This window comes from Microchirus variegatus (genome assembly GCF_963457635.1).
Source record: "Microchirus variegatus genome assembly, chromosome: 18".
Lineage (NCBI taxonomy): Eukaryota > Metazoa > Chordata > Actinopteri > Pleuronectiformes > Soleidae > Microchirus > Microchirus variegatus.
The window spans coordinates 2,217,165-2,289,253 of NC_139819.1; the positions used below are offsets into that span (position 1 = coordinate 2,217,165).

Here is a 72,089-nt window from a genome sequence, read left to right on the forward strand (position 1 = left end):
GCTGCTTTCTCACCTTTCAGCTCATTTACCTGAGAGCGAAGGTGTTCGTTACCTGGTAAGTTTAGATTTCCCAGAAGTCCCAGAAGTCGACACTGATACGTCAGTGCAGCGTTACGATGGAGCAGCTCGAGCCAATCCGAGTTTTATTGTAATTGCAGAGCAGAGACGAAATAACGTAGAAGAAAATACAAGTGGATGCGTTCGGTCATTAAAATTCATTGAACTATAAATGTACAATAAACCATCTCACAAGACTGTTAAAATGAAAATAGAAAATGTTATATTTTGATACTATAAAGTGTTGAAAACAGTAACTTTACTGCACTGCATTTAGCAATAAGTTTATTTTACTGAGTTAAAGAAATCCGATAACAATTGAATGTGGAGTCCCACAAGGCTCAGTCCTGGGACCGATTTTGACCAGTAAAATGGTAACAATTAGCTCAAAAAGTTCAGAAATATCATGTAGACCCTAATTTTATGATCAGGATTTTTTATATGAAGTTTTTATATGAGAACTGTGACAACAGTCAATTTTAGCGTAATGTAGCAGCTAATTTAAAGGCGCCATATGTAAGAATGTGGCCAAAAACGGTTACTACATTCAAATTCAAAATACAGAGGTCTTTTAGGTTTCGTTTTTTGACGTAACTGGCAACCCGTGGTTGCTCGGCAGCTGAGACTCTACTGACTGCAATGATTGCTAGACAGCGGTAGGTGGCGCCACATGACGCCAAAACATGATTTCAAAACATAAACATGATTTGCAGTCTGCAAAATATTTTTTTTTAATACAAATATTTTGTCTGTACTGTTGTTGTTGGTGAGTTCAGTTTGTTATATGAACATTATTCCTGAGTCTTTGTGACATATTAGGAGGATTTTATGATTTATTACATAATGCACCTTTAACTATAAATGCACAATAAACCATCTCACAAGACTGTTATGTCAAAGTCAAAATGAAAATAGTAAATGTTATATTTTGATATTATAAAGCATTGAAAACTGTAACTTTACTGCACTGGATTTAGCAATTTTATTTATTTTACTGAGTTAAAGAAATCAGATAACAATTGAATGTGGAGTCCCACAAGGCTCAGTCCTGGGACCGAAACGTTTTATTTTGACACTGCACCGCATTAAAACGGGTAACAACTCTTTTTATTAGCAGCTTCAGCCAAGTTCAAAAATGTATCAACATCAACTGTAACAAATGCAACAATTTGAGTATAATGTAACGGCTAATTTAAAGCAAACTTTATTGTACGTCAGTTATTAAAACATATACACAGAATTACAACTTTGGGAAAATTAGTTTAAAAAAATAAAAAAATAAACTCCAGTGACCCAGTCTTTGGGAATCCCATGGGGGGGGGGGGGCGGCTGATACACAGTAAAGCACCAGTATGTGACATGTTAAAAAGCTCGTGAACAATGAGGAGCATCTAACCTCTCCATCTGGACTCGGTGAGAACGGCAGCGAGAGCGAGAGGCACCGACAGGGAAAGAAGTCGTAAAGAATATTGATGGGTCTCGCTGAAAAAAACTGAATTTAGATTTGAGTGTCTGCAGAGAGAGAGAGAGCGAGAGAGAGAGAGAGAGAGAGAGAGAGAGAGAGAGAGAGAGGGAGAAACCTGACCCGACGAGCGCCGCCGTTTCCCGCCACATTCATTTCCTTCCATATCTGAGCGTGACAACGAGGGAAATTGGTTTCGGTTGAAGAGGCAGAGTGTTTTTTTTTTTTTTGTTTTTTTTTCTCTCGCCGCCGTATCAGTCAAACGCGTCGACTCCAAATCACTGCGGTGTCGGTTCTTTGCGAGCGCGATACGGCTCAGCCCTTGGCAGACGAGCTCCAGATAAAGTGTTTGTGCCGGTATCTCACGTTCAGCCTCCCTCATGCGAGGCCTTATCAGCCCAGAACACACTCACCCCCACCACACCCGCCGTAATCTGTGTCATCAGAGCCGCCGGGGTCACGGCAGCCCGAGCCAAACCAGCCCCGGCTCCGGTTTTAGATGAATCCAGCCTCGATAACCAGCGTATTTTCCCCCCCCCCCCCGTTTCATTTCTGTTTACCATGTGGGAAATAATGATAACGGAGCGAAGAAGCTGTGGAAAATATTAATATCCTCTATCGATTTCACGTCAGCGCCTTCGGTCCGATTTGTTTTGCGGCGAGCAGAGATAGAAAGGCTTTAATTGTCACACGTGTCACTATCGCTCTGTTTAATCTGTTCATCTTGTTATTGACTTACTTACAACTCACCAGAACAACCATATTAGCCCCGATATCTCTACGTCAGATCAGCACAGCAGCAAAAATCATTCTCCAGTTCCACCGGAGCGTTCATGAACGGTCGTAAAAGCAGATTATAAAGACTGTGACAGTTTGTTAAAATACCTTATTTTTCAACTTTCATTTCATACATAAACCTGCAGATCACATAGACCAGGGAGTCTCAAAGTGTGGGTCTGGACCCACAGTTGGGTCTCCGGAGATTTTGTTTTGGGTCCCCTAACAACTTTGTAGAGTTTTCACAAAATTTTAATCACGATACATGTCTAATAAAGACTAAGACAATAATTTGGTTTTCTTAGCGTCATGTAAACGCAACTAAATTCAAGCTAGTCTTAGTCGGACCAACATACCTGGATAGTGTGATTGTTTACACTTAGTCAGACTGGAGTCAGACTTGATCCCTCTTAACGTCCAATTAACTGTCTCGCTCACCGCCCATCTAACTGTCCCTCTAACTGTCCTTCTAACTGTCCTTCTCACCGTCCTCAACATCCATCTAACTGTCCCTCTAACTGTCCTCATCGTCCTTCTCAACGTCCATCTCAACGTCCATCTCAAAGTCCATCTAAATGTCCATCTCAACATCCATCTAACTGTCCCTCTAACTGTCCTCATCGTCCTTCTCAACGTCCATCTCAACGTCCATCTCAATGTCCATCTAACTGTCCTTCTCACCGTCCATCTCAACGTCCATCTCAATGTCCATCTAACTGTCCTTCTCACCATCCATCTCACCATCCATCTCAACGTCCTTCTAACTGTCCATCTAACTGTCCCTCTAACTGTCCATCTAATGGTCCATCTCAATGTCCGTCTAACTGTCCTTCTCACCATCCATCTCAACGTCCTTCTAACTGTCCATCTAACTGTCCTCATCGTCCTTCTCAACGTCCATCTCAACGTCCATCTCAACGTCCATCTCAAAGTCCATCTAAATGTCCATCTCAACGTCCATCTCAATGTCCATCTAACTGTCCTTCTCACCATCCATCTCACCATCCATCTCAACGTCTTTCTAACTGTCCATCTAACTGTCCATCTAACTGTCCCTCTAACTGTCCATCTAATGGTCCATCTCAATGTCCGTCTAACTGTCCTTCTCACCATCCATCTCAACGTCCTTCTAACTGTCCATCTAACTGTCCTCATCGTCCTTCTCAACGTCCATCTCAACGTCCATCTCAACGTCCATCTCAAAGTCCATCTAAATGTCCATCTCAACGTCCATCTCAATGTCCATCTAACTGTCCTTCTCACCATCCATCTCACCATCCATCTCAACGTCTTTCTAACTGTCCATCTAACTGTCCATCTAACTGTCCCTCTAACTGTCCATCTAATGGTCCATCTCAATGTCAGTCTAACTGTCCTTCTCACCATCCATCTCAACGTCCTTCTAACTGTCCATCTAACTGTCCATCTAACTGTCCTTCTCACCGTCCATCTCAACGTCCATCTCAATGTCCATCTAACTGTCCATCTAACTGTCCTTCTCAACGTCCATCTCATCGTCCTTCTCAACGTCCATCTCAACGTCCATCTCAAAGTCCATCTAAATGTCCCTCTAACTATCCATCTTAACGTCCATCCAACTGTCCCGCTAACTGTCCATCTAACTGTCCTTCTCACCGTCCATCTCAACGTCCATCTAATGGTCCATCTAAATGTCCATGTCCACTGTTTTTTCTTCTGTCTCATAAACTGATGGAACACACACTAGCTCATAGAGAGACACTGCGCCACCTACGGAGGCGCAGTGTCAGACACGCACATGGACAATAAATCCATTCTTGAACAGGGACACGTAAAGTCAGACTCTGTGCATTGTCCCGATGTCTGTCTTAGTCAGACTAACGACCTGAGCTCCACTAAACTGTGCATGTAAACGCACAGAGAGGAGAGTGAGGTCAAGGTCATGGTGGATTTTTTGGTCAGGAAAGGGAAATTAGGAGTGGGACGTTTCCCAGACTCACAGACCCCAGTTTTAAAGTGGACACTTAATCAATTAACCTGTGAAGTAGTTTCCCTTCACTGGAAATGACTCAAATGAAGCTTGGATTTTTAGCATTATATTTTTTTTAAGCTTTGGCCTTTCATGTGTGTGTGTGTGTGTGTGTGTGTGTGTGTGTGTGTTGACCTGCTGACCCTAACCTGCATCCGTCAAGCCGAGACAGAAGCAGCTTCGAGACTTTTTCCGGAGCACCAGACTCTCGGGAGACTTTTTCCTGCCAATTAGCTGTGTCCTAATGTCAGGGCCCGACCACATCACTGCCAACGCTGTAACTGAACCGTGAGTCGTGCACTCAGCCCTGTCCTACCTGCCTCCTCCTCCTCCTCCTTCTCCTCCTCCTCCTCGGTGAAATGAGTTGAAACTGATGGTTATTCAGTCTGCTCTCCTTTTATTTCCCCTATCCCACCATCTGGGTTTTGTTTTTTCGGCTCGACTCGCGATAACCACGTCGGCCATAAAAGGCACCGAGAGAAGAAGAAGAAGAAGAAGAAATGGCGAGTGTCCTTCTGCAGAATGAGGTGATAAAATATGAAAAAAGCTTCTTCTTCTTCTTCTTCAGACGCAGAAAACAACCGTAGCGCTGATGACGCGTCGAGCGGTAAACTCAAAGCTCCGCTTTCCCTCAGCCCCCGGGAAAAATTCACTCCCGCCGCCGCTTTTTTGATGATTACGCCTCGCAGACGTCGGTGGCGTAGTGCCGTCCTCAGCAAACTCCGCTTATCTCTCTGACCTTGGTGGAAATGCAGCGTCTCAATCAATATTCACCTACTCCGGCTTCGGGAGATATTGGATGACTGAGAGCTTTCTGCCGCCGACGCGGACGAGGACGACGATGATTGCGAACGCGTTTGTAAACGCATTTATGAGGTCACTGTTTGTCTCTTTCATGGTCCTTGATGTGGAAGTGAGTGTCCATGACTGAAGCCCATTTCCTGGTCATCACCCCCCCCCCACTGTCCCCCCACTGTCCCCCCACTGTCCCCACACTGTCCCCCCACCGTTACAGTTTGACACTGTCTCAAGGTGAAAAGAGCTCCGAACAATGAGCCGTCATTCACTCCCTGTGTCACTGACCCAGATTTGGATCCTGCACCAAAGGCGGCAAGCTGGGTTTTTGTCACGGTCGACCTACAAAACTAGGCAAGACTCGACGTCGTGACTCACATCAGGCCTGTTTAACATTCAGTCCTGGGACTGCGGTTGTGAATTCGTGGTCATTGAATATTTACAGCTTTGACACACAGAAGTGGGACGCGCCGCTTCATTTATTCATCGTCATTTGTTTGTTTTCAGACGCCTGAACGCACCGACGACGACTCTTCTAACACCTTTATTATCCATTTGACCTTCATACGCCAGTGTTTCTTCAACCCCTGCCTTATTTTACTGCTCTTATTTTAACACAAAACTATTTATTCCATTGGAAAAGTGTGGTGTACCGTCACCAAATATGTGACAAAGTAAAGTAAAACACTCACAGTTCATAACAAAATGGATAATCATTCATTTTCTATGGCGGTCATTTTTGACCTTGAACACCAAACCACTCGGAAAATCTATGTTCCAACTTTTTGGATGGTCATTTTTTGACCAACATTAACATAACATGGTCTTACCCATTCATTTCCTGCAGTGGTCATCACCAATAATGTGAAGCAAAACTCTCATTTACCAGTGATTCATGTCTTCTTAGCCATTCATTCCCTTAGATGGTCATTTTTGACCTTGAGCACCAAACCACTCTGAAAATCTATGTTCCAACTTTTTTGGATGGTCATTTTTTTGGACCAGAATCTGTTAAATTAACATAACATAGTCTCACCCATTCATTTCCTGCAGTGGTCATCACCAATAACGTGAAACAAAGATCTCAATTATTGAATGATTCACGTCTTGGATGACCATAATATCGCTTCTTACCCATTCATTCCCTTTGGTGGTCATTTTTGACCTTGAGCACCAAAAGTGTGACTAAAAATGTATTAAACCAATCAGCTTAATGAAAATGAGCATAAAATCACCCATTCATTTCCTATGGGGGTCATTTTTTGATGTTGAACACCAAAGGGTCCATCTTTTGGACCATAATCTCTTGGATTACCACAGTAAAGTCTTTTCCCGTTGATTTTCTACGGCAGAAAAACGCTGAACGAATTCAGTAAAAAAGATACGACATTTGTCATTTTCCCATTCGTATGACAGAGAATCCAGAGCTTTAGCTCCAACGTTTACCTCATTTTTATCCTGAAACTCAAAATTCAACGAACACAAGTCGTATTTTACGAAGAAAACCGCTACATTTATGATTTAGCGAAGTTGTAAAGTCGGTCAGGAAAGTAAAACACTCACAGTTCATAACAAAATGGATAATCATTCATTTTCTATGGCGGTCAATTTTTACCTTGAACACCAAACCACTCGGAAAATCCATGTTCCAACTTTTTGGATGGTCATTTTTTGACCAACATTAACATAACATGGTCTTACCCATTCATTTCCTGCAGTGGTCATCACCAATAATGTGAAACAAAACTCTCATTTACCAATGATTCATGTCTTCTTAGCCATTCATTCCCTTAGATGGTAATTTTTGACCTTGAGCACCAAACCACTCTAAAAATCTATGTTCCAACTTTTTGGATGGTCATTTTTTTGGACCAGAATCTGTTAAATTAACATAACATAGTCTCACCCATTCATTTCCTGCAGTGGTCGTCACCAATAACGTGAAACAAAGCTCTCAATTATTGAATGATTCACGTCTTGGATGACCATAATATCGCTTCTTACCCATTCATTCCCTTTGGTGGTCATTTTTGACCTTGAGCACCAAAAGTGTGACTAAAAATGTATTAAACCAATCAAAGCTTAATGAAAATGAGCATAATATCACCCATTCATTTCCTATGGGGGTCATTTTTTGATGTTGAACACCAAATGGTCCATCTTTTGGACCATAATCTCTTGGATTACCACAGTAAAGTCTTTTCTCGTTGATTTTCTACGGCAGAAAAACGCTGAACGAATTCAGTAAAAAAGATACGACATTTGTCATTTTCCCATTCGTAAGACAGAGAATCCAGAGCTTTACCTCCAACGTTTACCTCATTTTTATCCTGAAACTCAAAATTCAGCGAATACAAATCGTATTTTACGAAGAAAACGTCTACATTTATGATTTAGCGAAGTTGTAAAGTCGGTCAGATCCGACTCAGAAAAAAGCCACGAGTGCATTTCCATGTTTGTTTACTTTCAAACCGCTGCTGTATAACAACCGCCGTAACTTTATTTTGTACCCGAACAAACGACATTTCCTGCTGCTGAGCGTCGACGTCGGCGGTTCACGGTCTTGCCATTTGCTCCCAGCGTCTCCGCAGAGGTGAACCTCGGCTCGCTGACGCTCCTCGGCTCTTGGCTGCGTTTGAAAGAAGCCTCGACTTCTGCGTAAGACATATATGAAAACCCTCCTCCATCCCCACAGACTCTCAGTCGGTCCTGCTCATCAATCACTCGCTGAATTGAAAGCAAAAACTTAAAAAGGACGAGAGACAGTCGGAGGGGAAAAAATAACAGGACTGGGAAACTAATCATCCGCGCTGCGTTTATTTATTTATTTAAATTTTTTTTAAAAAGGCAGAAACACAGGGAAACGAGACGGTTGCTCGGCGATCAGCGATTGGAGCTCTTTGATGACACTGATCCTCTCGTGCCGCGTCAGATCTTGATCCTACTTTGTGTGAAATAAGTGCGTTCACTTGATTTAGCCCAGGATTACGGTTTTAGACTTTAGACGCTACGTTCAGGGACACGCCGGATTTAGAGCACGTCACCGTCTGTCGAGGATGTTTCGTGAGCTCGTCTGTGTTTTCCACGTTACACTAATGTGAAAATCAGGAATAAATAAGAGGCAGGACTAATATAAAGACTATTTTTTGACTGTTTTGGATGTAAGTTTGTTTGTTTTTGGGCTTTTGTGCTCAATGCTAGCATTTGCACTCACCTACGAAGTTTCTACGTTAAAGGTACGGCGTACGATCTATTGGTTGGACGTTGCATGGATTATTATCCTATTTTAACATCTTCAGTGTTAGTGTGATGGTTCAATGTCCTGTTGTGTGGGGAGATTTTGGTTGGCTGCCTCCACTGCCCCCTACTGTCTGTCAGAAGGAAAACTCTTCTCAGATCAGGGTTGTCCCAGAACCCGGAGTCTCCAGACCTGTAGGGGGAGCTCCGTAGAGAAAAAGGTGAAAACGTTCCACTTTACCTTTCCCCTCGAAGCACGTGGAAGAATCTATGGTCGCGTCAAAGTCATCATTAGAACTCAAAAAGTGTTTAGTTTGTCGAATAAAAAAAACATGGTGGTCCAAAATATTAAATCTTACACACTGGACCTTAATGACAATTATGGCCGCGTCTGTGAGCTGATTATTAATCGATTACTATTTTGATAATAGATCGTTTTTTGTTTTTTTTCAAATATTAAAACCAGTTTCTGTGATTTTTCAGTTTCTTAAAGGTGCATTATGTAATAAATCTAAATCAACTGGCCATAAAATCCTCCTAATATGTCACAGAGACTCAGGAATAATGTTCATATAACAAACTGAACTCACCAACAACAACAGTACAGACAAAATATTTGTATTTGAAAAAAAATATTTTGCAGACAACAAATCATGTTTATGTTTTGAAATCATGTTTTGGCGTCATGTGGCGCCACCTACCGCCGTCTACCAATCATTGCAGTCAGTAGAGTCTCAGGTGCCGAGCAACCACGGGTTGCCAGTTACGTCAGAAAACGAAACCTAAAAGATCTCGGTATTTATGAATTTGAATGTAGGAAACGTTTTTGGCCACATTCTTACATATGGCGCCTTTAAATGTGAATATTTTCCTGGTTTCTTTGCTCCATATAACAAAGAAATCATTAAAACTGAATAATTCTACCTTGTGGACAAAAACAAGGCATTTTACAAACAGTTGATTCATCGAGAAAAATGTATTGGACTAAACCATATCAAACATCGTATTTTAAACAGCACTGTGTTGCTAATATGAGCTAAAAAAAAAAAAAAAAACCCATGAATGGTTGAGTTGATTTTGAACAAAGATTAATGGCGTTCAGAATAAAGACCACGGCACATTGGTTTTCCTCGGATTAGTAAGGCTTAGGGTCAAGGTTAATGTTCCGGGTTAGAGTCGGGGGTCAAGGTCGCTGCTTAGGGTTTTCGTCTTTTTGATTGGAGTCCATCAACAACCCCCCAAACCCCTTAAACCTAAATCCCCAAGTAATAAAACGTGGAGAATGAGCTCAACGTGTCTGACATTGAGAGTCCTAACGGGCTCCAAATGTGCATTTAAAGCTCTCACTGTGACGTCTGTGATGCGGAAAAACCTGGAAAACGCTGTTTCGAATTGAGCTATTTGACATGATGTGTCTGAAATGTCCGTACTTGTTTTATTTGTAATGTTTTAATACATGTTTATTACAAATGTGTTTGTAGAAACCACTGTCTCGCCTTAGGCACAAGAATGGGAGCGACCAGTCGCTGACCACGACCTAATTTGGCTAATTTGGATCAGTTGCACCAGCAGGTTTTTTTTTTTTTTTTTTCTTCTCCTGGTGAAATTCTCCTCACATTCGACCACAAGGCGAGCGACAGCGAGCTTTGTTTGTGTTTGAGAAGCCGAAACTGTTAGAGAGAAGCCGAGTGAGGGAAGAATCACAAAGAAGCAACAGTCAAGATTGTATCAGACCCGTGTGTCACTGGTGCCAACAACCAGCAGCATTAGCATAAAGCCACGGCCACAGGGCGTCCGCGAAAGGACGTCCAAATACCGGGATCGGCTCTGCGTTTCTCAGGGTCACCACTCGCTCGCGTTCTCCGATTGTGATTGTTGTTGCTTTTAAAAATACAGATTAAGTCGAAAAAGGGGCCAAATTTAAATGATTTCTCAGGCTCCGTGGAACGATTCTTTTCTTGATCTACGTCTGAGTTTTGCCAGAGCCGCAAGATTCTGCAGACAAAGGCGGCTTTGGTCTCTTTTAGCGTCGCCTCGCTCTGAGGTTCCATGTGGAGAGCAGCCACCCGGCCTTCAAAGTGGCAAAGCCAACCGTTCGCCCAAAACTAAAACCTTCAACAGCGACTCAAAGCAATTTTCTGCCTATTTTGTGCTTTAATCCCTGGTTTGTGATGCTTGGGCACAGCGGTGCGACTTTATCCATGTGTGTGTGTGGCCGTGTTTACAGCTGAAGGGTGTGTGTGTGTGGGGGTGTGTGTGGGGGGGGGGGGAGACATGTCTGTCTGCCTAATCACCCGTCACCCTCTCACCCTCTCACCCTCTCACCCCTCTCACCCCTCTCTCCCTCAGAGGACAAGTCAATATTTTCATCATGATATAGAACAATATAAATCAATACAGTTCAGTACATGAGAATAAGCAACATCTATGACCTCTTAGTAGGTCATTCTATGAATGTATATCAGTACTATCTGTAAAAACAATTGTTTGATAGTTCCTACAACTGTTCGGCGCTAAGAAGCTAGCTGCTAGGACTAGGTTGAACGCAACAGTAACATGTATTTTAACATGAAGACATGCTACCAAGCTAGCTGTTAGTCGTGAAGAAGCAAGATGTCTAGAAGCTCGTAAAGTAAAGTAACACAACATTAACTCATGGCAAGAAGCTAGCTAGTTGGTAAGAATACATTTTACATTAAGACATGCTAACAGGCTAGCGGGTAGCTGTTAAGAAGCTAGCTGTAAGTTGCTGTTTTTGGACTTGAGAAGCAAAGTAACACAACATTAACTCATGACAAGAAGCTAGCTAGTTGGTAAGAATACACTTTACATTAAGACATGCTAACAGGCTAGCGGGTAGCTGTTAAGAAGCTAGCTGTTAGTTGCTGTTTTGGACTTGAGAAGTGGCAAGACGCTAGATAGTTGGTAATAATACATTTTACATTAAGATATGCTAACAGGGTAGCTGTTAAGAAGCTAGCTGTTGGTTGCTGTATTGGACTTGAGATGTAAAGTAAAACAACATTAACTCATGGCAAGACGCTAGCTAGTTGGTAATAATACATTTTACATTAAGACATGCTAACAGGCTAGCTGGTAGCTGTTAAGAAGCTAGCTTTTAGTTGCTGTTTTGGACTTGAGGTGTAAAGTAACACAACATTAACTCATGGCAAGAAGCAAGCTAGTTGGTAATAATACATTTTACATTTAGACATGCTAACAGGCTAGCGGGTAGCTGTTAAGAAGCTAACTGTTAGTTGCTGTTTTGGACTTGAGGTGTAACGTAACACAATATTAACATACATATTTAACATTTAAGTCATGGCAAGAAGCTAGCTGTAGTTGTTAACAAGCTAGTTACGAAGCTAGTTACGAAGCTAGCTACCGCTTCCTCAGGAGCGTAAAGATTCTTGCAATAGCGACTGTTTCCTTCATAGCGATTCAGTGATCCATGTAATGATATCTTTTACTTTATAAGTGACTAGTAAAACATTTTGATTTGTGTTATTATGAACGTCAGTTTGACGACATCAGGTGCACTGGCTGAAAATCAACCGGTTTCTTCATATTCCAGCCACAGAGTTTGGGAAATGCTCCAGAATGTTTTCCTGCAGTCGCTCACTTTCATATCTGCTTATCCAGACATTTTCACGTCCGCCGCTAAAAGCTGTTATTAACCTTTAGAGCTGCCAAGCTTCACAGAGATTTCAGAGGGAGGGAATGATCGGTGTCAGCATCTCTGACAAAGGTTTGTGGTAAAAAGGTGCAATTATAAATGAATTCAGGCTGCGACGGACACTTTTAAAATATCTATATTTTCATCGCGTAGCTGTCCCTTTTTGCTCCAGCGCTGACAGGTCGGCATTTCTGTTCAACGTCTTACATCACGTTTCCGCATAAATGAATGGAAATGCGATTATTAGCAGAATAAGAGGCTCGGACGACACCGCTAACTGACCCGCGGGTTCAATTTAACGACGAGATCAAACCGACAGTTTAAAACATCTGGTTTGAAGGTCGGCGTCTCTTTGCCGCAGCACATTTTGTTTTCTTTCCACCAGAACCTTTTAAAAAAGAATCATGTCTCAGAAGGTGAGAGCAATAAGAATCATGTTACCAATGCTGACCCGCCGCTGCTGCTGACCCAGATGGCGTGCGGCGGGTATTAGCCTGTCAGCTGGAGACGCGGTCAGCACCCGCCGAGTAAAAGAGGAGGTTCCTCCTCCGCCACAGGCCAGGTGTTGTTTTGCGGGGCGACCTGTCTCAACATGATCTGGAAATGAAACGCTTCAAATCTCCAAGGTCAGATGCCGTCCTCACAGTAATTGCGGCTCTCGGTGCTCGGAGGAATTTGCGAAAAGAATGCACCAATGTCAAAAACTCCGAAGCGTTCGTCGACTCCGGCGGGAACAAACGGGGCTAAAATGTGTCGGGAGGCGGCAACAGGATTGGAGTTGGTCTTTTGAAGGAGGTTAATTGCTTTTTAGTGGGATACTGTAATATTTCACTCGTGCTATGATCCCTGGTGTGAGTGAGTGAGTGAATAATGTAGTGTTTAAGGGTATTTCAAGTGGCAAGGGCAAACAGGAAAAGTCAATATCCAACAGGATTCATCAGGTTTTTATTAAAGCCTGGTCCTCCACCACCATGTACTGTGTAATAGGGGGACACCAGAGACAGCTGTTTAAACACCTGGACATTGTTCTCAACAGTAAAATGAAGTAAATCGGCACCCAAAGTTTTCCCCTGTCTACATTTCTGCCAAAACCCGACCAAATCCCAGACAATATTCACCGAAACTGAGACACGTCCTGTAATTGTTGTCAAAGCCCGACAGACACCCGACACAGTCACAAGCTCAAGCTCACAGCAGGCGTTTATTAGCCTTTATTTATGGCTACAACAAACGATTGCTAAGCTATTGTTACATCCAGAAGGGAAGCAACTACTAGCACTTATTCAGACTCATCGTTAACAACTGTTTTGGACTTGAGAAGTAACGTAACACAACATTAACTTATGGCAAGAAGCTAGCTAGTTGGTAATAATACATTTTACATTAGGACATGCTAACGGGCTAGCGGGTAGCTGTTAAGAAGCTAGCTGTTAGCTGCTGTTTTGGACTTGAGAAGTAAAGTCACACATTAACTCATGGCAAGAAGCTAGCTAGTTGGTAAGAATACATTTTACATTAAGACATGCTAACGGGCTAGCGGTTAGCTGTTAAGAAGTTAGCTGTTAGCTGCTGTTTTGGACTTGAGAAGTAAAGTAACTATTATGTAAGTATAAGTAACTGTAATTATTGTCCAAGCCCGACAGATACCCGACACAGTCACAAGCTCAAGCTCCGCTAACTGTCACAGCAGGCGTTTATTAGCCTTTATTTATGGCCACAACAAACGACAAATGCTATCGTTACATCCAGGAGGAAGCAACTGCTAGGACTTATTCAGACTCATCATTAACAACCATCCGTTCTTCTTAATTATTGATAACTATTGACATAATCCAACCACGGTGGTTTATTTTGAGAACATCCACCATGGATGGCCAACACTCGACAATCAGCTAGCTGTTAGTTGCTGTTTTTGGACTTGAGAATCAAAGTAACACAACATTAACTCATGGCAACAAGCTAGCTAGTTGGTAAGAATACATTTTACATTAAGACATGCTAACAGGCCAGCGGGTAGCTGTTAAGAAGCTAGCTGTTAGCTTCTGTTTTGGACTTGAGAAGTAAAGTAACACAACATTAACTCATGGCAAGAAGCTAGCTAGTTGGTAAGAATACATTTTACATTAAGACATGCTAACAGGCTAGCGGGTAGCTGTTAAGTAGCTAGCTGTTAGTTATTTTCACTTTTGTCTGAATTCATGCTCTAATGTGCGACAGACAATAATAATCTTCCTTATTCTAGGACTGGACAGATCTGAATAGACGTTTCCGCTCCAGAAGCTGCGGAGCCAGCGTCTCATCATGTGGACCAAAGGCTTCCTTCTGGGCTTCGCCGCCGCGGCCCTGCTGCTCCAGCTCTCCGCGGCCGGCCTGGTGAAGGTCATCCGCCACCGCAGAGAGGCTCTGACGCCCAAGAAAACCCAGGAGAACATCACGCTGCCCCACCCCGACCAGCCGGTGGTGTTCAACCACGTCTACAACATCAACGTCCCGTCCACGTCCCTCTGCTCCGTGGACCTGGACTCGCCGGGGGCCGCCGAGGTCAAGCAAAAGAACCACGGCCCGATGAACGTTCAGAACGAGGAGCACATCGAGCACACGGTGGACGGAGACAATCAGATCGTCTTCACCCACCGCATCAACATCCCCAAGCAGCCGTGCAACTGCAACAACCAGGCGCCGGACATGAAGGACATCCTGAACAGGCTGGAGATGCTGGAGGCCGAGCTGTCCAGCCTGAGGGAGCAGTGCGGCAGCGGCGCAGGATGCTGTGGAGCTCAGGTTACAGGTATAGTTCCTCTTACTGTTAACGCTTAATGCACTGCTGTCCTGTGATTAATGTGCGAGCTGACTGTTGACGATGCATGTGGTTCCACTCAAGAGAAATGTGTTTCCAAAGAGCTTCCACTGAATCAGGGTCTGAGAGTTAAATAAGTTCACATTTTTAACAAAAGGAACACATTTTTTTTTAAAAAGTCACTCCAGGCAATGTTTTTTTTTTTTTTTTTATGTGATCATAGCAATGACTGAGCATCATTTGGCCCATTAACCACAAATTGGCTATATTTGAAAACGGCTGTCATTCCCTTTTTTAAACACACATATGTTCATAGATTTAACTGCCAGCCTATTATTCAGCCAGTTTGCCTTCCCGTCACCGAACAATAAAGAGCTATGTTGAAAATTAGCCTTCAAAATAAAGCATTCCTTGACATAATTGCGACATAACTGTTATTTTGTGGTTCACTGACAGCTGTGGGGTTTAATGATCAACTTTTATTATACAGCAAATGGATGTAATTACTTCTCTAGAGGAGTTACTGATAAGAAAGTTCAGATGATTTATCTGAAATCTGATTTGACGAAATACGACAACACTGTCTAAGTTTCTGTAGGTCTCACTCGTCGACAAAATGGATGGGGAATCATTTTCTTCAAGAAATTTCATTCAGTTCTTCTAGTTGCCGAGTTCGCTGGTGCTATGGCTAGCTCAAGTCAATGGTACCAGCTAGCATGGCATTAGAAACACTCATACCGACTCCACAGTACACCCGAGGCAAATCAATTGTAACGGCAGACTATCGATGTACATATCTGTGTTGATAGAATGTTTGAAATAAAACCAACCTTGCAATTTGAAGGATTTATGTCTCAGAAGCAGCAGCGCGTCTTACTTCCTGTTAGGCTATGTCAGCGGTGGACTGATTCCGCTGCTGCAGAGAAAGTAGTCCCTCAAAAATTCATGCGATGAGAGGTTAGTTTTGTTTCAAATATTATTCTATCAACACAGATATGTACATCAATAGTCTGCCGTTACAATTGATTTGCCTCGGGTGCACTGTGGAGTCGGTATGAGTGTTTCTAATGCCATGCTAGCTCGTACCATTGACTTGCGCTAGCCATAGCACCAGCGAACTCGACAACTGGAAGAACTAAATGAAATATCTTGAAAATGTCTCCAGACGTCTCCATCACACCGGCTGAGTTGGAAAATAGGTCTTATGTCCAAAAATTCCGAACTATCCCTTCAAGGGTTCGTAAGCACACACCGTTTTTCTGTATTAATGTAAATATACCTTATTTCTCTGTTTTACCTTCTTGAAGGCGAAGTCGTCACAAAGCCATACTGCAACGGCCGCGGGAACTGGAGCAGCGAAACCTGCACCTGCACTTGTGAACCTGGATGGAAAGGCCCCAACTGCACCGAGCCGGAGTGTCCCAACGACTGCCAGGACCAGGGTCGCTGCGTGGACGGAAAATGCGAATGCTTCGAGGGATTCGGCGGGGACGACTGCGCCGTGGAACTCTGTCTGCTCGACTGCGGCGACTACGGCCACTGTGTCGAGGGCTCCTGCCTCTGTGAGGAAGGCTTCCTCGGCATCGACTGCTCCCAGACCAACTGCCTCAACAACTGCCTCGGCCGCGGACGCTGCGTAGAGGACGACTGCGTTTGCGACGAGCCGTGGACGGGCTTCGACTGCTCGGAACTCATCTGCCCCAACGACTGCTACGACCGCGGACGCTGCATCAATGGCACCTGCTACTGTGACGAAGGCTTCACCGGGGAGGACTGCGGCAATCTCACGTGCCCCGGTGACTGCAACAATCGCGGCATGTGCGTGAACGGCCTGTGCGCGTGCCAGACCGGCTACAGCGGCGAGGACTGCTCCAAGCTCACGTGCCCGTCGGACTGCAACGAGAAAGGCCACTGCTTCAACGGGAAGTGCATCTGCGACCCAGGCTTCGAGGGCGAGGACTGCTCCATCCTCTCTTGCCCGGACAACTGCAGCAACAGGGGGCAGTGCGTTAACGGAGAATGCGTCTGCGACGTTGGCTACCAAGGCGAGGACTGCGGCGAGATCTCCTGCCTCAACAACTGCCACGGGCGCGGCCGTTGTGTCGATGGCGTGTGCGTATGCGACAAGGGATTCTCTGGCGAGGACTGCAGCTACAAGACCTGCCCTAAAGATTGCCTGGGAAACGGCGAATGCATTGATGGCAAGTGCTTGTGCTTTCCTAACTTTGTGGGCAAAGACTGCAGCGAGCTGGCCTGTCTTAACGACTGTCTCGACCACGGCCACTGCGTCAACGGAAAATGCGTTTGTCACAAAGGCTTCACCGGCATGGACTGCAGCGAGAAGACCTGTCCTAACAACTGCCAGGACCAAGGCCACTGTGTCAACGGACAATGCGTTTGTCACAAAGGCTTCACTGGAGAGGACTGCAGCGAGAAGACGTGTCCCAACAACTGTCAGGACCAAGGCCACTGTGTCAACGGACAATGCGTTTGTCACAAAGGCTTCACCGGGGAGGACTGCAGCGAGAAGACGTGTCTGAACGACTGTCTGGACCGTGGCCACTGCGTGGACGGACAGTGCGTTTGTCGCATAGGCTTCACCGGTGAGGACTGCGGCGAGAAGACGTGTCCCAACAACTGTCTGGACCGCGGCCACTGCGTGGACGGAAAATGCGTTTGTCACAAAGGCTTCACCGGTGAGGACTGCAGCGAGAAGACGTGTCCCAACAACTGTCTGGACCGCGGCCACTGCGTGGACGGAAAATGCGTTTGTCACAAAGGCTTCACCGGTGAGGACTGCAGCGAGAAGACGTGTCCCAACAACTGTCTGGACCGCGGCCACTGCGTGGACGGAAAATGCGTTTGTCGCATAGGCTTCACCGGGGAGGACTGCAGCGAGAAGACGTGTCTGAACGACTGTCTGGACCGCGGCCACTGCGTGGACGGACAGTGCGTTTGTCGCATTGGCTTCACCGGGGAGGACTGCGGCGAGAAGACGTGTCCTAACAACTGTCTCGACAGAGGGTTCTGCGTTGACGGCAACTGTGTGTGCTACGAGGGTTTCACCGGAACGGACTGCTCTGTACTGACCTGCCCGGGCGACTGCCAGAACCAGGGACGATGTGAGAACGGACTGTGCATCTGTGACGAGGGCTTCATCGGAGAGGACTGCTCAGAAGGTAAGACTTTACAGGCTCATTAATGTGTTTCAACAGACTTTTAAAAAGTAAAATCTGTTCTGCTTGTTCTTTGAAGACTTTGGGGAAGTAAAGGACACAGGTTTGACCGTTTGCTAGCCTACCACAAAGCTTGCATAGAGTGGAAACTTACATGTCTTTGTGCTCAAGTGTGCTAAAAGGTTCCTTGAACCCAGAACCTTCTTTGTTTACGTTTTGTTGTCGTTCCCAAACAGAACTTTAGAGAACGAGATTGAGGATACAAGCGGCCAAAATGGGTTTCCTCCGCAGTGGTGTCTGAGCTCAGAGTAGAGCCAGATCAGGTGGCTTAGGCATCTGGTGAGGATGCCTCCTTGGTGAGGTGTTCCAGGCATTGTCGGGGCTTCTCTGCTCAAGCTGCTGCCCAAGGGTTAGGGTTAGGGTTGGGGTTAGGGGTTAGGTTACCCTAAATCCAGACCCAACCTCAGATAAGCGGTAGAAAATGGATCTAAAGATGGATCTGTTGAAGAACTGAAGTCCCAGTGGACCCTCCCTCTGGCTATTCAGTATATATTTGACTTCCACATTGGCATCCTTGGAGGAAACCAGAAGACTTTTTATAGTCCATCTCACTGTGCTCATCAGGCTTCTGAAAGTAAACAGTGAACAGAAAACCAAAGTCTAAGAACCAAATATCCACCGTCTACAGTAGAAGCCACAGAATATTGGCTCTCGTTGCTGTTGTTGTCCCCAGACGCTAATTCATCACCAGAAGATACAGCCAACGAGGTCCACACTGGCCTGGAAACAGGATAAAGTCACAAACAATGGCACAGCTTCAGAGCGGCTAAATAACATTCATTTTGAGCTTGTTACAGTTTACATTTATGAACGATTCGCGGCCTCGCGTCTCCTTTTCTTGTGGCTTCCACTTCCTCGATGATGAAAATGGAACCGGGGACGAGAAGTTTTAAGTTTCACGACCGTGAAAATCAAGCAGGAAAACATCTAATTTGTAAACGAGAGCGAGATACGTTGTTCGGAATTCTCTCATTAGTTTTTTTTCTTTTGTGACGAATTTGCGTCACAAATGCTCAAATTTGATCAGCAACCGTTTGGCAAAAATACAAGATTTTTTGGAAACTTGTGATAGAAATCTAATAACGAGCACTCGTATCTTATTTTCACATCTTTTGGTTTTGGCAGGAAAACACAGAGCCTTTGGCTCCTGACGAAGCTGCGATAGTTTCATTCACATACTGTTTATTTTCCCTGTCAAATCAAATCTTCGCAGTCACTTTTTTCATTTGATAGCAGACGTGGTGCCTCTCGTTTTACACCAGCAGGGAAAAATGATTGTATGTATTACGGTTTTCATACAGAGACAGATGAGTACAAGCGACTCTCTGATGAAACGGTTTGGTTTTGAAAACCTCACTGAAGAATGTTGAAAACTGCCCACGATGGGAAAAATCTCCACAAAGAAAACATAAAATCTAAGAAAGCACTTATTACACATGTTCAATATGATTTGCATTAAATGTGCTTCAATTTGTGTCGGTAAAAAAAAAATGGTTTCAGGGTTAAAATCCATGTATAAACTTTGTCCCAGTACAAGATGCATATTATCATAATAACTTAAATCTTAGAATAGCCTTTATTAAATAACAGAGACCGTCGCAGCAAAATGAAGACCACGTTTCTCTCATTCCTGCACTTGCTTCACTTGACGTGTGCATTTTCTGCCAAATCTGAGTTGTTTCCATTGGAAAATCAGTCTTTTAATACCACAGGGATCGACCTGAGGTAACATTTATCTTCGTCGAACTCGTTGACCCTTTTTTTCTGTGGAAGAAAAACCCCCGACTTTGGCTGTTTCTCTACAGTCTCGCCGCCCACGGACCTGAAGGTGGTGGAGGTCAGCCCCGAGACCGTGGACCTGTCTTGGGAGAACGAGATGCGCGTGACCGAGTACCTGATCACCTACGCCCCCACGGCACCGGGGGGCCTGGAGCTGGACATGCGGGTCGCCGGAGACCAGAAGGTGGCCACCATCCGGGAGCTGGAACCTGGCATCGAGTACCTGGTCAACGTCTTCGCCATTCTCAGCAACAAGAGGAGCGTTCCTGTCAGCGCCAGAGTGGCGACGCGTACGTGGGATCCACTCAGAGGCAGTTTGTGAACTTCGGCGTATGAATATTGACTTGATGTTGAAGTTTTTCCTTCCTTTTCCACGCAGATCTGCCTGAGCCTGAAGGACTCAAGTTCAAGTCGGTGAGGGAGTCGTCCGTGGAGGTGCAGTGGGATCCGCTGAACATTCCCTTTGACGGCTGGAATCTCATCTTCAGGAACACGGTGAGTCCTGACGCCCATGGTTACAGGTACATTTAGTCACAACTGTCATAAAATGACCATCGGAGATGAAGGAAAATTAAAATACTGACATTTCAGCTACTTCCATTTGCTCAGATTCAAATTTCCAGTGTCTACAGCTCCTCCTAGTGCTGCATATGCTCTTTTAAATAGGTCTTAGTCATTGATTTGCACAATTTTTTAGGCGTAAATAAAGTCACCTGACCCGCCCCCCCATCCAATATCAGCTCATAGCACTTCATCAAGCAGATTTACCAGACGATTTATCACAACGAGCTGCATCTACGGGCCAGGAATGACAGTCAGCAAGGCTAGAAAGCCCCTGTACCGCTCTCAAAAATGTCTCAACAACGTCTCAAAAGAAGGAAAATTAAAAACACAAGATGTAGACACAGAGAAATGTGCAAAACTAATCTCAAAATTTCCCCAAAATGTGCACAAAATGTCTCCAAAAAAGACTCCGAACCGAAATCATGTTATAAATCATGACAAGAGCAAATTTGTGCATCATTTACAGCCATATCTGAAACACTTAATATCATTTTGAATCCTCCTTTATACCCATGTTATTTAATGCATATACACATTAATATTGGCTTAAATGTTGGGAAAAGTTTGGAAATCACTGTTTTACATATTTAGTCATATTCGGTCGCTCCATATCCCGACTTATTTGACACAAAGCCCCTTTAAGTCGACTCTGCCGCACACATCTCCTATCATTATTCTTATTTTCCTTGCGTAGAAACCGTATATTAAAAACCGCTGCAGAGCCCTGACTCCACCAGCGCCGTAATCCCCCTCACACTCATACGTGAAGATCAGAGCGTAGATCCTGTGGGAAACGCTTTCAGCCGAGACAGAATGTGAAAACAAAACAGTCAAAAAAAAAGCGTTAGCGCGTCCCGACGGCTCCAGCTCATAGAAACCTTCGCTGTCTTCGCTGGAGAGCTCACACAAACCTCTCCAAACACCGCTACGAAGGATTTAGTCAAAGTCCGGAGTCCGCTGTCAACTCGTAAATCCAAACGCCACCCAGAGCGCCATTATGTATGATTTGGACGTCCACCACCTTCTCCTCCCCGTCCTCCTCACATGATGCCAGGGTCTGGTGTTTGAAGTGGTTGCTGACTGGTGTGTTTTGGTGCTGACAGAAAGAGGAGGACGGTGAGATTCTGAACTCGCTCAGTCGTCCAGAGACCACCTTTGAGCAGTCGGGCCTGGGCCCCGGCCAGGAGTACGAGGTCAAGCTGGAGGTGGTGAAGAACAAGAAGCGTGGGCCGCCGGCGTCCAAGAACATCGTCACGAGTAAGTGGGGACATTCACTGCTGCTAATGGGCTTATCGGGGCTTTTGTTTCCACTTTTATTCCACGGGGGTGAACATTTACTCTGAAGTTAACTCCTTACTTTTCGTCTGATAAGAGAAGATTGAAGATAGTTGATCATCATCAGCACATCACAGGTTGTTTGAGAGCGACAATACACAGTAAATACACTGTAATATAACATATAATCTACTGCTTATGATCTTAAAACACTTTTTTATTATTATTACCCTTCATCTCAGATAATATCTGCTTTATTTGATGGATTTCGAACAATGACATTGACTATAAATATGGTCAAATTCGGGCTATCACACAAATCATCAAAAAAAAAAAAAGTAATATTAAAGGCGCCACATGTAAGAATGTGGCGCCTTTAATATTACTTTTTTAACACGGTTACTACATTCAAATTCAAAACACCGAGGTCTTTTAGGTTTCGTTTTCTGACGTAACTGGCAACCCGTGGTCGCTCGGCAGCTGAGACTCTACTGACTGCAATGATTGGTAGACGGCGGTAGGTGGCGCCACATGACGCCAAAACATGATTTGCAGCCTGCAAAATATTTTTTTTAATGCAAATATTTTGGCTGTGCTGTTGTTGTTGGTGAGTTTTATGGCCATTTGCTTTCGATTCATTACATAATGCGCCGTTAATTTTACCTTTTAAATATAATGTTGTCAATTCCATGTATTTTTTTTCCATTCCGTGTAAATGGAAATATTAATATTATTAAGAATTTTACCACTCAGATATCACTGATAACACTGATAACACAGTTTTACCCATTCATTTCCAATGGTGCGACTACGATGGATAAACCACTATCATGTCTTCTTTTGACTGGAGCTAAAGTTAAAAACGGAGTGAAAAGTGAAACCCTGACTCCACGTTCCCCCCTGAGAGACTCCTGTTTCTACATCAGACGAACGCAGTCATGTTTCCCCCCGATCGCTCCACGTTGTAGGTTTTTTAATAAACGGCAGCTGCTTCCAGGCTCCGCGCGCGACCGCCGCTTATTTTTAGTGCGAGATCCAGTGTTCGCGGAGGCCAGAGTAAACACAGATATGTGGGAATGTCATCACGGAGGCCTGTCATAACAATATTTGTCTCATAAGCCAAACGCGCCGTGAGCTGTCACGGACAACCGCGTTTCGACTTCTGTAGAAAAGCAAACGATTACGACGGTTTCCTCGCTTTTATTGTCTGAATCTGTTTTTTCTTCCGAGCGGCACAAACAGCGCTCTGTATCTTTACGTCCCAGTTACATGCATCTAATCACATGGATGATGGATTTACACCCCGAGAGGAACGTCAACAGAAAAGCACTTTAAATTGGTACAAGAGTGATTTGCTGCCACTGTGACACAACACATAAAGTTGTTTGTTCAGGGTTTTGGTTTCTCATTTTAACAAAATCCGTCAATACAAGAGCTAAAGTGTAGCTTTTATAGTTTTAGTTTAGTTTTATAGTCTTTTTTTTGTGGTGTGTTGAATACTGACCTCACTTTGTTGACGCCGCCATGTTGGCAGGAAAAACCCACAGAATCTGACAGACTGAATATATCCGATCTTTATACTGCCCCCTGGTGGTCTTAGTGGACATTATTCCAACATCTTTCATTCTATTCCAGAGAACGCTTACAAAATCGACTTTGTCAAATAAACAAGATGTTTACGTCCGTTAGCGTTAGCGTCTGTAACGACTTTGTCACATAAAATAAAATAAAGGTTACGTTTCCCTTAAGTTTCCCCTCAACTGCCGAATCTGGAGGCTAGCTTCAGTGTCGTGAGAGCCGATCTGACGACGCGACGACTCTGTTTGACGACATCTGTCCACGTCTTCTCTTTCTATCGAAAGTTTTTGTTTTCTTCACTTAGATATCGCGGTCGATCGCTATACGAATGTCTCGCAATATATCGACAATCACAGAATTGTCGTATCATCAGTGTTGTGAACCATGTAGCGCGTATCGTATCGCGAGGTTCCCTTTGATTCCCACCTCCTAATCTCTATGGATGTGAACCGTGTCGTTTTCCCGCCAAGACGGCGTCGTTTTTTTGTTGCGCGACATCCGCTAACTGAGCTCTAGAGGTTGTTATTGGGTTTTTTGACCACATTTTTTTTTTTAACATGACCATTTTGCCAGACCTCAGTAGGAAAAGCACAGGTGTAAATAATCAGCCCAATGAACGATGGTCGAGTTCTATTTAGCGACGGAGCCGTCGTTAGCATAAATCAGTAAACATCGGCAAACGATAATGACAGTTATTGACACAGTGTCAGGTGGAGATTCACTCTTATTGTCCCAACGCTACACCAGCCAGCGGTGAGTACTGTGGGATTTACATGCTGAGCAGCTAATGTGATGTGAAGTAGGTCGGTCCCTTCACTCTCAACCCTCCTCCCTCCTCCTCCTCCTCCTCCTCCTCCTCCTCTTCCTCCTCTTTCTGCCAGGCCGACTGTGTCAGTGGAGCAGTTGTGGGCTCAGAGGAGACAGAGAGAGAGAGAGCGTCAGACGTTTAAACGGGAAACGTTAAGCTCGCTCTCTTCGTTTTATCAGCGCGGCGCAGAGGGTCGACTTTCCCCAAAGTTGCTTTCGTGTGACGGATCAATTTCGGCGCCCGGCGGAAAAAAAGTCGTCCTTCAACGAAACGCACGGGGGTTTGATCTATAAATAAACGGCTAAACGCTGTCTGCGTCTCTGTAAAAACGGCTGCGCTCGTGAATAACGGTGTAACAACAGCGATGTAGCAGCCGATTGTTTCCACGAATCAACTGTTAAATTATGGCAGAATCTGCCGTAATTTAACTGTTTTTGTCAGACAGTGTTCCAGAGGGATGTTGAGGGAATAATTCAAACACATTCGATCGAGATCTTGTGATGACACTGCTCGAATCCAAACCCGAGACTAAATTAAATTTATTTTCTATTTTCTGATGTTCTTAAACACTGGGAAAAAAGACACTCTTTTAGGGAAGAAAACCTTCGGCAAATTTCCTCGAGGAGCTAAAGTCACATTTTCTGTCCAAACGCGATAGATTTTGAGAAAATACTCAACAGATTGTTATTACTAACAGTGGCTAACAATGGCTAACAGTGGCTATCCCGAGTTTCTTCTCATCTGGACCCGCGATGAACTTTGGGGGGTGATGTCACTCCAAGTTCTGACTACCAAGTTCCAGTGTAAATGGAACACATCATTCCATGTTGTTGAATTAACATAATTAGCCCAACCGTTCATTTGTCCAGGAGCATCCAAAGCGCTAACTAAAGTCTTGATGAGACACGTTGGTGCGTTCCGTTCGTTGTTGGAACTCTGGAATTTACGAGGTGAAAATTTGCCCCCTGAAGTCGGATTTCCAACTGGGAAACTCGGAGTAATCTCACCAACCCTGACGAAAACACTGCTACTGCTAACCACTAATAGCACAATAGCACTGTTATTGACTGGTATTGCTAATGATGGCTAGCCGTGAGTTATGTTTGAGTCCATGTCCGTCTTCTCAACTGGAACGCGATGAACTGAATTGAATGCAGCAATTCCATCTGTTGAGTTACGTTAAACAAACCGTCTTCTCCCGCAGGAATCGACGCCCCGAGCAGCGTGGACGTACGCGACGTGACGGACACCACGGCCCTGGTGACCTGGTTCCAGCCCGTGGCTCACGTGGAGGGCGTGAGCGTCTCGTACGGGCCGAGCTCGGACCCCGGCGACCGCAGCGTGGTGGAGCTGAGCAACACGGACACCCAGTATCACCTGGGAGGCCTCGCCCCCGACACCCACTACGAGGTTTCCCTGACGGCGCGGCTGGGAGACAGGAGCAGCGTTCCCGTGTACGAGTCCTTCCTCACAGGTAAAACCGGTTTATCTTTTTACGACCAGGGTGGAAAAAACAAAGAGGTGATTATACCGTCGCAAAAACCCCTTCCTGGTAGATGAAGAGCAGTTAAAGGTTTATTAGAGTCTCGTGACCTGCTGAGCGCTGCACGTCAGGACCGCACGTACGCTTCACTTACAGCTACGCTTTATGAGACGTTACATCCTGTTACATGCATCTGTGTTCCACTGTGAGCTCGCAAATCACCGCCCGAGCACCGACTGGACCTCATCTACTGTTTGAGCACAGCTTTTAGGGCTCATGAAACTCGGCGTGTACACAAGGACACCAAGAATTGTCGTGTTCATCCTTCAAAATATACTGCATAGTCCTATTATCCTTCGTTTTAAAAAGCTGACCTAGACGGGAAGTTCCAATTAACGCTGTTTTTTTTAGTGTGTATCTGTGTCATTACCTTGTTTACGAAGCCCTGGAGGTTCAAAACAAATAGTTCAGCCACTGCTGAAGGGCTGAAAAAAATCCCTTATGGTTACGTAAACAGCGGTTCTCCTGAACAGCAGATCCTCCTGCTCCGGGTACTAGTCCGGGCACATCCGGTTGCGTACATTGAACCGCAGAAGAAGAATAAAGTCCGTTGTGGAGGTGTTTCACGAGCGACAGTGTCTTCTGACTCTGGGTCTGACTCCGGGTCAAAGTCATAAAAGTGACTGCGGCGGGGAGTCGTGAAGAAGCTATTTTTAAACACTGTTAAAACAATGTTTTGATTATGAGTAGCAGTGCATCCACCGTTCCAGAGGGGGGAGCTGTGCTTCTGAGAGCGGGTGTGCTGAAAATGTCACTTCCGGTTAGTGGCCGATCACAAGACAGTTGGCAAGGCTCTACGCCGGCTGTGCCAATCACAACACAGTCAGTCTTCTGGGTGTGAGATTTATGTCTGAAATACCGCGGCTGAGGAGAGCGTCAGTAAGGAGAGATTTCTATCGGCTCGTTTACTAGGAGGTTTTTGACCATAAAAACAAGTTAATGTATGTAATCACAGAATCTCAATGTAAGTAGGGTTTTTTTTTATATGGAATGATGTAAACTTCACAATAAAACTATATGTACGATGTTTTAAAGTCAAACTCTGTATGTGTGTGTGTGTGTTCAGACCTGGACGCCCCCAGAGACCTGCAGACGGTGGAGCTGACCGACGAGACCATCACCCTGGAGTGGACCAACAGCCACTGTCAGGTGGACAACTACCGCATCAAGTACGGAACGCTGTCCGGAGGCGAACACGGAGAGCTGCTCTTCACCGCGGGACCCAAGGAGACCACGCAGGCCAAGATCACCGGTATAGTAACACACGGGACACGCAGTAACATCTCACCAAGGACTACACGACACCAGATAACCTCTTAAACGTCTACAAACTCTGGTGCAAGAAGAAGCAGATCGCAAACCTTCTACAGGCTCGTTTCTTGCATTTTTATTGACCTATAAAAGCCTCAATAAACCAGCGTAGGTCGCTAAGGCTAACTTGGCTAACTGACGACGAAAGAATGGACAAAAGAAAGCCACTTTCAGAAAAGAGTGTGAATGAGATGCAGATACGATAAAAAAACTTTAGCGGATTCATGTAGAAAATTTGAATGCAGTAGCAGGTGCTTGACCAGAGAGGGCAGTAGATACACCGATGCATGATATCAATGCTTTAACTGGTAGAAGAACGCGATGATATATACGCTCAGTGAGACACGGGCAGTTGTTTCCGAGTTAAAAGAACGAGCGATTTCGCTAAACGTCTGTTTAATTAAATCGCTCGCTCACTCGCTGATCACGTGACCGTGAAATTAAGCCGAGGCCGATATCGATCGCCGCGCCGCTTAGAGAACAACCTGCTGCAGGAGCCGCTCAAGCAAGCACACGCTCTCCGTGTTTTACAGCTGATAATTAGCTCATTAGCAGCTGGAAAAGGCCGCATTGTTAAAGGGTCACTGTTCTGTGCTCCAGAGTGTTCTTTGTTTTATATGACTACAAAGCAGACGTTCAGTGGTTGTTGTTTTTCCGCTGAGCAGCCAGTGTTGATAACATGTCAGTGCCCTCATGCACTCTTAGAAATAAAAGTGCTAAGTAGAACCATATAAGGTTCTTCGGCTTGTCCTCATAAGAGAACCCTTTTTGGCTCCATGTAGAACCTTTTTTATAAAGGTTTCACCAAGAACCCTTTTAAAACCCTTGATTCAGGAAAGGGGTTTTAAAGCGGAACTAGACCAGAAGTTCATATTATCGCTGTTTTTTTTAGTGTGTATCTGCGTCATTACCTTGTTTATGAAGCCCTGACGGTTCTAAACAAACAGTTCAGCCACTGCTGAGAACGCTGTGTTTTATTGTAATCTCGGGGCTCAACGAGATCACTGAAAATCCCGTAATAGTTACGTAAGCAGCGGTTCTCCTGAACAACCGATCGTCCTGCTCCGTAGTCGGGGCACATCCGGTTACGTACATTGAACCGCAGAAGAAGAATAACGTCCGTTGTGGAGGTGTTTCACGAGCGACAGTGTCTTCTGACTCTGGGTCTGGGGAGTCGTGACGAAGCTATTTTTAAACACCGTTAAAACAATGTTTTGATAATGAGGAGCAGTGCGTCCGCCGTTCCAGAGGGGGGCGCTGCGCTTCTGAGAGCTGATGTGCTGGATAGTACTGGCCAATCACAAGACTCTGTCTTCTGGGGGTGAAAGTTCACTCTGAAATCTCGCAGCAGAAAAACACCGTCAGAAAAGAGGATTTCTATCGGCTCGTTTACAGCAACTAGGAGGTTTTTGACCATAAAAACAAGTTAATGTATGTAAGTAGACCTCCATTACTAACATATATGTGCAACAGGACCACTCTATGTGACCTTTAAAGGGTTCTCTGGATCAAAATGGTTCTTACTGGAACCATTAGTGTTACCAAGAACCCTTGAAAAATCCTTTCTTCTGGAAAAGGGTTTTTCAGAAGCAAATGGTTCCAGGTAGAACCTCAGCCCTTGTAAGGAAGGCTTTATAATGTCAACAGACAAAAGTGCACCATCAAGTGTTATATGTTAGTCTGAATTCTCCGAACCACAACCACTGACCTCACTCTGGAATAATAATATATGGCTGCGAGGAATTAGCAAACACAGATTTAAGCCACTCAACGAAAGGCTCACTTTGTAAAAAACCGACTTCAACAGAACTCAAAACCTAAGAGCAGAGAAAAACTTGGAAAAACCACTCACTCTCCCACACCAGAGTCCATAGAGAAAATCAGCGATTATAGATCTACCTCGAGATCCGTCACAAAGTTCAACCGAGTTATTTTTGCGTCGTCAGTGTTTGAAATCCTTCATTTGGATTCAAACAAGTGTCACAAAACTACAAAACACGGCAGCGGTCGAGCTGCAGCGCCCCCTGTGTCCACGTGAGATAAAAATGATGATTTTCTGCATGGGATTTGGTGCAAACTCACAAATATCATATAGAAAGTGTTGAACGTCAGCGATTCTAGTGTCTAAAGTTTTGATTTTTTATTATTACACATGAACAATATCAAATGTTTAGTTATATTCACTGACTCCTTGTCATGGAGGAACAGCGTAATAACAGAAAATGGACCGTGTGCTTGAAGTTTAAATCATTATCGGAAATGTTAACGATAATCTAAATACACGAGTTGGCAAAAAGTCCAAGTTTTTATGTTGTGGAGCTGGTGTCCAGAGGGATTAGACCACTGGTCAAAATCACTTTTAACAATCCTGGTTTGAATGTTGTTGTTGTTGTTGTTGTTGTTTTTTGACGACCGTGTACTTCATATAACCTGGACTGTCCCTTTAAGAAGGTGAAATTGTTGTTTATTTTCCGTCTTTCGCTCGCTTCTGTGCTTTCGCACCTTCAGGATTAGATGTGATGAGAAACAACAACAGGCTAAACTGTGTCTTTGTCTCTGCCCCCAATTCTTTGTCCTTGGGAGGCTTGTCACACACACACACACACACACACACACACACACACACACACACACACACACACACACACACATTCTTGTACTTGCTGCATACTGAGGACCAGCATTTCTACTTTATAAATCAACACAATTACAAATATCTACTTCATGAATGACATCTACAAAGAACTACTGGTTGCAGTACCATTTTTTCTTTTTCATTTTTGGTCCAAAATTTTACAAAAACGTCATACTATACTATGTCCAAAATTTGAAAAAAAATTTGACACAACATTTTTGGTCCAAAATTTGATAAAAGAAATTTGACAAAAAAAAATTTGACCCAAAATTTGACAAAAACGTCATACCATACTATGTCATCCAGAATTTGAAAAAAAAAATTGACCCAAAATTTTTGGTTCCAAAATTTGATAAAAACGTCGTTCTATAATAGGTCGTCCAAAATTTGAAAACAAATTAGAAAAAAAAATTTGGTCCAAATTTGGAAAAAAAATTTGGTCCAAAATTTGAAAAAAAAATTGGTCCAAAATTTGAAAAAAAAATTGACCCAAAATTTTTGGTCCAAAATTTGATAAAAACGTCATACTATAATATGTCGTCCAAAATTTGAAAACAAATTTGAAAAAAAAATGTTGGTCCAAAATTTGACTAAAAAGTCATACTGTCGTCCAAAATGTGTTTTTTTTTTTCTTGACAAATTGAGTATAACACGTTATAGCAACCTAAGGAAGTGATTTCAATGAAAACAAAGTGAGGACCGGCCAAAATGTCCTCACTCCGTAAAAATGACCTCACTTTGTTGGTTAAAAACCCTCACTGGTCCTCAGTATGCTGCAAGTACAAGAACACACACACACACACACACACACACACACACACTCCTTTCACACAGTTATTATCTGTAATTGCCTTCACGCCCGTGGTTTTATTGATAATGCGTTTCCCGGGCATTAGGTGTAATTTCATGGCGTAAGACTCTGTGTGCGATGACCTCTGTTGGAGTTAATAACGAAATTAGAAGCGATCGGACCGAGCGCTGGGGGCTTCATTATTGAGACCAAAGAGGCCGCCGCCGCGGCTCCGGCGTATCATAGCGAGTGTGGTGTTGCCGCGCGGCGACAAGGGCCCTATAGATCCATCAATGCAAATACGGGCGCTGATGTTTTTCGCCGCCGAAGCAAAGGCTCACCATGAAATGCAATTAGGCTGCGATCTATTATGCAATCAGGGCCACATGAGAGTCTTTTTGTGTTGTGCTTCAGGCACCAGAGCCATTAGAAGAAACAGCTGGCCACTCCACTCCACTCCACAGTTCCCCGTCCCCTCGCCCTCTCCAGATCGTTCATGTAGCGACACCTCAATGGATTTGCGCAAACGACAACGTGACGTTTTGCTTTTTATGACTTTTTTTTTGTTTGTTTTTTGTCGTGGGTTCCTCAGGCCTGAGACCCGGCACGGAGTACGGGATGGGAGTCACGGCGGTAAAAGACGAGCGCGAGAGTCTGCCCACGACGACCAACGCAGTGACCGGTGAGATGGTTTCGCTTCAGACTCACGTCTACGGAAAAGCACGAGGAGCCATATTTCTCTAATTTGTCATCTTTTTTTTTTTAAACATTTAAATATAAAGGCACCTAGAAATCTTAGATATTCTTAGACCACATGTTGCTAACTCTGCAAAGCCTCTTCAACACTGAAACACAATGAAAGGTATTATTTTTTTTCGCTCGTGACAAATTTCGGGGCGAAAGAACCAAAGTTAAATTGTTGGGAAAAAAAATGTTAAATGTAATATTGGACACAGTCCTGCTTTTGAGATAATGAAATATCAAAATAAATTTCAGAGACATACAGTTTCTCATTTAATAAAGTGACCTGAGAAGTATGACAGTAACATACAGACAAAATATTAAGTTTTGCTAAGTCACTAGCTTCTGAAACAAGCTGCAAGTTGCTAAGAAGCAACGCAATTTGCTAGTAGCTAGTTGTTAAAAAGCTTGTGGTAACTAGCAGCTAGCTGCAAAGCAAGCTGTTGGCTGCCGTTAAGCAAAGAAACTAGCTCCTAGTTGCTACAAAGCTAGGGAACTAGCTGCTAGTTTACCAAGTAACAAGCTGCTAGTGGACAAGAAGCTAAGGCACTTGATCCTAGTTGCTAATAACTTAGTAACTAGCTGGTCGTTCATAAAAAAAGCTACTCACTAGTTGCTACAAAGCTAGCACCTAGTTGCTGAAAAAAAAAACTAAGGGAACTAGCTTCTAGTTTACCAAGAAACAAGAGAAATTAAGACACTAGCAGGTAGTTATTGAAAAACTAGCAAATATTTGCTAAAAAACAAACCAACTGCTAGTTCACTAAGCTAGCAACTACAGCCACTAGTTGCTAATAAGTTAAGAAACTATAGCCATTAGTTGCTCATGAGCAGCTCTTGCAGGAAAAGCCAGTGCTTCTTTGTCTTAATTTAATTTAATATGTGAACATAAAACAAATGTTTGCATGTTTGCGAGAGAAGGAACAAAAAAAAAAACAGTTTTGTAATGTTATTATTATGTTAGAAACTTGGCAGTCAAGAAGGAGAAAGTGAAAACAAATGTCCCAGGCGATGTTTTCATGTTCTTACATGACATTTTCTGTGTCGTTTTGTTGTTTAACCCTTGAACGTCCTCTCCTCCTCCTCCTCCTCCTCCTCCTCCTCCTCCTCGCTCAGCATTGGACTCTCCCAAAGACCTGACTGTGACCGAAGTGTCAGAGACCACCATCACGCTGGAGTGGAAGCGCCCGCTGGCCAAGATGGACGCCTACAGGCTGGTGCACGTGTCGGCGGACGGACACCGGCGCGAGGTCGTGATCCCGGTCGGCACGGAGACTCACGTCCTGAAGGGCCTGACGCCCGGCATGCTGTACACCATCAGCATCACGGCGGAGAGAGGACGCAGGACCAGTGTCCCCGCGACTGTCTCAGCACCGACAGGTAAAACACACACACACAAAAATGTCTTTCAGATTACGGACACTGGTCACGCGATGACCAGAATTAGCTTATAGCGTGCAAAAACTGTGCAAAAAGAGAAGGAAATCATAGCTCAAACTCATTTTCACTGAGGGCCACATCAGCATAACGCTTACCCTCAAAGGGCCAAATGTAACTGTCATACAGAACAATTTACCATTTAAATATAAGGTAAAATAAAGCTAAATACTCTGTAACATATTGATAAATAATTTTCTGTATTTATTACTAATTCAATTCCACTCGTCGCGTGATGCGTATACAATGATACACTGCGATCTAGTGGCGGGCTGCCGTCACTTTGCGGGTAACGCAATCGCCGTGCATTGTGGGAAATGTAGTTTATGGTCTACGCACGCCTTAAAGCCTAAATAGACCTATTGTAACGCAGATTTTTAAGACCAATTCATCACTCGCGGGCCACATAAAATGACGTGGCGGGCCACATCTGGCCCCCGGGCCTTGAGTTTGACACATGCGCTCTACACTCTTAGACATAAGGGTTCCAAAAGGGTCCTTCTGCAAGGGCTGAGGTTCTACCTGGAACCATTTGCTTCTGAAAAACCCTATCCCCCCGAAGAAAGGGTTTATCAAGGGTTCTTGGTAACACTAATGGTTCCAGTAAGAACCTTTTTTGATCCAGAGAACCCTTTGAAAACTGAATAAAGGGTTTTAAAAGGGTTCTTGGTGGAACCCTCCAAAAGGGTTCCAGGTGGGACCTTTATAAAAAGGTTCTACCCTGAGCCAGAAAGGGTTCTCCTATGCCCGAAGAAGAACCTTATATGGTTCTACTTAGCACTTTTATTTCTAAGAGTGAAGCATCGGATTAAGTTTCATCCGGATCTGATCCAGATTACAGATTTGGCAGCAGTGTAAGAGACTCTCGCGGCGCAGTCTAGACTTGCAAATTTTGGTCCTCGACGTTCATCAGGCAAACTATTCTTTTCAAATCAAGTGTGATGATACTTTATTATGAACAATGAGAAAATGCATGTGTTGAAAAACCTTGATTTTGTTTAATTTTGAGTCCGTACACAATCATTCAGACTCTTAAAATGGCATTTGAAAGGACAAATCATTGTTATCGTCAAAATCCCAACGAAATACATTTAATTTTTCGCCCGTATGTATATGTATATACAGTGAGTGTGTGTGAGCGTGGTCATGAAGGACGTTGTGTGTGTGAAAAGTGTCACAGACGGAGGTTTTTTTCCTCTGAATGAACCTCAGTGTTTCTGCTGCTGCAGAATAAGAGAGAGAGAAATCCTCATTAACCACAGTTTTCTTTTTTGTCCTTCAGCGCCGCAGCCAAACTGAAGCCATGAATTGAATTCATTGTTGGCTTGTGAATGTTAGTCTCTCTGTCTCTACCTTACACCCCCCTCAACCCCCACCCCCCAAAAAACAAACCCCAAACAAACCCCCCTTCAAGGCTCATTTATAGCATGTGGGATTATTTTATTTTTTTTAACCCCCCTGGTCCTCAGTTATTTTTTCTTAAACCAAAACAAGAGAAGATAAATGGAACGATTATGGCGCATTTTTTCGTGCTGCGGTCGTTCGTGGTCGTCGGCCCCCGAACGAGGATTTCACCAGTAAATCTTCCCGTTATGTAACCGCTGCTTATTAACTGCAGCGCTGCAGGCAATGATCGATACGACACCAGGGAAAAGTTGGTGAGCTGAGGATTGACGGTCGTCTTATTACACAAGAACAGTGTGTGTGTGTGTGTGTGTGTGTGTGTTCTTGTACTTGCGGCATACTGAGGACCAGTGAGGGTTTTTAACCAACAAAGTGAGGTCATTTTGTCCGGTCCTCACTTTGTTTTCATTGAAATCACTTCCTTAGGTTGTAAACATGCTATACTCAGTTTGTCAAAAAAAAAAAAAAAAAATAATTTTGGACGACAGGACGTTTTTGTCAAATTTTTGGCCAAAAATATTGGGTCAAATTTTTTTTTCAAATTTTTGGTCAAATTTTTTTTTTTCAAATTTTGGGTCAATTTTTTTTTTCAAATTTTGGGTCAAATTTTTTTTCACATTTTGGGTCAAATTTTTTTTCAAATTTTGGGTCAATTTTTTTTTCAAATTTTGGGTCAAATTTTTTTTTTCAAATTTTGGTAAAAAAAAATTCAAATTTTGGTAAAAAAAATTTTTCACATTTTGGTAAAAAAAAAATTCAAATTTTGGGTCAAATTTTTTTTCCAAATGTTGGGTCAAATTTTTTTTTTTTATTTTGGGTCAAAAATTTTTTTCACATTTTGGACAACATAGTATAGTATGACGTTTTTGTCAAGTTTTGAACTTAACATTTTTGTTGATGTATGATGTTTTTGTAAAATTTTGGACCAAAAATTAAAAATCGAAAACAAAAATTCCAGCCCTTTTTGCTCTGGGGCTCCACCTGCAGACATTTTATGGTACTGCAACCAGTAGTTCTTTGTAGATATTTGTAATTATGTTGATTTATAAAGTGGAAATGATGGTCCCTACTTTGCCAGCAACCCAGTCCTCAGTATGCAGCAAGTACAAGGATGTGTGTGTGTGTGTGTGTGTGTGTGTGTGTGTGTGTGAAATCCTCAGGACCAGTAGTCCTTGAGCGAGACCAAAACCTGGTCCCAATGATGCAGAACCTAATGTTTGAGTTATTTGTTTTTAGTTGTTATTATTCTGCCTTTGTTTGGTCTTCAAGCAAAACTATCAGACCTGACTGAGGGAGCGTTTGTGTGTATACAGCAGCAGAGCAGGGGTGGGCGGAGACAAACCGCTGAAGGACACTAGTCCTTTTCACTTCTGAAACTTTGATCCGTGACATAAGACGAGTCAATTCACTTCAGAAAGATTAGGTTAGCTACACCTTTAACATTTAAGCTAATGTGGTTTGTGCTAATGCATAAGGTAAGATAAGGGATTTGTTGTAGGCTCTTTAAATGAATGGAAATCAATGCAGAGTCCTGATAAGAGTAGTAGTCCTCGTGTCCTCGTGGAGACCAAAACCTGGTCTCTGAGGACCTGGTTGAGTTTAGGACTAAGATTTAAGTCCTAGTTATGGTTAAGGTTCTCGTTAGGCAGTAACTACTCAAGGTTAAGTTAAGGGATAAGGATTTATTAAGGCTGTTTAAATGAATGGAAGTCAATCTAGAGTCCCGATATAAGTCCTTGTGGAGACCAACACCTGGTCCTCATGAGGTAAAACCTCGTTTCTGAAGATCTGGTTGAGTTTAGGACTAGAATTTAAGTCGTAGTGATGGTTAAGGTTCTCGTTAGGCAGTAATTACTCAAGGTTAAGATAAGGGATAAGGATTTATTAAGGCTGTTTAAATGAATGGAAGTCAATGCACGGTATTGATAAGAGTCCTCATGGAGACCAAAACCTGGTCCTAATGAGGCAGAACCTCTTTTCTGAGGACCTGGTTGAGTTTAGGTGTAATATTTGAATTGTGGTTAAGGGTTAGTCATTAACTAGTTATAATTAAGGGTTAGTGATGAGGCTTTGTCAATGTCCTGATAAGAATAGTAGTCCTCGAGACCAAAACCTGGTCCTAATGAGGCAGAACCTCGTTTCTGAGGATCTGGTTGAATTTAGGACGAAGATTTAAGTCGTAGTGATGGTTAAGGTTCTCGTTAGGCAGTAATTACTCAAGGTTAAGATAAGGGATAAGGATTTATTAAGGCTGTTTAAATGAATGGAAGTCAATGCACGGTATTGATAAGAGTCCTCATGGAGACCAAAACCTGGTCCTAATGAGGCAGAACCTCTTTTCTGAGGACCTGGTTGAGTTTAGGTGTAATATTTGAATTGTGGTTAAGGGTTAGTCATTAACTAGTTATAATTAAGGGTTAGTGATGAGGCTTTGTCAATGTCCTGATAAGAATAGTTGTCCTCGAGACCAAAACCTGGTCCTAATGAGGCAGAACCTCGTTTCTGAGGATCTGGTTGAATTTAGGACGAAGATTTAAGTTGTAGTTATGGTTAAGGTTCTCGTTAGGCAGTAACTACTCATGGTTAAGATAAGGGATAAGGGTTTATTAAGGCTGTTTAAATGAATGGAAGTCAATCTAGAGTCCTGATAAGAGTCCTCATGGAGACCAACACCTGGTCCTAATGAGGCAGAACCTCATTTCTGAGGCCCTGGTTGAGTTTAGGTGTAATATTTGAATTGTGGTTAAGGTTAGTCATTAACTAGTTATAATTAAGGGTTAGTGATGGAATAGTAGTCCTCGAGACCAAAACCTGGTCCTAATGAGGCAGAACCTCGTTTCTGAGGACCTGGTTGAGTTTAGGAGTAATACTTGAATTATGATTATGGTTATGTTAAAGGTTAAGGTTAGGGTTAGTCATTATCTAGTTATTTATTAAGGGTTAGTGATGAGGCTTTGTCAATGTCCTGATAAGAATAGCAGTGTGAACCTGTGTGTGTGTGTGTGAGTAAGTGCATGTTTCCATTCTCTTTATTCTTGTCCGTGCACTCGTGAGGCTCGTATGATTGAGAGATTGATGGAGATTGAACGTGTGTGTGTGTGTGTGTGTGTGTGTGTGTGTGTGTGTGTGTGTGTGTGTGTGTGTGTGTGTGTGTGTGTGTGTGTGTGTGTGTGTGTGTGTACGGGTGTGTGTGTAGATTTGGAGGCTGTGGGTGGGTGGGGTGGATGTGTGGGTGTTGTATGGACATGTGTGCGCCCTCCAGAACCTTCATTCATGTGATAATTGTTGGCGTAAGCCCTGCTCCCCTCTGGTTTTGTGCGATTTGACCACGATGAACTGTGGCTGCGTCAGATAAAAGGCCACATGCTGCGACTCCTGTTAAAACATTGTCTCGGGGAAGAAACTCGGCGGCCCTCTCTAATCCACGGCCCGGCCCGACCTGCTGCCGTTATCATCCCCAAACATGTAGCACAAACACGGCTCACGCTGGGGTTTTTTTTTACACAGCGGAGAGGAGGTGGTGTGTGGGGGGGGGGGTTGGAGCGAGGTAAGCCGAGGTCTGGAGGATTCTCCCTGTGCCTGGAAAAAATCTCTGGAAGGATGACAAGGATTTCAGGGTGTCTAATCTGAGGTGACCTGCTGAATCAGTATGGAACCGTGAAACTGGGGGGGGTTTCCACCCGATGTGGGCAGTGTTGCGTCATCGGCGTGAAACATAAAAGTGCCGAAGGGAACATTTTTTGGTTGGATTATCTCATTTCGTCACAAAATGAAGACGATTGCGCTCGAGCACAGGGAAGGAAAAACGAGATCACGGTCCTGCATGCACGGACGTGATCTGTGGCCACATCCACGGCACTCTCCGTTTTCATTTTCGGGAGAAAGAATTCTGGCATTTTTTTGAGCGATTTAAAAACTGAAAACTCTGCGTTTTTCCACATTAGATGTTGAAGAAATTCGGGGGCATCAGTTCGTGTTTCATTTAGAACCGGAACTCAGAAGTTGGACCCGGGCGTGACGTCACTCCTGAGTCCAACGTGTTCCAGGTCCCATAGCAAAACAAACACCTTTATTTTGAAATTTTAAGCTCATTATTTCACACCCTTGCATTTTTCCCAGAGGCCTTTGCTCTACTCCACACAGTGTCTTCAGTTACAAACTAAACAGCTCTCTGTGTACGACTGATTTACAGCTATTAACAATAAAAAAAATAGCAGTGTTTTTATAGCGACAGCCATCTTGGAATCCCATGAGGTTACTGTTAAATTGGAAATCCGAGGTTCCTCATGACTTCAGAAATAGAAAGAGTTTCCACCACAAATTGGAACAAACCATCAGTCTGGGCGAGTAGACCTTTGGATGTGATGACACAGTTACCTACATTCACTTCCCCGATTTAGTCCAACCCAGTGACTCTGAATCCTGTGATACGCAGAGTTTTTAGTTGCGTTTGAAACAGACGCAGATCGCTTCTGAAAATGAAAACGTGGTGTGGATGTCGCCCTCGTGTTGAGATGTGATGTGAAAGTGAGCGCATGTCGATCAAATGGCAGATATCAGAATGACTGTGATATCTCGACACACCGTTTGATTGAGTCACAAAGCACACGCGTCATCAACTGCATGTGAACGCGGACGGTATGGCCTCGCTCCACGCGGACCGTACCACTTTGCTCTGGTAGCTCACGGGGGAAGGGTGCCAAAGAATGGTAACGTAGGTAGGAGCCGTACCAGTCTTTGGCACCCTCCCCTTGAGGTGCCAAAGAATGGTGCGGCCCCTACTATACCATTCTTTGGCACCTCAAGGGGGAAGGGTGACAAAGAATGGAACGGCCCCTTCTGTACCATTCTTTGGCACCTCAAGGGAAGGGTGCCAAAACAATGGTACGGCTTCTACTGTACCATTCTTTGGCACCCTCCCCTTGAGGTGCCAAAGAATGGTATGGCCCCTACTATACCATTATTTGACACCTCAAGGGGGAAGGGTGACAAAGAATGGAACGGCCCCTTCTGTACCATTCTTTGGCACCTCAAGGGAAGGGTGCCAAAACAATGGTACGGCTTCTACTGTAGCATTCTTTGGCACCCTTGCTTTGAGGTGCCAAAGAATGGAATGGCCCCCACCGCACCATTGTTTGGCACCCTTCCCTTGAGATGCCAAAGAATGGTATGGCCCCTACTATACCATTCTTTGGCACCTCAAGGGAAGGGTGCCAAAACAATGATACAGCTTCTACTGTACCATTCTTTGGCACCCTTCCCTTGAGGTGCCAAAGAATGGAATGGCCCCCACCGCACAATTGATTGGCACTCTTCCCTTGCGGTGCCAAAGAATGGTATGGCCCCTACTATACCATTCTTTGGCACCTCAAGGGGGAAGGGTGACAAAGAATGGAATGGCCCCTTCTGTACCATTCTTTGGCACCTCAAGGGAAGGGTGCCAAAAAGATGGTACGGCTTCTACTGTACCATTCTTTGGCACCTCGCGGGTTTGGTGACAAAGAATGGAACGGCCCCTACCGCACCATTCTTTGGCACCCTTCCCTTGCGGTGCCAATGAATGGAATGGCACGGTAGTTTGGTTGTTTTGCTACTATTCCTGATGGAAACCCTTGGAACCTTTCTTTTGCTGACTCAAACGAAGAAGCACATGCATCGTCCTCGTCCATGTGAGCTCTTGACGTTCAGCCGAGCCGAGCAAAAGGCCCCCCCCCAACCCCCAACCTCCACCCTCCACCCTCCAACAGCCCGAGCCCATCACATTCCTATTGTCTCCTTCCATTCGCTCTCTTTTCTTCTCCGTGGTGAAAAGAGGATAATGGAAGCGTTGATGTTTACCTGGTCCATCTCCATCTCCTTCTCTAATCTACTCTCTGAATGATTGCACTGACAATGGACTCCGATTATAGGCAGCTGCTGTTAATGCTGCTGCTGCTTCTGCTGCACGTGGCCCTGCATGCATGGCTTTCTCAACGGTGTGTGTGTGAAGTGGACGGCGTACTTCTGCCATATACTGGCCCGGGCTACGCCGCACCTTCAAAATGTTAATGGCTCGTTCACAGCCATTAACGTACAGAAACCGCATCAGCACGTCCGCTGCCGCCGCTTTGGCTTTCTAGCTTTCCACTTATATGGTAATGTAGAGGAGAGGAGATTGGCTGCAGGCGAGGACGCTGTTTGTTCCCTCTGACCTTTTGTAGTGTAAATAAGGGAATGTGCGCATCATCTCAGCGGCAAAACACCGAACCATTGAAATGAAAGAAACAAAGAGTCGCTCGCCTGTTTTGCAGCCGATTTTGACTCAAGGACTCCATCCGTTGTTGAGCTGGGGCTCAATTCTTCTGTGTTTGTTTGTGTTTGCATGTGAGTCACATTTCACATTATTGTCAACAAGAAATGTTCTCCTGAATCTCCCGAACATGTGTGTGTGTATGTTTGTGTGTCGTAAGGTTGGACCAGTACTGTATGTATGTTATTATTAAGCTAAAACAATGAAACGTTTCACTTTATATCAGGATATTTTCACGTTTTTATGACGTTATAATGAGAAACTGAAAATTGTCCCATTATATCGTGGAATTTCACGTTGCACCACAACGTTTTCCAGTCACTCGCCATGGAAACGTGTCATGCGTTGACTCCATTGACGCCATTCATGCGTTAACATCCCCAGCACTACTGATAACACAATTATTTCACATTATAACGTGATAAATTGTTGAATTTCAACATTTCAAGTTTCTGCATCGTCCGATCCCTGAAAGCATTGCTGGTCTGACCTCGTCCACGTCCGTCCCGTCTCACCCCCCCGTGTGTCTCACCACCACATGTCGATTGTGTTTGTCGTCACCCAGACGAGGAGAAGCCTGTGGTGACCGACGTCACGGTGAGCGACGTGTCGTGGGACAGCTTGCTCCTGTCCTGGTCCGCCGAGGACGGGGCGTTTGACGCCTTCCTCGTGGAGGTGACCGACGCGGAGACGGGCGCCGAGTGGCAGAACCACACGGTGCCCGGCGACGCTCGCAGCCTCGCCGTCGCCGGCCTCTCGCCCTCCACCTGGTACAGGGCCAACCTGTACGGGGTTTACAGGGGGGTCCTCTTAGACCCGGTCTTTGCAGACACCATCACAGGTATCAACGCCGTCAACGCTGGGGTCTTTCCTTCTCTACTTCCTTCTTCTTCTTCTTCTTCTTCTCATTAGACGTTTGTTGTCGTCAGGTGGCGTTCGTCCACTCTGGCGTGGCTGTCTTTACTAATGAAGTTGATGTTTTTGGGTAGATTGACCAACCGACCACCAACTAATTCACTCCATACGGCCCATTTATGGTGTCCATTTGCACTGTGGGAAGAGTGCAAAGATGGTCCTTGGTCAAACCTTGACCTCTTCACTGTGAGGCAACAACGCTAGCCACTGTACGACTGTGTGGAACCTGAGAAAATATCAATACGCTTAATTATTTCATGGTGTCATACTGTGTGGACTCTTTGAAGAGCTGTGAGGAAGGATTCTTGACTTTTCTTGGTTTTGTCTTGTAGTTTAGTCTCCGACCACTAGTTGGCAGCAGGGTTGAGGAATCGTCCTTCTACTCTCACAAGACAAAGGAATATGTATTGTTTATACATTGTAACATTGCTCTCTCTGTATTTCCTCTACAGGGAACCTTCCGAGCATTAGATTAGGAGTTGGGAAGGTTCCTTGTTGAGAAAACGGTGGTTGGCGGGGATTCGAACTGGTAACCCTCCGGTTATAAGCCAAGTATATGGATCGTATTACCAGATTTTCTACGAAAACACCAAGAGGAAGTGGTGAACGTATGATGAAGACCTCGTAGAGGAGAGGATTTCATCAGATGAAGTGGCTCAAAAGTGGATTTTTTTTTCCGAGAGCGAGAATACAGCTACGGAAACATTTGCACGCTCCATGTAGTCAGTGTTAATGATGTAGAAACGTCTCGTGCCGCTCGCCAAGACTGAACTATCCCCGAGAGGAAGCGAAGCGCCGAAGCCTGCGTCTAGATTTGGCCGTGGAATGATGCGTTTTTGTGAATGGGTGTACCTGTGTGGGGGGATGATAGCCGTGATTCGTTCATCTCCACAGATCAGCCACAACCAGGAACCGGTTATGAAAAGATTGATGTGTTTTTTCCTCGTCCTCGAAAAGCCAGGGGCAAAATAAGTGAAACTAGGAAAAAATAAGCCTTAAATCAGCCCCCGCGGATGTGTTTCGATGTAAACTGCCGCTATCGGGGTAAACAAAAATATCCTTGCCATTCAGACAGCGTGTGCACGATAATCTAAATCCCTGAACAAAAAACCCCCTCATCGGGACGTCCATCATGAATATATATCCCTTTGGGAAATGGGCTAACACTCGGAAGCAGTACGCACACAAAACCACAGATCTGGGGTTTGATCCCCCTTTAAGCCGTCAGCCTCTGTTCACTCTCAAACAAGCACCTGGTCTGTTGAGAGCGAACAAGCAAAAACACATTTAAAACTGTGTTTAACTGTGGGACAACAGGTGCTCCAGTCCAGTTCACCTACCCACCGCTCCAATCACAGTCATTATCAGTGATTAACAGGGCTGCGAAACACCCAAATCTGATAATCACGCCTTTGTACCTGCTTCAGGACACAAAAAAAACCCACCATTAAAATTCCACAAATCAAACCATTTTAGCCTAAAGCAGGAGTTCAAAAATATCCAGTTTCAGCTTCTTCTTCTTCTTTTTTTTTTTTTTTTTTTATGTCAGCGTCTCGTCCGACACTATCATTCAGCATTTCATTGATGAGGATCAGTCAAGTGGAAGAAAGATGGGAGGACGGACAGAGGAGAAAAAACCCTTTGGCTCTTTTGTGGCTTTGTGTGAGGGCTCTTTTCTGTATGCATGGCCCAGCTCCCTCAAGCCTGGACGGCTCCTCCAGTCTCATGCTGCCATCGCCCCCGGGCTCTGGTGCGACGGTGCCAAGGGGCTTCTGGGGCCACGCAAAAAAAAAGAATATATGGCATCCACTCAACACGGCCCCTTTGTCTGCATGCTAATGGACGATGACGCGGCTTAAGATTTTGGTTTTTTTCCGCGTAATCCATGAAGTTTTCTAAATATGTGGGCCATCGTCGTCGATTGCGTGGATGTTAGCGGTGGCGTTAGCGGCGGTAAAGGGGGGAGGGGGGGGGGGGAAGAGTTCAGGAGCATGCTAGCACATGTTAGCTGACGGATGTGGCCCTCCCGCTCTTCCACTGACCGGCCAAAGCTGCCCGCCGGCTAATGAAGAGTGACAGCTCCCTGGGATTTGTCTGCTCTGCTTCTCATTTCCACTGCTTCTTCTCACATCAAATGCCTCATGCCTCCTCCTCTCCCCCCCCCCCCCCCCACCCCCCATCACAATGAAGGGGAAAAAAAGAGGGTTTCAGGCGAGTTCACGGACCCCGGAGACCCTCGCATTTGGTGTAGCGTTTTAATGAGCAGCGATGCTGGGATTTAGTCGACGCTCTCTACATCAGACTGCTTTAAAAGCTCAGTCCGTCCGTCCGTCCGTCCGCCGCCGCCACCGGAAGCTTTTCTGCGGCTAATTATCTTCAGCGCACTCGTTCCTCTGGAGCTTTGTAGGTTCCTGCTGTTTCCCAGCCGCTCACGCTTCCTATCGATGCCATTATTAGCCGCCGCTAATGACTGCTTAATACTAGCTTTTACAACGCCACATGCACACGCGCTCCCATCTGCACGCACATGAGTCACCTTCTATTTTAAAAAAAGAAGCAGGTGGCGTTGATAAGCTGTCGTATCTTGCTCGTTTGGACCATTACTGTCACTTAAAGGTCCGGTGTGTCGCGTGGAGGAGGCTCCGTTGGCAGTAATTGAAAAAGCTGCTCATAAGTATGTTTGTATAAGTGCGTGATAGCTTTAGAATGAAAGATTGTTTGGGTTTTGTAGCTTTAGAAGAAGCCTTTTATACAAAGAGAAGGCAAGAGGCCTTTACAGAGGCCACCGCCTTCATCGAGTTCACGATTTGAAGTGGAAAAACTACATATTTCTTCTTGACACTCAGCAGATGGTGCAATCTCAAATGTATTTATTTGAAAATCCAGTAAAAAAAAAAAAATTGATAGCATAAAAGCAATTCCTTCAATTTTGGGTAGTTCCACCCGAAGTGGACGAACGCGAGCAGACCACGTGGACCTTATGTAGCTCAATACTTTCTCGTCCACTTGGTGGCGCACTCTCGCAGACAACGCGAGGGTGAACTCATGATTGGGTTGCACCAATTTGGTGTAAGTCTCTACCAAATATCGGGATTTAGTAAACCACAAAGGAAGCCTTTCTTACTGGCCAGTTTGCATCTTGTCGTTGGCTAATCCTAAGTCTAACGTACTGACGTGGGCGGTAACATATTGTGCCACTTCCTGTTTTTCCACTGGTGTTACGCTGTGCGTGTCCCCTGCTCTCTCTGCGATCTATCGATTTACCGATTAACTGAACAAGCACTCGATTTGTTGTAAAACTGGGTCTTACGTTCGCTCGCTACTTTAGCTTGAACTCTTATCTTTCGCGTGGATTCACGTACGGTGGTTTTGCTAGCGTAACAAGTTAGCTTAGCAGAGATGGCTTCTCTCTCTCCTTCTCCTGCTCTTGTGTAGCCCGGGCTAGGGTTAGGGTTAGGGTTAGTTACTCCTAGGGTTAGGGTTAGGGTTAGTTACTCCTCAGCCTCCTTTAGCGATAAAGTTACTTGGAATAAGTGTAGCTTGTTAGCCAGGATGGAGGCGTGGCTTAATGAGGTAGAAACTCGGCAGCGCGGACATTCTAATCTCCAGTAGTCGAATATAATCTGCCAGTCCCACTATTATATGAGACTAATTCTTACATACCGGACCTTTGAGTATTCCGTGAGGGGAAACTCGCAGCCTGTGGACCCGTTTAAATGAGGTGCTTTTGTGTCAAAACATGCTCCATTTTTTTCTATATTTCACAGTAATTGTTTCTTGAAAATGATTAGAAATCCCAGCTTGACTCTTTTCCATCTTGCTAACCCACGGTGTCTTCGACAGGGTCAGTTCACTCCACCTGAAATAAAAGCAGCTGGAGTCTTCTTCTTCTTCTTCTGGGCTCACAACCTTCGCTTCTGTTGCCTCTCGTACATTTCTTTTCCGTCTCTGTTTTTCTGCAAACGTCTCTCTTTGCGACCGCCAAAGTTCCGCAGAGGAAGTAAACTGACTTTGCCCTGTCACTCAGACACCGAGCCGGCGGTGGAGGCTCTCCTAGTCTCCGACGTCACCCGCGACGGCTTTAGCCTGGCCTGGGCGGCCGAAGACGACGCCTTCGACACCTTCGTGGTGATGGTCAGCCAGGCCGAGGACCCGGGCCAAGCGCCCAGAGAGCTGGTGCTGGGCGGCGAAGAGCGAGCGGCGGCCGTGACGGAACTCTCCGAGGACACCGAGTACAAAATCCAAATCTTCGGGCTTCTTACGGGGAGAAGCTCCGAGTCGGTAACCGAGTGGGTGAGAACAGGTGAAAGAACAGACTCCCCCCGGGGAAATCTGGACGGCTCGGCACAGTCTTGTCTTGTGTGGTCGTAACAGCATGAGACGTCACTATCTTGCTCCGGGTCGTCTTTATCGTTGTCTTCTAACAAGGTGTTAGGGTGTTGGTTCTTATTAAGAGAAAACTGTCTTCTGTATCAGGCGCTTGGATGATGTTCAGAGCTTGTCTTGTGTCAGCGGCTTTTGTGTCTGGATGTGTGAGCTCCTGAGTGGACAGCGGTGTGGGTGGATCTGTCAGGAAGTGAATTTGGAAATTTGCAGCCCTCGGCACAAATCCAGGAAAAAGGAGAAAACTCAAAAACGTGGTCGCCCTCCCACTCAGGACATCTACTCAGCACTTTCTCCATTGTGTCGTCTTCGTTCCGATATATGTCAGTGTCTGTCTTTGTAGAGTAGGATGTGTTTGGGGGGGGGGGGGGGGGGGGGGGCAGCGCCTCCCCGTGGGTAAGGCTTCACTCTTGCGTAGCACTGAGCATGTTTCACTTTTGTGTTTCCATGAAATGGGGGCAAGTTAATCCCCTCAGGTCCTGTGTCACGCAAGACACTCTGGTTTTTAGCCGTTTTTCTGGAAAGAGGGTCTCGCCGGGGCCTTCGCTGGGTCTTTGTTTCTCAGCCTCATTCTCTTTTTTTACACACTTTTGCTTTCACTCTCCACTAAAAAAACGGTGCCCTTCAGCGGTGGATCTGCTTTGGCTTCAACAATAACACAATATATGTGTGTGTTTATGTGTCTTTTTTTTTTGTTTGCACAGCACTGTGCAAACGTCTTAGACTCACCAGCAATTTATGTCCGTCCACCTCTGTGATGTTGATGTTTATGGAAGGATGTGATTGAAAATTGGATCTTATTAAAGGCGCCACATGTAAGAATGTGGCCAAAAACGGTTACTACATTCAAATTCAAAATACCGAGGTCTTTTTGGTTCCGTTTTCTGACGTAACTGGCAACCCGCGGTTGCTCGGCAGCGGAGACTCCACTGACTGCAATGGTTGGTAGACGGCAGTAGGTGGCGCCACATGCCAAAACATGATTTCAAAACATAAACATGATTTGCATTCTGCAAAATATACATTTTAATGCAAATATTTCGGCTGTACTGTTGTTGTTGGTGAGTTTTATTGATTTGATTGATCTTATGTCCAGTTGCTTTAGATTTATTACATACCGCACCTTTAACAACAATGTTATATATCTCTGTATATAAGTATATATATATATATATATATATACTTATATAAGGAAGTCAGCTCAGATATCTTACGCCTTACGAGCAGTAAAGACTAATCAGTGCTCAGGTGTTTTAGCCCGTCGCTAACTCCCACTAGCTGCTAGGTTAATAGATCATTTATACAGCCAACTGGATCTGGATCCTGCAACCTGCAAGATGGGGACACAGAGAGAGAGAGAGGAAATGAAAGAAAGACAAACTAGGGAGAGGAAGAACTAGACGATTTCCTTCAGATGCTCCGACACTCACGAACGGTCAGTTCGTTAGCAAGCTCTGCAGAACCCAGATCTAGCAAGGACACTTCTAAAACATGCAGGGCAGTGGATCCCCAGGACCAGGACTTAGAAAACCCTGGACTTGAAGATCCAGTCAAGACGGAGACAGAGATATAATCTCGTATATTCAAAAAAAGCATTTGCTGAAAGAACAAACCTGATGGTGACCACAGACTTTTGCACAGTGCTGTTCATGCAGTTTAGCAACACATCATCTACCGCGTCGTCTCTCTATGCTACGCTACGCTAACAGAGTTCTGCTTCTTGACTAAATCTGGTTTTTTTGGTCTTACTTTTTTTGTTTGTTTGTTTGTTTTTCTGCCTCCCGGTCGTTTCTGTCCTGTTCACGGGTTCAGATCTGGGAGCTCCAAAGGGAATCCGCTTCTCCGACGTCACCGACACGTCCGCCACCGTCCACTGGGCGCTCCCGAGAGCTCGCGTGGACAACTACAGGGTCACGTATGTCCCCGCGCACGGAGGTGAGTGTTTGGTCTAATCTGACTGATTTCATGACGAGACCTTAACGTCCACGCTGTGAACACAAGGAATTTGATTTAATTCCAATTTTCATTTAGAGTGGTTTTGTTCAACTTCATCAAAACGTCAGTGTTCCTGGTCAAAAATGACCACCATTGGAAGTAAACGGGGAAAAGTACAAATTTAACATATCTACGTACATTACTTTATTCATATTTCTAGTAACTTTGTTACTCGTTACAACCAAATCAAATCAAGTGTCTTTGCTCAAGGACACATATAGACTAGAAGAGCCAGGAATTGAACCCACGACCTTCAGAAAATGTCTTTTATTGCCGTTTCAGGTGTTTCAAATTCAAATGTTCAGCTCGTCAACAAAAGTCTGCTAACGAACCGTTCGTTTGAATCAGGTGTGAGTGAGAAACCCTGTTATCGTCTGCATACATATAAAGCTTTGTTTGCACCTTGTAGTTACACGTGCTAACCAGAGCCGTTTCTTGCTATATGCGGACTATGCAGCTGCATAGGGCCCCACAGCCACCAGGGGACCCCCAAACTGCAAGTTCAGACTCATATTTTATTATATTTTTGAGTAAAGACAGGTTAAAAGTACCTGTCTTTATTGGATGCATTCATTATGCATATATATTTGCAAAGCATGTAAGTGTTTGTGGGGTGATCAGAAAAAGTTAGGAATCTCTACTTTGAGTTTGAAAAAATAGGGGCCCCCCAAATAGTGTCTCGCATAGGGCCCCCAAACAGCCAGAAACGGCCCTGATGCTAACTACTCAATGGTTAACCTATATTGCTTCAAATTTCCAAAAAAAAAACGTGTATGTTGTGACGACATGTGACACATTTGTGTTGACGTAAGAGCAGCAAAGGACAATGAAACAAGAGGAAAAGTAGACAAATGTTAATTCAATAAAAATCCCTCAAAAGTTCACATCACCTGATGTAACCGAAGCTTTGAAAGCTGCAAACGTTTTTTTTTCGTCAGCCGCATCCATCCGCGCTCACATCATTTTTTAACATTCACCTTATTTTTGTTCTCTCTCTTTTTCACTGTGTCAACAATTTAGACGTCAGTGCAGTTTATTTTTTCCAAGTCGTCAACGACTTTATAGTCACTCTGAAACTTCCCGTCTCCATCAATCACTTTAAATCCTCCACCAGCTGCTGGGAAATGGCTGCACTGATGGGCCGCTTCTGCCCCCTTGTGGTCACACAGAGACATATACACTGACAGAGAAACCTGTTAAATATAACTTTTTTTTTTTTTTTTTTACTTTTAAGGCTTCGCTAAGACACTGACTGTGGACAGTTCAGAGTCTCACACTGTGCTGCCCAACCTGACCCCCGGGGTCACCTATCAGGTCACCGTCATCGCCCTCAAAGGTCAAAGGGAGAGCGAGCCGGGGTCAGACAGCGTCACCACGGGTACGGAAACACACTCACACACACACACACACACAACGGTTATAAGGTGTGTAGTACTTTATAACACTTTTATTACACACTTTATTACCAGAGGTGATTCTAGAGTCTGTAGGGGCCCTAGGCAAAAATTCCCAGGGGGCCCCCTGGGAACACCAATGAAAAATATATGACTTCAAAATATTTTTTTTTTTTTCAAAATAAATGCAATAACATGGAAAATTGTAATTGTAATTAAAATGTATGTGAAAATATAAATGTAAAGAACAATAAAATACTGTAAATAGCTTTTTAAAAAACTACATAAACTTAGTAAAAAAAAAAACATCACACTGTAAAGAACCCACATTATAAAACAATATAAATATATAGAACAATACAAATAAAATAAAATAACTGAAAAAAACAATATGCATTACACTGTAAATAATCCTCTTCATTTTCCAACTTGCAGAACGATAACTTCACACAGGTGAACTTGAGGTGGGGCCCCTTTAGGGGGGGTTTCCTACTGAGATGTCATTGCAAATCGCCCATTGTTGTTTAAGGGGGACGGGGAGGCGGCTGCTCACTGCACATTTCACTAAAAACAGCCCTCAGACTCGAGTGTCAGGGGGGGCCCCCGTATCGGCTCGGGGCCCCAAGCAGTTGCCTGCGCCTCTGTTTATTATTACATATGTCACCTGACTCTATACTGCCCACCTGTGGTCATGTCGTAAATAAAAAGGAAATCATGCATGCATGTACTTTTAAAACCAGGCTAAAAAAAATTGTTGTTTTTTGCTAGTTTTTCTTTTTAGGCAAAATGTGTGTAATGTTTTTGTGTGTGTGTGTGTGTGTGTGCAGCTCTGGACAAGCCTCGTGGTCTGACGGCGGTCAACATCACGGACACCGTGGCTCTGCTGCTGTGGCAGCCGGCCTTCGCCACCGTGGACGGCTACGTCATCACGTACAGCGCAGACTCAGGTGGCGCGGCGTCAACGGAAACGATCGCACCTTTAAATCTGTTGACGCACAACGTTCAGCAGCTATAATCCAGATGTGTCCTCCTCCTCCTTCGTCTTCCCTTGTCTCTGCAGTGGCTCCGGTGATGGAGCGCGTGTCAGGAAACGTGGTGGAGTTCGAGATGAGCTCGCTGACGCCGGCCACGCACTACACCGTGAAGATCTACGCCGTGAGAGACTTGGCCAAGAGCGCGGCCACGACCACCGAGTTCACCACCGGTGAGTGTTCCCTCTGCTTTGTTACACTTTTACTGAGCAAAATGCACGTGTTTTTTTTAACTGACACTATTTTGTTCAGACGTGGACGCGCCTCAGGATCTGAGCGCCACTAACATCCAGACAGAAAGCTGCTTGTTGACCTGGAAACCTCCTCGCGCCGAAATCACCGGCTACATCCTGAGCTTTGAGTCGGCCGACGGCTACTTCAGGGTGAGTGAGGAACCGGGAGGACACATCTGAGAGAATCTGCTGAGACAGACGCGCTAAATGGCGGAGAATGTTCTGCGTTTGTGTTTGTGTGTGTTTGATCAGGAGGTCGTTCTCAGTCCCACTGCTGTGTCGTACAACATGGCTCAGCTCAGCGCCTCCACAGAGTATTCAGTCAGACTGCAGGCCATCGCTGGACCGAAGAGGAGCAGAATCATCACCACTGTCCTCACCACCAGTGAGTACAGTCACACACACACACACGCTCTGATACATTACGATACAATACATCATACGATACACGATACGACACGATACAACATACGATATGATACAATTCAAGATACAATACAATACAAGATACGATACAACATACGATACAATACAAGATGCAATGCAATACATGTTACGACGGGATACAACGTACGATACTATACAATACAAGATACGATACAACATATGATACAAGATACGATACAACATATGATACAAGATACGATACAATACACAACACAATACAGGATACGATGCAATACGATAGGATACAGTACAAGATACGATACATGATCCAATACACAACACGATATACGATACAATACACGATACGACACAATACATGATACGATACACGATACAATACATGATGCGATATACGATACAATACACGATACGACACAATACATGATACGATACACGATCCAATACACAATACGATATACGATACAATACACGATACAACACAAATACATTATACGATGCAATACACGATACGATACAATACACAATAGGATATACGATACAATACAAATACATAATACAAATCAATACACGATACGACACAATACATGATACGATACACGATTCAATACACGATACGACACAAATAAATGATACGATGCAATACACGATACGATACAATACACAATAGGATATACGATACAATACAAATACATAATACGATACAATACTAGATACGATACAATACAAATACATGATACGATACAATACACGATACGACAATACATGATACAATACAATACATGATACAATACACGATACGACGCGATACATCAGGGGTATCAAACTCAAATACAGAGTGGGCCAAAATTTAAAACTGAACAAAGCCGCGGGCCAAGGTTGAACAAATTAACCTTTTAATAGGGACCCAAACAAGTTTTGCATTGAATATTGAACAAGCAAGGCTTATATAACTTTATAGTGACATGCAAAATCGAGTTTCAAATAATAATAATAATAATAATAAAAAAATATCAATGGCATATCAAATAAAATTTAAATAAAAATTGAATGCACCCTAAATACAGGATAAGCGGTAGATAATGGATGGATAAAAATTGAATGCCTCTTTTCTATTTGCAGCCTTCTGAGGTAAATATCAAGATAAACTTTTTCCACAGGCTAATAATAAATTTGAAAATAAAATAACAATAATGAATGAATCAAACATTCAAGCCTTGAAGTAGCAAAAGAAAGTGCATGAATAAAACGTTAATTATTGCTCAGTTTGCTACACTGATTTGCTTTAACACTGAATATGGAACAAGCAACGCTTATATAACTTAATAGTGCAAAATCAACTTTCAAAAAACAAACGAAAAAACATCAATGGCATATTAAATAAAATTTAAATAAAAAATTGAATACCGGCGGGCCAGCTCTAATGTTAATTTTAATATTGCCTCAAGGGCCAAATGAAATTACACGGCGGGCCAAATTTGGCCCGCGGGCCAGAGTTTGACACCCATGCGATACATGATACGATACACTGAACAATACACGATACGATACAATACACGATACGATATACGATACAATACAAATACATGATACGATACACTGAACAATACACGATACGATACAATACACGATACGATATACGATACAATACAAATACATGATACGATACACGATACGACACAATACATGATACGATACACGATACAATACACGTTACGATACAGTACAAGATAGGATACAAAACACAATACGATACACAATAAAATACACAATACAATACATTACGCGATACATTCCACGATACAATTCAATTCGAGATAAAATACATGATACTATTCAATACACAATATGATACGATACAAAGACTCACTCGGTCAATGTCTTCTTTCAATTTGCACATTTTTATCACTGTATTAATATGTTAATCATCCTATAACAGTGATAATATTATAATCATTTTTGTTACATCATTGTGTGTGTGTGTGTGTGTGTGTGTGTGTGTGTGTGTGTGTGTGTAGCTGGTGTGTTGTACAGACATCCCAGAGACTGTTCTCAGGCTCTGCTGAACGGCGACACGTCCTCAGGTCTGTACACCATCTACGTGGGAGGAGATGAAAACCAGCCCGTCCAGGTTAACTGTGACATGAGCACTGATGGAGGAGGATGGATCGTAAGTCCCGCCCCCAAAATATTGTGTTCATTATTATTATTATTATTATTATTATTATTATTATTATCTTAAAGATGTAGTTCACTAAGATGTTTATTTTCTTTCGCAGGTTTTCCTCAAACGCCAGAGCGGGAAGCTGGAGTTTTTCCGCAACTGGAAGAATTACACGGGCGGCTTCGGCGACATGAACGATGAATTCTGGCTCGGTAAAAAAACACACACTTTCAGCCAGAAAAATGGTTCCCAAATCTAAAATGTTTATGAGATTTAGTTTGAGTAATTTAAAATATCTCTCCTCCACAGGTTTGTCTAACCTTCATAAGATCACAGCAGGAGGTCAGTACGAGCTGCGAGTCGACCTGAGAGACAAAGGTGAAGCAGCCTACGCTCAGTACGACAAGTTCTCCGTCTCTGAACCTCGAACCCGCTACAAAGTCCACGTGGGAGGATACAGTGGAACAGCAGGTGAAGAAGACACACACATATATTTACAATTTATTTCTGATGAATCAAAGTTCCACTTCAATATTTTACATAATTGAAAATGTAATATTCAAGATGTTCTCGAAAGGTATGAGATAGTCTATAAAAGTATTATCTAGTCAATAAAAGTATTAGCTAGTCTGTAAAAGTATTACTTAGTCTGGGAAAGTATTAGCTTGTCTGGAAAAGTGTTAGCTAGTCTGGAAAAGTATTAGCTACTCTATAATATTATAATATTATTAGCTAGTCTATAAAAGTATTAGCAAGTCTATAAAAGTATTAGCGAGCCTGTAAAACTATAAGCTAGTCTATAAAAGTATTAGCTAGTCTATTAAAGTATTAGCTGGTCTGTAAAAGTATTATTTAGTCTGGGAAAGTATTAGCTTGTCTGGAAAAGCATTATCTAGTCTATAAAAGTATTAGCTAGTCTGTAAAAGTATTACTTAGTCTGGGAAAGTACTAGCTTGTCTGGAAAAGTGTTAGCTAGTCTGTAAAAGTATTAGCTACTCTATTACAGCTAGTCTGTAAAAGTATTAGCCAATGTGTAAAAGTATTAGCTACTCTATAAAAGTATTAGTTAGTGTGTAAAATTGTTAACTAGTCTATAAAAGTATTAGCTAGTCTATAAAAGTATAAGCTAGTCTGTAAAAGTATTAGCTAGTCTGTAAAAGTATTAACTAGTCTATAAAAGTATTAGCTAGTCTGTAAAAGTATTAGCTAGTCTGGGAAAGCATTAGCTTGTCTGGAAAAGTATTAGCTAGTCTTTAAAAGTATTAGCTAGTATGTAAAGGTATTTGCTAGTCTTTAAAAGTATTAGCTACTGTGCCTATAATTCAAACACGCTTTCGTGGGAGATAGAAATAGTGTCTAATTTTTATGAAAACCAAACTTGAGAGGAATAAAATCTGAATGTATTCAAACAAACACACACGTATACAATAACCTGCCACTTTATTAGGTACACCTGCTCACTGTGTTGTGTTTTTGTGTGTGTTTTTATTTAGGCGACTCCATGACGTATCACCACGGCCGTCCGTTCTCCACCTACGACCACGACAACGACATCGCCGTCACCAACTGCGCTCTGTCCTACAAAGGCGCGTTCTGGTATAAAAACTGTCACCGCGTCAACCTCATGGGACGATACGGAGACAACAGTCACAGCAAGGTAACCGGAACAGCTCACTATTTTGGTCGTGAGGTGGACTTATGGAACGGCTCACTATTTTGCAGTCGGTTTCTTGGTGGATGTATCCAACAGATCACTATTTGGAAGCCATTATGTTGGTGAAGCTCATTATTTTGGCAGTCAGTCAGGATGAATTGAACGGATCATTGTTTGGAAATTAGTCCTTTGGTGGATATCAATAACACCTCATTATTTTGCAGTCAGGCTGTTGGTGAATGTATGCAGTCGCTCATTATTTGGCAGCCGGTCTCTTCATGGATGAATTGAACGGCTCATTATTAGCAAAATTATCAGCTAGTCTAAAAAAGTATTAGCTAGTCTGTAAAACTATTAGCTAGTCTATTAAAATATTAGCTAATTATTAGCTAGTCTTGGAAAGTATTAGCTAGTCTATAAAAGTATTTGCTAGTCTGTAAAACTATTAGTCAGTGTGTAAAAGCATTAGCTAGCCTATAAAGGTATTAGCTAGTCTGTAAAAGTATTAACTAGTCTATAAAAGTATTATGTTTGTGAAGCTCATTATTTTGGCAGCCAGTCTCTTCATGGATGAATTGAACAGATCATTATTTGGCAATTAGTCTTTTGGTGGATATCAATAACACCTCATTATTTTGCAGTCAGGCTGTTGGTGAATGTATGGAGTCGCTCATTATTTGGCAGCCGGTCTCTTCCTAGATGAATTGAACGGCTCATTATTAGCAAAATTATTAGCTAGTCTAAAAAAGTATTAGCTAGTCTGTAAAACTATTAGCTAGTCTATTCAAATATTAGCTAATTTTTAGCTAGTCTTGGAAAGTATTAGCTAGTCTATAAAATTATTAGCTAGTCTGTAAAACTATTAGTCAGTGTGTAAAAGCATTAGCTACTCTATAAAGGTATTAGCTAGTCTGTAAAAGTATTAACTAGTCTATAAAAGTATTATGTTTGTGAAGCTCATTATTTTGGCAGCCAGTCTCTTCATGGATGAATTGAACAGATCATTATTTGGCAATTAGTCTTTTGGTGGATATCAATAATTCCTCATTATTTTGCAGTCAGGCTGTTGGTGAATGTATGCAGTCGCTCATTATTTGGCAGCCCGTCTCTTCATGGATGAATTGAACGGCTCATTATTAGCAAAATTATTAGCTAGTCTAAAAAAGTATTAGCTAGTCTGTAAAAGTATTAGAATGTATGGAGTCGCTCATTATTTGGCAGCCGGTCACTTCCTGGATGAATTGAACAGATCATTATTTGGCAGTTGGTCTGTTAGTGGATATAGATGGGAGCTCATTATTTTCGCAGGCAGTCTCTTGGTGGATGAATTGAACGGATCATTATTTGGCAATTAGTCTTTTGGTAGTTATCAATAATACCTCATTATTTTGCATTCAGAATGTATGCAGTTGCTCATTATTTGGCAGCCGGTCCCTTCGTGGATGAATTGAACGGATCATTATTTGGCAGTTGGTCTGTTGGTGGATATAGATGAGAGCTCATTATTTTGGCAGTCAGTCTCTTCATGGATGAATTGAACGGATCATTATTTGGCAATTAGTCTTTTGGTCGTCATCAATAATACCTCATTGTTTTGCATTCAGAATGTATGCAGTTGCTCATTATTTGGCAGCCGGTGCCTTCGTGGATGAATTGAATGGATCATTATTTGGCAGTTGGTCTGTTGGTGGATATAGATGAGAGCTCATTATTTTGCAATCAGTTTCTTGGTGGACCTAAAGAACAGCTCACTATTTGTCAGCCAGTCTGTTTGGTTATGTTTAGAACGGCTCATTATTTGGCTCATTATCTTGTGTCTAGATGACTTTGAGGAAATGAAGTAACTTGTTTTTCTTCCTCTTCCTCAGGGCGTGAACTGGTTCCACTGGAAAGGCCACGAGCACTCGATCGAGTTCGCCGAGATGAAGATCAGACCCTCCAACTTCAGAAACCTGGAGGGACGAAGGAAACGATCATAAATGACCCGCAACCCACCTCCCCCCCCCCCCCCCCCACAGCACCACAGCACCACCACCATCACCGACCCCTCCACTAACAAACAACACCGCTACTTCTCTGTCAGGACTCCGCCCCCTTCCTCCAGACAACCACCACCAACACCCGCCCACATCCACCCGCCCACCCAGCAGCAACCAAAGCCACTGCCGAGAGCCTCACTGCCTCCACACGTCTCCAGCCGTGATCTTCCTTCCTTCCTTCCTTCCTTCGTCACACGGCCGCGGAAAACGACGCAGTGCTGAAATCAGTTTGCATGTTTTTAAACACAAACATAACAAAAACACAAAAAAAACTGGAAATTCAAATCGAAACCCACGCAGATTCTTCTTCACGCACCAAAGAGAGCGGAGAAAACATCGTCACGGCTTTCACCACGTCAGAGGAAGGACAGGAGTGTTTATGGTTCAGTGTTTTGGGTTCAGGGTTTGTTTTCTTTTCTTTTTTTTGCTTAAAAACTGCAGAGATCATTTTTTCCGAGGGATTGTCGCTAACCGTGTCCACGTGCGGTTCTGTACGTGTGCGACGTATGCATCTGTTTTTAAAACCTTCCACGAAAAAACACAGAGAGAATCCTCAGATGTCACACATCTCAGGTGTGTTCATGTCTTCGCTCAGTGTCAGTGTCACTTTTGTTCTCCCCTCTCGTCTCCTTCGACACAAGCCAACGTCTGATGGACAAAAAAAAAATCCAATAGGAAAGTATTAAACCGGCCACATCCCATAATCTTCAAGATGTTTCCGTTGATGCTGCGTTCCATTTGTAGTCAGAACTTGGGAATGTTCTGTAACTTATGCTTTTGCCCATTTTTCCAGAAAAACTTCCAATATCTGGCAGTTATTTACAATTTACTACTTTTAACAAAAGGTTTCTCTGCCGACAAAACGCTAGCTTCCTGAAACATCGGCAGTGAATTTACCGTAATAACCACATGTTGGCTTTGATGTGCAACTTCGCAGCTTTCAGAAACAGTTGGAATTTTTCCGATAGCACAAACTGTCGCGCAACTACGGTAGCGCAAAGTATCGCTTGTGCAAACGCGTCGTTAGCGTTACGCTAGGTGTTTAAGGGTTTTAAAGGAACGCCCCGCAAATTTGGATTTCTGGAGTTCGGATTCCTTTAGTAGCATTTCCGTCGTATTTGTTTCAAAGTAAATCAGTCAGACACATTGTAACGTCGACATGTAGCGTTGACGTTGTGTAGCATTGACATGTAGCGTTGACGTGCTGCTCCACATACCACGTCGCTATAGACTGGTCTTGCTAACATCGTTCCGTAAGTTTTCCCGACTTCTCTCCGGAAACGCCTCCGAACTCCTGAGTTTCCGCGTAAAATGGAACGCAGCATTATTCCGTAAACTCCCCCCGCCCCCCTGAAGGCATCACACTACTTCTACTACCACAGTATTATTATGTTTTTTAAAAAAAATCTAAAGAGCGTCAGAGGACAAAAAGGTGCAGGAAAAGCTTCGATTCGTCTGCTCGTGTGAACGCGCAGGCAGGACCTACAGTTTATCGCTCGGTGTACGATGAAACGCGGAGATCGCGTTTTTTTTTGTTTCTTTTCGTTGAGAAATGTGAATATAACAGTACATACTGTAAATGTGGAACAAAGGGAATGTTTCGTTGTTGTTGACACAAAAAGATGTTGATGCTGAAAACAATAATTAAATTTAAGAAAAAGAAAAAAAAAAAAAAGGCCAACTCTGATCAAAGTCCATGATTAAAGTCTCTATGATTATGTTGACGGAAAAAAAAAATAGGCCAAAACTAGAGAACTAGTTACTGTTAATACCGCTCCCCTGACCCCGCCCCCTGACCCTGCCTCCGCCCCTTGCCCCGCCCCCCTGCTACAGCAGGATACTAAACCACTGACCTTCTAAAGAATGCCTGTGTAAATTAAGTCTGTTTTTATTGTTTTGTTTGTTTATAACTGGGTGAACAAGTGTTTCTCTGTAAGCTGTATTACAATAAACAGTTTGTTTAAAAGGAAGAAGTTCAGAAAGTCATTTGTTGTTTATTCACTCAGCAGCCGCCGTCTTCCTCAGTTGCCGTGGCGATAAGTTTATTCCTTTTTATCGCAAAACTCCTCACGAACATTCACATATTATGCATATTTACATCCAATAACGTGACTCATCATAATATAAGCACTTTAGCTGCTAAATTAACATTCCAGAGGTGGAAAGTAACGACATACATTTACTCAATTTACTGTATTTGATACCTTTTTTTGTGTATTTTGTATTTTTTAAGTACAATTTGAAATCAGGATTTTGTATTTTACTTGAGTACGTATTGACTCAAGTATTGTAGTTACTTTATAAATCCTATCCGTTGCTGAGTAAAAATAAAAATTCAGCACAATGAAGACAGTACAAGTACATTTCAAATGAACTACTTTTTACTTCTGCTTCAGTACATTTTCAGATGACTACTTTTACTTCAACTTGAGTAATATTTCATCAAAGTATTGGTACTTTTTACTTGAGTACAATATTTTTGTACTTTTTCCACCTCTGTACACAAGTAGTTTAGATCATGTTTGAGAACATGTAGGATACAATAATAGTTAATAGTAAAGATTGACAAGAATAATAACCAGTCATTTATTTATTTATTTATTAATTTAAGTGCAATATATTGTCATTTTTCATACTGTCAAGTTTTTTATACTGTAGTTTTCTCATCAGTGCAATATCCATATCCTTATTTAATATCCTTATTTAATAGCTCAACCTTGTTTCCTTACACTATAAATACCATGTGCATACTGTGTATATTCTGCAGACCGGTTATAATGTACATTCTACATTCTATTTTTAGACCTATTTTTATAGTCAGTGTTAATATCTTTATATATTGTACTTTATATATTCTATTTCTTTTTGGGTAATGCATGTTTATTATTTATTATCCTTATCTTTATTGTCTTGCTGCTGTAACACTGTAAATTTCCCCACTGCGGGATGAATGAAGGACTATCTTATCTTAACAATAGAAAACTAATGCTTTTAATGGAATTCCAATTCAAAATAAGACAATAACAGACATTAAAGAACATAAAAGCAGTGCCAGACCAATTATTTAAATTAAAGATTAAATTCTTACATTTTTAAATGTAGTTTTACCTAAATAATTCACATTTGTCCCTAATCCTCTTCCGTAGTCAAAACGTCATCTCTGCAGTGTCTTTTAAGTGCTCCGTCTTGGCCCCGCCCCCTCTGGGCGTGGTCTCCTGTGTTTTCTTCCTGTGTCGGAACTCTTCAACGAACGCGAGAGAAGCCGAGTTCGCGGCCGTGAAACAACAACAAAACAAACACGAAGAAGACGAAGAAGAAGAAGAAGCAGCAGCGGCACAGAGAGAGTAGTTTAGTTTAGTTTAGTTTAGTTTAGTTTAGTTTGAGGGCGATGAGGAGAGCACTTCACTGCTGGAGGTTAGTGAAGTTACTGAGCGTCTCCGCCGTGCTGCTGCTCTCCGTCCACGTCCTCCTGAAGAAGACCGTCCCCGAGTCCCCGCGTCCACTCGCGGACGCCGAGTTCGCGCTCGTGTCGCCGCGAACCTACCGCTTCATCCACAACCAGCCCGCGGCGTGCGCGCGCTCCCCCGCGCCCTTCCTGCTCTTCCTGGTCCCGGTGTCTCCCCGGGAGGCTGAAGCCAGAGAAGCCATCAGGACAACATGGAGTTCTTCTTCTTCTTCTTCTTTTTCTTCTTCTTCTCCGGAGGAGAAAACACTCACTCTCTTCTTCATGGGCGTCACAGAGGACGGAGGACAGGTGTCCAGTCTGCAGGAGGAGAGCAGCAGACACGCTGACATCATCCAGATGGACTTCCTGGTAGGACTGACAACTTCCTGACTCTACTGCACTAAGAACTGCGGTGCGATTTGGAGACATGGCCGTCGTGCTATGTTGTTAGAAAAATGACTTTGGTAGAAGTTAAAGTCACTTATTTATAGCGCAGGACACGTTTCCATGACGACTGACCGGAAACAGACGCGCATGACGTCATGTTTACGTGCCGCAACACCGGAGTCCCAGGCACCGGTGTACCAGTTAGCTTAGCTTACCGGTTAGCTTACTGTTATGTTTGCACTCTTCACCGTACATGTTTTTTTCTTCATGTGTATTGCTGCTGTTGTTGTTGTTGTCCTCATTGAGAGTTTGTATTTGTATTTTATTTTTCTAAAAAACAAACAAACAAACAAACAAGAAACAGTTAGCACAGTTAGCTGCATTAGCTCCGTTAGCTGCATTAGCGACCTACAGTGGAACCGGAGCGGTCTGTTTATTATTATTAAACGAAAAGAGCAGCGCTACAAATAACTAGCGTACCTCTGCACTGCGTATGTGTGCCTCTGTTTTTAAAGTTTAGCGTTACTTTAGGGACTAATTTTAACAAATCGGGAGTCACGTAAACATGACGTCACGCGCGTCGTTTTCCGGTCAGTTGTCATGGAAATATGTCGTTGGCGCCATTAAACGTCGTTGACGCGTTAACAGCACTACTTTATTTATAATATTACTTAAAGGTGCATTATGTAATAAATCATAAAACCCTCCTAATATGTCACAGAGACTCAGGAATAATGTTCATATAACAAACTGAACTCACCAACAACAACAGTACAGACAAAATATTTGCATTAAAAAAAATCTTTTGCAGACTGCAAATCATGTTTATGTTTTGAAATCATGTTTTGGCATGTGGCGCCACCTACCGCCATCTACCAATCATTGCAGTCAGTAGAGTTTCACGGCCACTGGTTGCCAGTTACGTCAGAAAACGAAACCTAAAAGACCTCGGTGTTTTGAATTTGAATGTAATAACCGTTTTTGGCCACATTCTTACATATGGCGCCTTTAAGTAAAAGTCTTAAAGTTTATGAAATTTGCTGTATTTATGTATCACTTAAATCATTCTCTGATATACGATGTATTGTAAGTATTAAGTGGTAGGCTTTGGCTCGGTAGTAGGGCCAGTTGTCTTTCAGCTGGAAGGTTGTGGGTTCAATTCCTTGTCCTCGTGCAAGACACGTAAACACCCGACAACACCCGAGACCGAAAGTCATTTCTGGACTTTTGTCCTCTGTCCATGGTTCATGTCTTCTTATTTGTCCAAAAAAACGAGAGAACACTGCCTTACAATCACAAAATGTCCTACATTATAGACTCGAGTGGACATCTGTGGACATCTGTCATTATCCCATGAGTATCAGAAAGCTACGGTGGCCTTCACACACCAAAAAGGCTGCGTCTAGGTCCAAATTTTCTTGCTTTAAAACATTGGTTCTCAAAGTGCGGCCGGGGGGCCAATGGCGGCCCGCAGAAACATTTCTGGCGGCCCCGCAGTGAATTACAGTTGATAGTTTTAATCCAGGAGGTACTAAGCTTGTTAAATGTTTATTGGACATTACTGGATACAGACCAATAAGTGTAAACAAAAATACTGGGTATTTACCTGGTTTCTATATGGTGAATTTTAGTGTATTATTGTGTTATAAGCTGGTAATAAGCAGGTAGCTACAGCCCCCAATTACTAGCTATTTACCCAGTAAATATATGGTAACAGAAATGTGTTACTTGGTATTAACCTGTAATTAGAAGGTAGGAACAATGGCCAAAATACTGGGTAATTACCCGGTAAATTATAAAGCATTATTATATTAATGCTTAAATTACATTATATTAACGCTAATATTACTTAACGCTAAACTGTAGAACTGCAATCTGGTCATTTAAATTATAACAAATAGGATTTTTTTCTGTTTTTTTTCCTTTGGCGGCCCTCGGTTCAATGTTGGGTTCCTAAATTGGCCTTCAGGTATCAACACTTTGAGAACCCCTGCTTTAAAATGTGTGAAACGTGTCCTCACGGGCTTCTGTAGAACCATCGCGATCCACGATTGTTCAAGCAAGACCCTTAACTGTGTTAAGTGCCTACAAAAGACTGTGAAAACCAAACGAACGTACTTTTAAAAGTGATTATACACTTATATAAATGTGTACTTTGTTCAATTCGTGCCAATAAAATATCATAAATATCACATAGTTGACCTTTAAAACCTTGAGAAGAAACACCTTATGTCAGTATATTTACGCCGCTGCGTCTGTGATTCCAGGACACCTACCAGAACCTGACGGTGAAGACGGTGATGATGATGAACTGGGCGTCCGCGTTCTGCGCCGACGCCTCCTACGTCATGAAGGTGGACGCCGACATCTTCGTCAACGTCTTCTTCCTGCTGCCGTGGCTGAGGAGCTCGCCGCGCCGCGGCTTCATCGCGGGCTCGGTGATCGGCGACGGGCGGCCGCGGCGCGACAGGGACAGCAAGTGGTTCCTGTCGGAGGAGCAGTTCCCCGGCGACCGCCTCCCCCCGTACGTGTCCGGGGCCGGCTACGTGCTGTCGTCGGACCTGGCCGCCCGGATCGCCTGGGCGTCCAGGTTCGTGCTCGCGATCCCCCTGGAGGACGTGTACGTGGGCCTGTGTCTGCGCGTGCTCGGCGTGCGGCCGTCGTACGCCCTCGGCAGCTTCGGGCTCAGGAACCTGTTTGAGATCCGAAGCCTGGAGTACGACAGGTGCGTCTTCAGCAAGCTGGCCATCGTGAACGGGTTCAAGCCGCCGCTGCTGCTGCAGGCGTGGAAGGATTTCTCCGCGCATCACAGCAGCTGCTGAACGCCGGCGTCGGGGTTTAAGAGATAAAGGGGGAAAAAAAAGCCATTTTCTGAATTAATAAGAAAACGAAAGAAGCTTCTGTTTTTGTCCTGAAGCAAAGAGTCGTTCACTTTGGTCCAGTTTGACTTTTCTTTCTTTGTCTTTAAGTTATTTAAACGTTATTTTTTTATTCATTAGTCGACTTTAACGCCTCAGGACTTGTGCAATGTTAATGTCAGCTGTGACAAAAACTACGTCAGGAATAATGATCTCGTTATTTATGAAAAAACAAAACCAAAGGAACAAAAAGTTTACATTTTTGGAATTGGAATTGGAATAAAATGTTGTTTGTTTGTTTTTCAGGAAAAAAATGTTCTTATTATTTATGAAAAGATAGAACCAAAGGAAAATGATCTTAATTTAATGAAAAAAAATAATAATCAACATTGTGTTTATATAATTAAATCAGGAAAACGGAACCAGAATTCAGAAAAACAGAAAGTAAAAAAAAAAAAAATCACTCAAAATGTCTAATTTGTTTACAGAAAAGAACCAAAGAAAATATTTAAGGAATATTATTTAATAAATTAAGAAAAAAGAAAAATAGAATATAAAAATATTGAAAAATTAGCTCAGAAATTCTGAATGAATGAATGAATGAATGAATTAATTTAAATTACAAAACAGAAAAAATATAATTAAAAATATATTAATTAATTAATTAATTAAAAACAAAGAACCATAATAAAAAACTGAAAAAAGTCATTAATTTACTATATTTCTTACATTAATTAATTAAAAACAGAACCATAATAAAAAAACTGAAAAATATATAATTAATTAAAAACAAAAAAACATTATAAGAAACAGAACCAAAGTAAAACAAGTTCAGGAAAATTAGCTCATAAATTAGAAGTGAAGAAAATCATTTATTAAAAAAGAAAGAAAATGTCAGGAAAATTAACAAACTTTCTTTTCTTAAAGTGAATGCAGTAAATGTCATTATATCTTATATATGCATACATTAAACCCTGACTCCCTGTAAAGTGATTTAATAATAACTCGTCTAACTTCAAAATAACACTTTACTAACCCTGATATTTCTCTATGTCTCACTAAAACTAGTAAAAATCACCAGATCAGCTGATGGACAATCATTTCTGGTCCAAACTCTAGTTCATACGTCCTCTGTCTGTGGTTCATGTCTTATGTTTGTCTTATTTGTCCAAAACAAACAACGCTGCCTTACAATCACAAACATGTCCTCCAGTACGTCTCACAGACTCTAGTGGACGTCTGTGGACATCCGTCCTCTCAGAAAACTACGGTGGCCTTCACACACCAAAAAGGTCCAAATCGTCTTGCTTTAAAACGTGTCCTCACAGGCTCCTGTAGAAACGGCTCTATCCAAGACCCTTAACTTAACTAAAGTGCCTACAAAAGGCTTTTTCTGTGGCTACGAGGTGATCGTACACTTATATAAACACACTTGTCATAAATATTACATACCTGACCTTTAAAACCATAAGGAGAAAACCATCAACCCTAAAAAAATCACCCACACGTGACCTTCTTCTCGCTTTATTGCAATATATGTCAACAAGTGATCTAGTAATCTTTTAAATGACGTTATTTAGTTTATTAATACGTAAAGTTCCAACAGTGCAATAATATATTCTGCGTCCAAAGACAAACGTTTACTCAGCGAAAATGTTCTTTACAGCTTTTTATTACCGTTTGTATTTTCCGATATAGTGAGCATCATATCAGCTCATATTTAACGAATATCGTTCAGTTTGTGCCTGATGATGAGTTTGTGAGAGGTTTACATCACATCTAATAATCTAATAATCTACTAATTAATCTGTGTCTGTAAACTAACCCTCAGCCGTGTCGCTGGGTTGCTGTGCCTCTATATTTAATCCCAGTGTGTGTCTTACTTATAGGACGAATTTATGTGTTGTTGTAGTGATAGATGACGACCAGCAGGTGGCAGTATGTGCCTGCTGTCAAATGCAGCCTGACTCTGAATTGTTAGAGAATAAGCCATGATTTTAAATTAAAAAATCAGCTGTGGTGTTTCACTGTGATACAAATGATGAACCAAAAAATGCCTTTTAGTTTTTACCTCATGAAGCTTTTTTACTGTTAATTTAACGAGTAAAATTAACAATAATAAAACTTTTGACTGTTGATTCTCTTTGTGTTTGTCTTGGATTTTACAGATGATTTTAAACTTTTATTGAAGCTAAAACATGAACATATAACTTCTTTTTTTTTTACATGAAAACAGAACTGTTGTGCTCCTTTTGTGTTAGCATACTTTTGTAAAGTCATCTGAACCAAGTAAAGGAACTTATTTTAAGTAAAAAGGTTAAAGTTAGGCCATGTTTGTGTAGTTTTTACACCCTGTTTTACTTTACAGTGTTAATGTGTATATATATATATGTATGTATGTATGTATATATATATATGTATGTATGTATGTATGTATATGTATGTATGTATATGTATGTTTGTATATATCTATATGTATGTATGTATGTATATGTATGTATCGATATATATATATATGTATGTATGTATGTATATATATATGTATGTATGTATATGTATGTATATATATATGTATGTATGTATATATATGTATGTATGTATGTATATATATGTATGTATATGTATGTATATATATATGTATGTATGTATATATATATGTATATATATGTATATGTATATATATATGTATATATATATATATATGTATGTATATATATATGTATGTATGTATATATATATGTATGTATATATATGTATGTATATATATATGTATGTGTATATATATATGTATGTATATATATATGTATGTATGTATATGTATGTATATATATGTATGTATATATATATATGTATGTATATATATGTATGTATGTATATGTATGTATGTATATATATGTGTATGTATGTATATATATATGTATGTATGTATATATAATATATATACATATATTATATGTATGTATATATGTATGTATATGTATGTATATATATATGTATGTATGTATATATGTATGTATATATATGTGTATATATATATACATACACTTATATATGTATATTATATATGTATGTATGTATATATGTGTATATATATATATATATGTATGTATGTGTATATATATATATATGTATATGTATATATTTATATATTTGTATATATATGAACATTTAAATCAATCAGTGTAATAAGAAACACCCGTGTTAACTTTGCAGGAGCTGCAGTTTAGCCCCGCCCCCTCTCCTCTTCCAGTGGGTGGAGTTATGTTAGTGTGTGTGTGTGTGTGAAGCTGCTGCCTAGACAACGCAGGAAACATGTGTGCATTTGCATTTGCGGGGTTTGTTTCAGCAGAAGAAGAAGACGGAGAGAGAAGCTGAAGCTGCTGCACTTTCTTCCTACACAAACTCTCTCTCACACACACACACACACACAGAGGATTTATGATGATGATGGTGATGATGAAGATGACGAAGCCTCACTTTTCTGCCAGAACATAAAGCTGTTTGTTTACATCCTTTCGACGGAGCCTGAAAACATGTAAGTCCACTTTTAGTGTATTTTTATTTTTTTTAATTTTTTTAATTTACAAATCGTAGAAAATGACAGATTTAATTCAGCACAGAGTGAATTCAATTCACAGTAAGGAGTCAGTTTAACACCAATTCTTGTGAGAATCAAACAGTTTAAAGGCACAACTGGAATAAATGTGTTTGAAAGTGATAGAAAATGTGGAAAAAGTGTCATTTCACACCAATCCTGACTTTTTTTTATCTTTTAATGGAATTTAAGTGACTCTTTTAATTTTAAACCACAGTGTTTCTTTAAATCTTACAAACTCCACAATCACAAAAAGTGTTATTTTTCATCATCGACATACATTATATAATAGATTATTTACATATTTTAACGACAGCTTGAACTCACCAACAACAACAGTACAGACAAAATATTTGCATTAAAAAAATGTATTTTGCAGACTGCAAATCATGTTTATGTTTTTGAAATCATGTTTTGGCGTCATGTGGCGCCACCTACCGCCGTCTACCAATCGTTGCAGTGAGTAGAGTCTCGGCTGCCGCGCAACCACGGGGTTGCCAGTTACGTCAGAAAACGAAACCTAAAAGACTCCGGTGTTTTTAATTTGAATGTAGTAACTGTTTTTGGCCACATTCTTACATATGGCGCCTTTAAATAAACAAAATAAATGGATGTTGCGATTAAAAAAACCAAAAACACTCGCAATAAGTCGATTCTGGTGAATTTCCATCATAAACATAATCAAGAATGGACAAAAAAAATATTATTTTTTCATGTGAGTAAGTTTTGTATTTAGTTCGCCAACATATTGCAACTTCGATCGGGAACATTCTAAGCTTGCGTTGTCCCCTCATGCTCATGTCTCCATGTCCAGCTTCACTGTCGTCCTCATGCGTCCACGTGTCCTCCGTGTCTTTGCTTACGTGTTGTCGCTTGTATGTGGTTCCTCCTCAGCGTCTGCACGGAGGCACCGGTCTGCGCTCGCTACGTCTTCTGCAGGATGCACATGAATAACGTGTTAAATCAGTGGAGTAAGTACTGACGGATTCACGCTCACTCATTCACGTTCTCACCCTGTCGTCACTGTCAAAACACACATTATGTCACAGATCGTGAGTTTGTCAAACTGTGATTTTTAGTACTCGATCTCCTAGCAAATTAGCCTACTAGCCTGTGGCTAATAGATTAGCTAAAGTAAATAGACGAGAAAAAAATGCATAGCTATGTGAATAAACAATTTCCACATTAACATAAATTAACATATCACTAATTGTTAAACCGAGCTCGCAAACTATTTTAGCTAGTTAGCCTGCTGTGGCTAAATGGTGCTTTTTTGTTTTTGCTAAAATAAATAGAAGTGACTTTTTGACCTACGTACATAGATGTATGAATAACAAGCAACAATTGCAACTTTAAACATTAGCGGCTGATATTGAATGTTAAACCGAGCTAAAGCCTCCTGGCTAGTTAGCGTTCTGTGGCTAACAGGTGCTTTATTGTTTTTGCTAAAATAAATAGAAGTGACATTTTGACCTGCGTACATAGATGTATGAATAACAAGCAACAATTGCAAACTTTAAACATTAGCGGCTGATATTGAATGTTAAACCGAGCTAAAGCCTCCTGGCTAGTTAGCGTTCTGTGGCTAACAGGTGCTGTCCTGTTTTAGCTGAAATAAATGAAAGAGAAGTTACGAAATAAGTAGCTATATAATAAAAAAACAACAAGCCCTTTTTAACATTGGCTGCTGATTAGTTAATCAAGCTAACAGGTGCCTTCCTGTTTTATAGCTAAAATAAATGGAAGAGACATTATAAAATAATAATAGCCTATTGGTAAAGAACACCTATTTAAAATGTTAGCTGCTGATATTAAAACAACTTGTAAACCCTCTTAGCTAGCTGCCATGACTAACAGACACCTATGTTTAGCTAAAATAAATACAGTAGTAGACATTATAATGTACTCGTGACACAAATAAACAACAGCTGTTGCTGATATTGAATGCTAGAAGCTAGCTGTAAAACAACAACCATTGCTGCTGATGCTAAATATTAAAACATCATGAAACTTGTTAACCATCTTAGCTTGTTAGCCTACAATGGCTAACAGGTGCTTCTTGTTTTAGCTTAAACGAATAAAAAGAGACGTTATAGTCAATAAACGATAACTGTTGTCACTTTTTAACATTAGCTGCTATAATGCCGATGAATAAACCGAATGTGTAAACTCCAAAAGTAATAAAATAAGCTAACACTCGCAGGTGTGTGACATCATGAACATTATGTACACATGTAAATAACTGGCTCGAGGTTGAGTTTATCACCGTCTTTTATTGACCTTCACTGTGTTTCTGTTTCAAAGCGCTGAAGGTCGGTTACTTGGCTACGAGCTTCATGTTTGCTCTGTTTGTGTCGACTGAAAACTGACCGAAAAATGTTCTGTCACAACTGTAAGAGATGGAAAACACACACTTATATATATATATATATATATGAACATGCTAGCTTTCTGTTCACGAGGCATGTACTTTCATGTGGTCGGCAGTTTTACTTTGACGAGGTGTGAAGGAAGGATGTGTGTGTGTATGTTTATGTGTGTTCTTGTACTTGCGGCATACTGAGGACCAGTTAGGGTTTTTAACCAACAAAGTGAGGTCATTTTTACGAAGTGGGGACATTTGGGCCCGGTCCTCACTTTATTTTCATTCAAATCACTTCCTAAGGTTGTAAACATGCTATACTCTGTTTTTTAACTGAGGTCCTCAATTTGGTTGTTTCACACGCGTTTTGCTCTGGGGCTCCACCTGCAGACATTTTATGGTACTGCACCCAGTAGTTCTTTATAGATGTCATTCATGAAGTAGATTTGTAATTGTGTTGATTTATAAAGTGGAAATGCTGGTCCTCACGTTGTCAGCAACCCAGTCCTCAGTATGCAGCAAGTGTGTGTGTGTGTGTGTGTGTGTGTGTGTGTGTGTGTGTGTGTGTTCTTGTACTTGCGGCATACTGAGGACCAGTGAGGGTTTTTAACCAACAAAGAGAGGTCATTTTTACGGAGTGAGGACATTTTGGCCGGTCCTCACTTTGTTTTCATTGAAATCACTTCCTTAGGTTGCTATAACATGTTATACTCAATTTGTCAAAAAAATTTTTTTGGACGACATAGTATGTATGACGTTTTTGTCAAATTTTGGTTCATTTTTTATTTTTTCAAATGTTGGACGACATAGTGTAATATGACTTTAATGTCAAATTTTGGACCAACATTTTTTTTTTTACATTTTTTTTTTAATTTTGGTCGATATAGTATAGTATGATGTTTTTGTCAAATTTTGGACCAATTTTTTTTTTGGTCAAATTTTTTTTTTTAAATTTTAGTCGACATAGTAAAGTAGGATGTTTTTGTCGAATTTTGGACCAAATTTTTTCTGGTCAAATTTTTTTTTAAAATTTTGGTCGACATAGTACAGTATGACGTTTTTGTCAAAAAATTTTTTTTAATTTTGGTGAAAATTTTTTTTTTCAAATTTTGATCGACATAGTGTTGTATGACGTTTTTGTCAAATTTTGGTGAATTTTTTTTTTTATTCAAATTTTGGATGACAGTATAATATGTTTTTGTCAAATTTTGGACCAAAATTTATTTGGTCAAATTTTTTTTTTAAATTCTGGTCGACATATTATAGCATGACGTTTTTGTCAAATTTTGGAGCAAAAATTTTGGTCAATTTTTTTTTTCAAATTTTGATCGACAGTATAGTATGACGTTTTTGTCAAATTTTGAACCAAAAATTACAACAACAACAAAAAAAAAATCGAAAAAGTTTTCCAGCCCTTTTTGCTCTGGGGCTCCACCTGCAGACATTTTATGGTACTGCAACCAGTAGTTCTTTGTAGATGTCATTCATGAAGTAGATATTTGTAATTGTGTTGATTTATAAAGTGGAAATGCTGGTCCTCAGTATGCAGCAAGTACAAGAATGTGTGTGTGTGTGTGTGTGTGTGTGTGTGTGTGTGTGTGTGTGTGTGTGTGTGTGTGTGTGTGTGTGTGTGTGTGTGTGTGTGAGTGTGCGCGTGTGTGTGCGCGTGTGTGTGCTTCAGTTTCACACTCTCAGGTTCAGGTTCAGATGTAACTTTCCACACTCACACTCACTGTTCCTCAGTCCTGATCCACAGAGGAACAGACTGCGCCTCATGTTTTCCATGTTTCCCTGCTCCATCACACCTGAACCACACGGCCAATCAGAGATAACGAGCCTTCATGTGAATCAGGTGTTGGAGCAGGGAAAACCTTTAAAATGGGCAGATTTTGAGGTTTGTTTGTTTTTGGGGAGGAAAATCAAAAAATATCACTCTGTTTTTACTTTAAATATAAAATCTGCTCCTGTTCCGGTAATTTTAAAGTTCTGAAAAATTACAAAAATACTTGAATTTTCTTCTGGTTTTTCCCACAAAGACCAGAATGTTCTTGGTGCAGTTGCTCTGCATGTGGTCTGTGGCGTCACATGAACCAGTGAAGCCACCTCAGCGTATACAGTTACACGAGGTCTTAAAACATCACTTTAAAAACATGTCAAAACCAAATCTGCTGCTTAAAAAGTCTGCACAAACACGAAGACCCACTTTTTTAAAGACGACAAACTGTCTGACGCTGATAAAAAAAAGGATAAATAAATCAATCAAGTAAATGAAGACGAGTGAGTGAGTGAGTGAGGTCAGTGGAGCAGAAGAAACACAAGAGGAAATGTATAATTTATCTGAAACGGAGAGTTCACCAGTGTTTCCTAATCCTAATCCTAATCCTCAAGGAAACCTCTGTCCTTCATGTTTTAGATGTTTCTTTGCTCCAAAAGTTTGTCAAAGTCAGTTTTTCTTCACTGAAGCTGATGTTTGCGGAAGAAGGAAATGATTTCTCTAGGAAGTCAAAGTTGATCTGATTAGAGGACCAGTGACAAGTGATTTTAACCAACAAAGTGAGGTCCTTTTTACAAAGTGAGGACATTTTTGGCCCGGTCCTCACTTTGTTTTCATTGAAAGCGCTTCCTTCTGTTTTTCACAGAGCTCCTCAATTTGGTACGAAAACCCGTTTTTCCAGGCCTGGCGTTTCACACACTTTTTTTTCTCTGGGGCTCCACCTGCAGATATTTTATGGTACTGCACCCAATAGTTCTTTATCGATGTCATTCGTGAAGTAGATCATTTGTAACTCTGTTGATTTATAGTGGTTGATTGTGTTGATTCCACTTGCTGGTGTTGCTTTTCCACCAGCAAGTGGAAATGCTAGGTCCTCACTTTGCCAGCACTTTTGCCCGGTCCTCAGTATGCAGCAAGTACAAGAATATGTGTGTGTGTGTGTGTGTGATTTATTATTCTCCGAGTGTAGTGAAAAGTTTCTTTTAATTCAGTAACACTCAGCGTTTAGTCAGTCTCAACAGTCAGTTTCTCTGTGT

At 42.4% G+C, this 72,089-nt stretch overlaps 2 protein-coding genes across 3 annotated transcripts; both read left to right on the forward strand.

Moving 5' to 3' along the window:
- Positions 1-14,313: 14,313 nt before the first annotated feature.
- Positions 14,314-58,346, forward strand: tncb (tenascin Cb; the record flags this gene model as incomplete). Of its 2 annotated transcripts, XM_083904898.1 has the most annotated exons (22): positions 14,314-14,800; positions 16,117-17,988; positions 19,851-20,114; positions 20,204-20,319; positions 21,492-21,645; positions 25,254-25,523; positions 26,659-26,844; positions 30,921-31,010; positions 32,186-32,449; positions 40,765-41,040; positions 45,142-45,417; positions 47,310-47,443; positions 48,738-48,870; positions 49,714-49,833; positions 49,947-50,090; positions 50,170-50,300; positions 50,403-50,535; positions 52,574-52,725; positions 52,835-52,931; positions 53,029-53,190; positions 54,213-54,376; positions 56,242-58,346. In XM_083904898.1, the coding sequence occupies 22 exons, from the start codon at positions 14,314-14,316 to the stop codon at positions 56,350-56,352; spliced, it is 5,736 nt and encodes a 1,911-aa protein (XP_083761024.1). In that variant the 3' UTR covers positions 56,353-58,346. The 2 variants fall into 2 exon arrangements, with proteins under 2 accessions (XP_083761024.1, XP_083761025.1); XM_083904899.1 differs by lacking the exon at positions 45,142-45,417.
- Positions 58,347-59,708: 1,362 nt separating this feature from the next.
- Positions 59,709-63,592, forward strand: b3galt8 (beta-1,3-galactosyltransferase 8). The gene is made up of 2 exons (XM_083904765.1): positions 59,709-60,226; positions 62,512-63,592. Exons 1-2 carry the CDS (start codon positions 59,801-59,803, stop codon positions 63,064-63,066), a joined length of 981 nt encoding a protein of 326 aa, XP_083760891.1. The 5' UTR covers positions 59,709-59,800; the 3' UTR covers positions 63,067-63,592.
- Positions 63,593-72,089: the final 8,497 nt, after the last annotated feature.

Bases quoted from the DNA above. Each gene is read 5' to 3' on its own strand.
- b3galt8 (XM_083904765.1), top strand. From the start codon at position 59,801: ATGAGGAGAGCACTTCACTGCTGGAGGTTAGTGAAGTTACTGAGCGTC. The intron at 60,227-62,511 runs GTAGGACTGACA...CTGTGATTCCAG, and splicing joins TCATCCAGATGGACTTCCTG to GACACCTACCAGAACCTGAC.